Below are 56,080 nucleotides of genomic sequence, written 5' to 3'. Positions count from 1 at the left end.
CGCCGCCCAACGCGGGGCTGTGCTCTTAGCCCAAGCCTCAGCGACGCGGGCGCAGAGGTCCAGGGATGTGCTGTGTGCGGCAAGAGCTCCAGCAAGAGCTCCATGCTCATGCGACACCTGCAGAGGTACTCAGGCTAGAAGCCCTTCAAGTGCCCGGAGTGTCGCAAGGGATTCTGGAGAGTGCTCCACACTACTGAGCCACCAGCTCAGCCACCAGGGTGAGTGGCCGCACGTGTGCACCACCTGTGTGGCAAGGGCTCTCGAGGTGCACCAGCGCGGCCACACGGGAGAGAGGCCTTTCCCGTCCCCAGAGCGTGGTTGGGGTTTCACGAACCGCTTGGACCTCACCAGGTACCTGCACACACACACCAAGGAGCTTGCGAGCTGTGTGGCAAGCGATTCGTGTCGTGTCCAACCTCAGTGTGTACTTGTGCAACCACTCAGGCCATAAACCACTCAGTGCCCAGACTGTGGCCTCCAACCTTGCTCAGAAGGACACCTAGGTGAGCGGACTGCAGAGTGCTCTGAGGGTGGCAAGTTCTTCAGCCAAGGCCGGTCCTTGTCACAGCAGCAGGGGTCCCACAGAGGAGCTCTAACTGCTGTAGCAGCCACCACTACCATTGTAGTCACTGAGGTGACAGTAGGTCCCTCCCTTGTCCTGGGGGGTGGGGTGGATGGGATGGGGTAATAGAACAGGAACAGCCAGTGTCCCCATTGAGGGGAACTTGCTGAGAGGTTCCTGGGAAATTGCTGGGAAGTGTCGTTTGGGAAGACAGGCCTACTGCTTCTGCATGTGTTCTCCATCACCTGGCCTGCCTTGCCTCACACCCAGATCCCCACCAGCAATTCCCATCTTCAGTCCTTGTATCTCCCACTATGAATGCAAGGAGGGGAACTCCCAACACCACACCCCTGTGCGAGATGGGCAGGTGTTTCTGTCGCTGCCACTCTTGGGTGTTGGTTTCCCAACTTGTGTTCTGTCTTGTCTCCTGCCTCTTCAGGTAACAGATTTGGTAAGTCACAGACACCAGGTCTTTTGTTTGAGACCTATAGGTAGAGGTGAGAGATATGTTTGCACTGTCAGAGGGTGGGATAGCTCCCCTCAGTGAGGACTGCTCTGTGGTCACTCACTTCCTAGCAGAGGTAGCTAACCTACAAGATAGTGGGGGGAGCCTTCAGCCTGGCTTCCTAACTTTCCCCTGACAGATCAGGATGCCATTTAGGGGCCTGAATGATGACTCAGCAGGTAAAGGAAACCACTTCTAAGCCTGACAATCTGATTTTGAGCTCTGGAACTCAACATGGTAGGGGGTTGGGGAGAGAACCAGTTCCTGCAGGCTGTCCTCTGACTATGTGTGCACAGTATATTTAAAGTTTTTAAAATAAAAAGATGCCTCTTAGGAGAGTATTCTCTGGCCAGATAGGAAACCACATGGGTTCACAAAACCCGGAAAGCCCAAGTGAGCAGAAGAATGCTTTTTCCAGATGAGGCTCAGAGCCTTGTGGAAACAGGTCCACAGAGTCCTGAGAGAGTACAAGACGGAAAACCTGGAACTGGCCAATGACTGTCTGCTTATGGCTGGTGAAGCAGTTAGCTGGTGAGGATTTGGATACCACAAGTCCCTGTGTCAAAGCTGAGGTTGCTGTCTTCAGACTGTGAATGATCCAAGAGACAGGGTCTCATCCCTGTGGGTGGTGGTTTATTCATTGCTGTGACAAAATACCTGAGAGAAATCAATATAAATGAAGGTTTATTTTGGTAAAACAAAACAAATGACAACAACAAAAAGTTGACAGGTAGGACCTCATTAAACTAAAAAGCTTCTATACAGCAAAAGAAACAACTAAGGAAATGAAGAGGAAACTCTTCACCAGTTACACATCTGACAGGGGATCAATATCCAGAATATACAAAGAACTTAAAAAACAGAGAAACAAGGAAACAAATGATCCAATAAAAAGATGGGCAAAGGACCTGAATAGAGCTCTCAAATAAAGAAATAAAAATGACTAAGAATCACCTTTAAAAGTAATCAGAGAAATGCAAACCAAAACTCCTTTAAGATTTTATCTTATCCCAGTCAGACTGGCTAAGATCAAGAGCACAAAAGATACCAAATGCTGGTGAGAATGTGTGGAAAGGGAAACATTCATTCACTGCTGGTGGGTTTGCAAACTCATGCAACCACTATGGAAAGCAGTGTGAGAACTCTTAAAAAGCTAAGAATGAGGGCCTAGAGAGACGGCTCAGTGGTTAAGAGCACTGACTGCTCTTGCAGAGGACCCGGGTTCGATTCCCAGCACCCACATGGTGGCTACGAACTGTCCTTAACTCCAGTTCCAGGGGAATCTGAATAAAAATAATAAAATATTAAAAAAGCTAAAAATGAAAGCTGAGATGTTTTTTGCTTTGAAGAATTATTTTAATCATTTTTAAAAATTTTAATAACTGCATGATTAGAAGAAGCATTTCACTACAGCTTTAACATATTCAGTAACACACTCCAGAGCAAGAGTGCATCTCTTTCACAAGTGGCTGTAAGTTTCTAGGTTCACAGTTGAATTAATACAGTTGTACAATATTGAACACAGTATACATTGAACTCAGTAAAGGCCTGTAAGACATAAAATTGAATGAGTTTTTAACTTTTAAAAAAGATCTCCTTTTCATTTTAGAATATATTGTTCCTTGTAGAAAGACTCATTGTTTTTGCTACTAACACTGAGATGTTGGCACATGTATCTCTAATCTGTATGTATCTGATTATTGCTAGTCATAATCGGTTGCACTTGGCACCTATGTAAGTCTATAAAATCATCGGGTAGATTTCAATGGTCATCAGGTAGATTTCAATGGGAAAGCTGAGAGATTTTATATCCCCTCGTGACTAGAAAATTGAGGAAGGATTCAGTTTCCTGACAAAGTTCTTCTCAGATGCCCCACAGAGTAGCAAATCATCCACATATGGGAGTAATGTAGTGCAGGTTCTTGACCAGTTCATGAGGTACTGGGTCAAAGCCAGCCTGAATAAATTGGGGCTGTATCTATAAACCCTTGTGGCAGTCCAGGTAACTTGTACAAATGTAAGAGTTGGATCTTCAGTGGTAAATAGAGGCTGACTGGTGAACATAGGGGGATACAGAAGAAAGCATCTTTCAAATCCAGAACAGAATAATAAGATCTTAGAGGGAATTTGAGTTTTAAAAAGATGTAGGGATTTGGCACTATAGGGTACAGAGGGACCACAGGCTCACTCATTAGTGAGAGATCTTGGACTAATCTCTATTTGTCTTTGGGTCACCCAAGATGGGTGAATTGTAAGGCTGGATCACTCCCTCAGTAGTCCCTGTTCTGGCAGGTATACTGGTGTGTGTCTTTAATCCCAGCAGTCAGGAGGCAGAGGCAAGTGGATCTCTGTGGGATCTAGGACAACCTGGTCTATATTCCAAGTTCCTGGCCAACTTATGGCTACAGGGAGACCCTGTCTTAAAAAAAGCCTCTGTTTCTTAAGGGCCAGAAAAATAGGTCTGAATTCTTCCAGGACTTCAGGTCTCAGAGGAAACTGCTTCTTATGAGGGAAGTAAGTAATATCCTTTCTGTGTGTAAAGATCATAGAGCGGTTGTTACTCTGCCCACAGTTTCCCCATCTGTCTACACTGAATAATCTATTTTAGTCTACAGGAGAAGGCATAGGCATAGGGGCAAAAGTAGCTTAATCTGCCATTAGGGGAGGATATCATTTCCCAACAGTGGAGCCAAGGTGTCTGCTACCCTAAGGAAGAAATGATGAGAAGTTTCCCCACGAGCAGGAAGTGGGCTCAGCGAAGTGAAGTGTCTTTCCAGGCGCTAGTTTGATAAAAATGGGAGTCTTTTTACATTGGGGCTTTACAAGCCCCTAAAAACAGCAGTCTTTTAAAAATGAGGCCCCTGGGAAAGGGCATAAAAAAAAATCTAGCTCCTGCATCCAGCATTTAACAGGAAGTTGAGGACATGTTGCCCCACACCCCACAAGGTCATCTAGAGCTCTTCAAGTTGGACTGGTATTAAGGGGGCCTGGAGAACAGGACCTGAGACTTGTCTCTGTGATGAGAGGATTTGGCCTTGGACCTCAAGTGCCCAGTGGACGTCTTACCATCCATCGATTGCCTTGGCAATTATGACAGGTTCCAGGTGGAGGTTGAGACACATCTGGAAGGTCTCTCTCCCTCTTGGGGCATTCTCTTTTGAAATGCTCGGTTGTCCACAGAGGAACTATATTCCTTCTGGGCTCTTTGGAATTGTCCCTCCATGGGTGACTGTCACGAGAGCCAGGATCTCATGTCTTATCTTTTCCTTTTCCAGGTTCCAATGATAATAAACTGGTGTGGTGTCCTGGGCCAATTGTTCCACATTTTTTCCTGGCTCAGCTACTAGTTTTTGAAACTTTTTATGGATGTTTGGTGCCAACTGGGTTAGGAATTTATCCTCAAGGACCTCTTCCTCCACAGACCCTGGAAAAATACTAGTATGCCTTTTCATGGACTCCTTACATCTCTGCAGGTAGGTGATTGGAGACTTCTGATCCCTCTGAACAACAGTGGGAATAATTTAAAGGCTTATCTTCTGCCATCCTAAGACTTTCCAAGATGCAATAGATGAGTGTTTATGGTCCCAGTCTCCATAAGGGTCCATCAGGTCCCAGTGGGGGTCAGATAAAAGGATAGCTTGGGCCTCCATGGGGACAGAAGGCTGAGGAACCTGAGAGTCATTACCTAGAATTTATTGCTCATATGGATAGACAGCCAATCCCAAGACTGTTTCTCCACACAGGTTAGGATCTGGTTGAGGAGGAGCATGACCCTCCCTCCAACCTAAATCATAGAGATTGTTCAGCTGTTGGAAGGCTTGAATATATTGGTCTGGGTTTTCAGAAAAGATGTAAGGTGTGATTGAGAGTCTGATGAGGATGAGGTAAAGGTGTCTAAGGGACCAGACTCATTCTAAAACACAGGCAAGGGAAAGACCATCCAGGAGAGAAGAAAGACCTCTGAAACTCAGAGAAGGGCAAAAATCCAAAGATCTTCGATTTTGCAAACAAGCCAAATAGACTCCAGGCCCACAGGGAAGAGGAGCTCAGGGCTGAGAGCAAACTCCCTGCAAGAAGGGAGGGGGACCTCAGAGCAAAGAATTCCTCAGTTACACCTGAATTTGTCCACTGATTGTGCCCTGGGGGTGAGGCAATGAAGGTCTTCCCTCTAATTCTAGATTGGCCCCCTTAAACTAAGAAGGAGGAGCTGATAAGCCTCCCAGCCCCCCTTGATTCAGAAATGTCAAGATTGCCAGAGATAAAGATAAAAGCCTTCCTGTCAGCATCTTGTGAAACAAAGCCTCTCTGTCAACATCTGTACCAACAGTAAAAAATACCTCAGCCAGGCCCCTTGTCACACTGCATCCCATCCGTGGACTCTTCCCCTAGTTTTATTTCTGCCAAGGTGCCTAGCTACCCTCCTGCATTAGTGCAGTGGGCATCCTCATGCAAGTTGCCCCCCACATTTCTCCAACTCCTACAAGAACTTTCAGAACGGTTTTCCTTTTGGCAATGCATCATCTCCTGTACATTTTGCAAATGTGACCATATTGACCCTTGAAAATCTAGATTTGATTAACTCCCTGCTTGCAGCTCTCTAATGGGTTCCATTACCCCAAGGAAAACCTCCAGGATTCAGGCTGCTACAGGTGCCTGCTGGAGTGAGGGGTTCCCAAAGGTCCCACCAGAGGAAAGGACTGCATGCACAGCGGCATATGAAGGAACTGATTCTGGAGTAGGTTGAGGGACCATGAGGATCGACACAGGGAAGGGCAATAGTGGATAAAATGACATGTTCTTCATTTAATTCTCCACGTTGTTGTAGGGATCGTGGGGTGAATGGTGGTCTAGGGGATCTTCTGAGTTCTTCCTGTGGGATGAACAATGACTTGAACATCCATGAAACGCAAAAGACAGAAACATGAAGAAAGTGAAAGTGACAGGTACAGAAAATCCACAGTCACAGCAACTGAGAAGCCACAGCCACGGAAGGGGAGCTAGGAAAGCTAAGTCGACAAACTTCATTAGAACAAACAGCTTCCATCAGGATGTAGGGGTCTCAGACCTGAATGTCCTCCAGGGGGGCTCTAGGTTGGGTGTTTTATAAAACCCAGGCATTCTCCTTTCCTGACTCCCTGACTGGTCCCTGCCAGGATATCCTCCCTTGTATGGGCTCTTGCTTCTGGCCCCTAGCAGTTGCAACAGTTGCAAGGTCCTAAGGGAAGATGCAATCCCAGGAGCAAGAAAAGGGGTCCTTCCCTGCTTTCCTGCTGTCCTAAGTTCCTCCAACTCTCCCCAAACATGAGTGATTAAATCTGCCAGGATCTTTTGAGGTGTCTTCAAAGAAGAATTACAGAATCTTTTATTTCCAGGCAAGAGAGCAGGAAGCTGACACAGGGCTCCTTCAGGGGGTACTGTCTATTTTGCTAGGTGGAGCATCTGAGTGGAAGCCCTGAGCAGGAACAGAGCACAGGATGTGCAACCTGTCCCACCATCTCCTGTTACTCCCGGGGGAGCCTGCAGGGCTTTGTGTGTGTGAACAACCCTGCTGCGAGCTTCTCACCATCCCTCTAAGCCTCCGTGGGTCCATATTCCCCTGTGGCCTGCACTGATTCTTCCATTTCTCCTGAAGAGTTCACAGAGCCACAATCCCTTTCTCGCCTCTCACCTGACTTCCAGGTTTCATTCAGTTAAGTCTCTCCTTCTCTTGCTTAATTCACATTCTTTCTTAGACATCCCCTGGGCACTGAGTGCATCAGGCATTGAGTGCTGAAGTTTCCCTGAACCTCGATAACTGCAATTTCTATTATAACCTTGCACTCAGTGCAGTTCCCCTGCAGTGCTTGTGTGAGCTGAGATTCTTTTGGGTGTAAGCAATGGAAGTGGTTTCTGACTGACATGAATGAAAAAGAGCATCCACTGAGGGGAATTAGCATATTCAGAGCAAGGAAGAAAGAAGAAAATCTACTCAAGTCCCAGAGTAGTGGACGCAGCAACAACACTAGGATCTTATGTGTGCCGTCCCGGTAAGTTTCCCTGAACCTCGATAACTGCAATTTCTATTATAACCTTGCACTCAGCGCGCTCTGCCTTCAGATGGTGAAGGTCCAAACACCTTGACTGCCAGATGTTGTGTGGCCTTTCCCTACAAACTGAAATATTCTTTCCAATAGGATTAAGGAGGCTCATGAGACTCAGGACATAAACAAAAGGTCACGTGTCTGGGAGAACAGAAACTTGGAAGATTCTCCAGGATCCCTCACTAGCAATGTAAACAGCAGTAAACAACTTCTGGAGGAGGAGACTGACAGCTGAACTGCAGAGAAGAGATTCTCAGTGTGTAGCGCTACCTGCAAGCTGTGCAGAGAGCTTTCCTGAGGTCTCCCCCTGTGCTGGGTCAGTTTTTCCGTGATGCAGCTGCCTTGAGTCAGCTCTGCTCCATATGAGCAACCCCTCAGCCATACTCCTGTTAGTAAGGGCAGTAAAAAGTCATTGGTTCACCAAGTGTGGCATTGGTGCAATCATTACTTTGGCTGCCCTGTTCTGGGGTAAACAGACATGCGTGTGTTTCATATTCCCAGGAAAAGTCTGTCGCACAATACCAGCACCATTATTCAGATTTCAGATTCTTAGCTTGAAAAGAATGACCCAACATAGTTTGGGTCTGGTGAGTAGATTCTTGGATCATCAGGCTCGTGGGTGAGAAGAGGAGATGAATAATAGAGACACACCTTGGGAAGGTCTCAAGTCAGGCAGCTGCCACAGCATGCAATTCCTCTGTATAGTAAATCCCTTGGTTACAAACATGTGCATCCTTTTCATATAAACAACTCCTGAACCTCTTCTGAGAGCCCAAGACAAGAGCAAATGCACTCACTCCTCATGTTGATGAAACACCCAGATAATCTCCACCTACTGCATTTCATCGTGAGATCTTAGAGTGCAAGACTCCTAACTTCGCTCTCTCTCTCTCTCTCTCTCTCTCTCTCTCTCTCTCTCTGTATATGTGTATGTGTACATGAAGCAAAGTGTTACAATAGGGACTACAGCTTGTTATTGGTGCCACAGCACATTGTACTGTCAACATTTCAAGCAGCTTTTCCCGTTCCCTGGCTGTGTGGAGTGAACTTGGCATCAGTGGCATCAGTTATTGAGGGCCCAGCCAGACAGTGGTGCTGATGTTCATTAGCCACAGGCCAGTGGGAACTGGGCAGTAATCTTATAGTATTTGAAGTGTTGTGACTCATCTCAGGTCTATGGGGAAATGTAGGGAAGAAAAATCACATTCTGAGATGATGAGCTATTTAAGGATTTCTTATATCTTAGAGATCCAGCTTAGTCAGAAAGCCAAAAGAGGAATCAGAAAGACCTGGACACGATCCAAGCTGGACCACTCTGGTGAGATCGTTCCCCTTGTCTGAACTTTGCCTTTCTTTTGTGGAAAACAAGGGAATAAATGCTTCATCTCTGGGCTTTCTTTGAAGAGTCAGTGACCATTTGTGTGAAAACACTGAAAATATTTGTGGAGAGCACTTTGTGTGCTAATTGTTTTCTAGTAAAGGATATTAAAAGATTCAAGACCAAGCTGGACAGATGGCTCAGCAGTTAAGCACACTGGCTGTTCTTGCAGAAGACCTGGGCTCAAATCCCAGCACCCACGTGGCAGCTAAAACCCATCTGTAACTCCAGTTCCGGGGGATCCAATGCCCTCTTCTGCCCTCCACAGGAGCTGTATGACACAGGTGCACTTACATATATGCAGATATAACGCTTTTATTCATTAAAATATTAAAATTGGGGCTGGAGAGATGGCTCAGCAGTTAAGAACACTGAGTGTTCTTGCAGAAGACCCGGGTTTGAATCCCAGCAACCACATGGCAGCTAACAGCTGTCTGTAACTCTAGTTCCAGGGGATCCGACAGCCTCTTCTGTCTTCCGTGGGCATTGCACAACACGGGTGCACTTACCTACATGCAGGCATAACACTCATACACATAAATAAAATAAATAAAATATTTTTAAAAAATATTAAAATTGCTGGGCGTGGTAGTGCACACCCTTAATCCCAGCACTTGGGAGGCAGAGGCAGGTGGATCTCTGTGAGTTCAAGGACATGCTGGTCTAAATAGTGAGTTCCAGGACAGCTGGGGCTGCAGGGAGACCCTGTATCAAAAAGACCAAAAAACAAAAATTTTAAATTTTAAAAAGTTAAGATTTGAGATAGTTGTAGTCAAATATGTATAACATAAAACTGACCTTTGTCACAACCATCAGGTGTGTATTAAAGTGGCAGGAACAGCTTCACAGTGTGGAGCAAATATACAATCCAGATTAGAATTAGTTCTGTCTTGCAGAGTGATGCTCTGCACACTTAAGTAAAAATTATTCCCACTGTTACTGAGTACCATAACTGGTCACATACAGATACTGTCTGTGAATTAATTGCCCAAGGCTAAGTGGCACATCTACAATGCAACCTCTACACCTAAGGCTCACAGAACGTAGTACAGGGGTCAAGAGGACACTAACGAATCTCTCAATTCTCATCATGAAATTCCCGCATGCAACAGATGGCCAGGAACACAAAAGGTCACAAATGGCCGAAGTGTAGAGATTGAGAGTCTGCAGAATGCTGGTCCTTGGACAGGAATTCTATATTAAACTTCACCCACCCGGGGCTCAGGGAGCGTTGCAGAAGAAGGGGTGGAAAGGTTGTAAGAACCAGGGTGCATGACCACATGGAAATAGAGTCCTACAGGCTCCTAGGACCTTGCTCATGTGAATCTATAGCAATGGTGTCAGCAAACACAAGTCCCAGGCAAACTCAAGCAGACAAAAACCCAGCATAAAACTGGGGAAAATGAACAGCAGACCCCAATTTTAGCTGAAGAAACACTGACAACTGATTACTGCTGGATGAGGAAGAGCTGATCTTCCTAAAGCGAGGGACTCTAGATAGGCTGACTAGCCCTCAGTAGATGAACTTGCATCGAGGGACATCTGGGAACACTGACTTGATACAGTGGGCCTTAACACAAATGACAGAATGTATGAATTCCAGTGGGGAGCTATGGGAGGGTGCCAGTGGGGAAGGGGTATAAAAATGATTAAGATTGATTGAGATGTTCTGTATGAAATATACAAAAATTCAATAAAAGCTCCTCCCCCAACAGTCCTTGTAACCACCACCCATCCCCCTCTGCAGGACCTCACTGCTGCACGGTCATCATGAGTGGATTTGTCCTTCCATGACTAACATTTCAATACACTAATGTCCTCTCCTTCATCTGTGTTGTACACGTATCAGAACCTCCTGCTTCTTTAATGCTGAAGAATATTCCCTCTGTTGTTACATTTTTCATATCTATTCAAGGATGGATGGACACCTGGACTGTTGCACCTTTTTGTTCTGGGTGTCCTAGGGCCCTCTGGGCAGGGGTAGAGTTGGCGCGGAGTCACAACACAGACTCTGGGAGTCAGGTGAGAAGCAGGCAGTGCGAGCAGCTGCAGACTCGTTTATTGCGGATATGGGGCTCCCTTATATCCCCTCTCCCGGTGTCCCATTGGCCCCAGTAGGCTTTCTTGGATTGTGTCTGATCCTCATTGGCCCTGTCCGCTGAGCCATCTTGCGTCAGCCGTCTCCAGGTCCTTTGGCAGAATACAGATTAAACTCAGCCAGATGTTTTTGGCCTGTTTGCAGTGGCGCGTGTGCAGGTTGTTCAGGCTGCACTTTCTCTTACACCTTTTGACTGTTGTGAAATACTTTGCTTTGAGTGTGTGAGTCAAATGTTTGTGTCTCTGATTTCATTTGTTTTGTGTGTGATGGCTAATCTTGTTTGTTACCTTGACACATCTCTGAAGAGAGACCCTAAGTTGAGGAATTTCCCTATCAGATTGACCTGAGGTCATGTCTGTGAGGCATTTTCTTGATTCCTGGTTGTTATAGGAGGATACAAACCACTATGGCCAGTTCTACCCTGGGCAGGTTGGCCTGGGCTATACAAGAAAAACAGCTGTGAAGGCCAGAGGATACCACACAGTAAGCAGTGTGTCTGCATGGTCTCTGCTTCATTTCCTGCCTCCAGGTTCCTACCTTGAGTTCCTGCCTTGGCTTTGCTTGAAGATAGAACGTAAAATGTAAGATGAATAAGCCCTTTCCTCTCCCAGTGGGTTTCTCTGAGTGTCTTATTACAGTAATAGGAGGCAAACTAGTAGAGTGTGTTTACTCAGAGGTAGACTTTCTGGACTGTGTGACAATTCTATACGGAATCCTCCTTTCCAGTAGGTGGTGCCTTAGCATGTGCCGCAGAGCTGTCTGATGGGGTGGCTGTTCTTCCCTCTGATGAAAGCTCTGGCAACTTCCTGAGCACTCTGCAGAGTCTTCAAGATTAACTCCAGCCTCTGAGTCAATTTCTCAATCCTGTTTTAAATTGGAATACTATTTTTAGCATACAGTAAGAAATTACATTTGTCTAGGTTTATGACAAAGGTAGGGCTTTCTCTAGGATCTATGACCTCTCCTGCTATGAGTATTTGACTGTATTTACTATATTAATGAGTTCCCTCCCTCCCATTGAGAGGGCTTTAAAGTCCAATTAGATAGCTGTTGATTACCACCCCCCCCCCAAGATAAGTGTCACTACTGTACTGCTATGATTTGCTGTGCTGGTCACTGTTGTGGTTATTAGGCTTCAAAGGTGGGGTTGGACCATTAACTGATTTTCTCCCTTAGCAGTTTGCATAGTATCCTCCAAAACTATGAGAGCTAGTCCAGGGAGGAGGTTTCCAGGTCAGTTCCAACTCTGTCACTCCAAATCCCATGTCCAAAGCATGTCCTGTTTCAGCAATAGAACCGTACCTTCAAGTTCTGGAAGATAATCAAGGGCTGTGGCAATAGCCTGTGTTATTTTGGGAGTCTCTTAGACTACCCTGACCAATAACTCGAAGGGTGGTTTCTCCTGTGCGGCACTGTGTTTCTTGTTATACAGCCTTCAGGTTACATATGCATTCGTGTTCAGATATTGTATATGCATTTTTCAGTAGGTTTTTGAGCTAATACATTTCCCTCTGGTTTTTCACACCACCTAAGCTTTATTTATCTCTTCTATCTCTCTCCCTGTCTAACCTCCCTCCCCAGTTAAAGTACCCCCCATTTTCCCCATTTTTCCCTTGATAATACCTGTCTCCTATTATCCCCCCTCTCTTGAGTTCCTTCTTCCCCTTTACCCCAGTGGTTCCTTGTATGTCCTTCCCTCCTCCCTTCCCAGTTGAATATCTCAATTTTCCCCATTTCCTCTTTGGTAATATCTGTTTCCTACTGTCCCCCTCTTTTGGGCTCTTTCCTTCCCTTTACCTCCATGGTTCCTTTCCATTTTCCTGGCTCCTGCAGTTACATAAGGATATACACTCACATATAAGGATTTGATGCTAAGATCCACAAATGAGAGAGAACATACACCTCAGTTTCTTATTGTATGCTAAATATAAATCCTTATATTTACAGAGACGTATACCATTCACCACTCTTCAAAAACGCTTCTTTTCCTTTTTTTTGTTTAACACTACAGTTTTTGTTACTACACTGTTCCAAAACTTGTCACACACAGAGAATAAGTGTTTGAGAGATGCCCAGCCCAAAGTGACACATGTACACCTAAGACTCATGGAACATAGTGGAATGGGGGCAAAGAGAATATTAATACATTTCTCAACTCTCACCAGTGAAGCTTCCTCATATAACAGAGTGCGATGCACACAGAAAGCCACAAATAGCCAAAGTGTAGAGAATAAGAGACTGTAGAGTGCACGTCCCTAGATAGGACTCCTATATTAAACCTCACCCACCCATGGCTCAGGGATGATTGTGGAAGAGGGGGCAGAAAGATTGTCAGAGCCAGGGTTGGTGCACCAACATAAGAAAGTAGAATCTTCCAGGCCTCTGGGAGCTTGCTCATATGAACTTATGGCAATGGCAACAGCATACACAAGACCCAAGCAAACTCAATCAGATAAAAACCCAGCATAGGAGGGAAAATTGGCAGCAGGTCCCAACCTTAGCCAAAGAACTGTTTAGACAGCTGATTACTGGGTGAAGGAGAGTTAATCTTCTTTAAGGGGGTGACTCTAGTTGGCTGACTAGACTCCAGTGGATGAACTTGCACTGAGGGACATCTGGGTACACAAACTTGACTTCATACACCTTAACACATATGACAGAATGCATGAAACCCAGTGAGATGGGGTCTGGGGGCTACATATGAGAGAGGGAGTATAAAGCCAATTAAGATGTTTTGTATGACGTGCACAAAAATTCAACAAAAAATACATTAACAAAAATACACTGGAATCCTAAAGCTACTATATGCACTGTGCAAATGTCTTATGCTCCTGACCACTACACATGCATCAAACAGAAGGCCTGTTTATCTGTACTTCAACCCAGCAATATTACAATCATAGGTTAGAGTCCTCCATTTGCATTCTTAGGCCTAACTTTTCCTGAATTGCCACAGTATTCAGGGCCTGATGTGTCAGCAACGACAAATAGGAAGGTCCTTGGGATGACGCTGGTGACCAGGTTTCAATATCAGTCCCTTGCACTCCCAGGCAGTCACCCAGCACTGTCATCACAGCACGCAGTTCCCTTCCCTGTGCTTTGCAGTACTAGGAGAGTAGATGCTTTAGAAGGCCCATGTCATATGCTCAGTTGGAAACATTCTGCCAATTCTCAAGGTCCCCAGAGAAACAGAGACTACCAGAGAGGTTGGCCTCTGTTCAGGGGCACCCAGTGCAGTGTCCACCTTGTCCTAACCAGGGTGTAGGCTAGGATGGGGTGGCCATGGTGGCCAGGTAACTGACTGCTGGCCACTCTGCCCTCTACTTTCTGGTGCCAGTGTTCAATTGATGCCTCACAAAACCACTTTGTGATTGTTTCCCTTGCATGGATCATGGTCTCATTCACTACAATTGTCTCTGGACAAAGGGATTAGCTGAGTTGCAACTCTGAAGTGACAGCTATCCTGGGTGAATTTTGTTGTGGCAAACTGGGATGGTCTAGGATCTTTAGGTGTCCAGATGTGCTGGGTTCTGCTTGCCCCTCTGAAGGTCGAGACCCTTGCTTTTCTCTTTGAGGTGAATCTAGAGGCCACCACGACTCTATTCAGGAATGTAAAAAATGTTCCAATTCATTCTATGCTCTGATCAAAGGGCCCCATCACGGCTGGCCCAGAGTTTGTGTGGACATTTTCCAGGTTCTGCACCTCACTGTGGTTTTCTTTGACTGCCAAACTAAAGTCATGCTGATAAAAGGGGAAGAATCAGGAACAAGGAAGTTTACAGAAAAAAAAATTATGACTATAACTTCAAATAAGTATTGCTACAAGTATCTAATATCTGATGCTGGATCTTCTTTCCTTGAATCTTGGCTGGTCCCTCAGTTGTGGGATGAAAGGCTTTGCCTCTCACCACACCTGAAAAAAATCACAACACATCCCCCATATTATCAGTAATTACATGTTGATTGGAAAACACTGAGAAATGTCATTCTCAGGAAATTATTTAAAACTCCAATCAAAATAGTAAGATAAGTGGTTGCAGCTCTTTGTGAAGACCCTGTGCCACCTGCTTTCTTCTGTCAGAAGCCGGGTGGTGATGACCACCAAGCTCCAAGGACATATGTGTGTGGGGGAAACCCATCCTGATACAAGGGTCAGTTGGTCTTCACATCCAGTCCTGCTTAAAATCCCTTCTACCTAGAGCAAACCAGAGCTATCTCACAGCCAATGAGCTATGTGGGCTTATTGATTACTAGATTAGTTACTTTTCTGTTGCTGTGATAGAAACATTGACCAAAACAACTTATAAAAGGAAGCGTTTATTTGAGCTTATGGTTCCAGGGGAATTACAGTCTGTCATGGCAGGGAGGCATGGTGGCTTGAGGTGGCTGGAGCAGGAGGAGCAGAAGCTAAGCTCTCACATCATCATGTAGGCACAGGAAGCAAGAGAACAACTGGAGATCTGGCAAGGCTTAAGAACTCTGTAAGCCCACCCCCAGTGACATGATGCCTCCAGGATAGCCACACCTCCTAAGACCTCCCAAAACAGCACCACCATCTGGGAACAAAATGTCCAAATACTTGGAGCCTATGGGGGACATTTTCATTCAAACCACCACATTCCACCCCTTGGCTGCCATAGGCTTCTGACCATACAAAATGCAAAATGTATTTAGCCCAACTTTAAAAGTCCCCATAGTCATTATCAGTCTCAATACTATTCAAAAGTCAACAGTCTAAAGTCTCTTCTGAGACTCAGGTAAATATCTTAACTGTAAGCCTCTATAAAATCAAAAGACAAATTATATACTCCCAACATACAGTGGAACCGAATATATATCACCATTCCAAAAGGGGGGAATGGAGGCATAGTAAGGAAATATGGGACCAAAACAAGACTGAAAACCAGCAGGGAAAACACCAAATCCAGTAGCTCCATGTCCAACTTCTGGGACTTTACTTTCAAAAGGCTTAGATGGCTCAACCTCTCTAGCTTTGCTGCATGTAACACACATCTCTCTCTTGTGCTGGTACCACTCCCTGCATGCGGGTCTTCTTGGCAGATGCCTCACAGCTCTGGCATCGTGGACATCTTGAGGTCTCCATTGCCAACCAGGCTTCACCTTCACAGCTTCACACAATGGCCTATCAGGGCCTTCTCTATGCAGGGGAACCCCTGCTGCATGCTGCCTGGCCTCTGAGGGACTCTCAAACCTTGGAGGAAGAACTGGTGACCCCTTCACTCTTGCATCTTTCATGCCTCTAAAGCCAGCACCAGGTGAAGGACACTGCCAAGTTTGGCTGCAAGTTTGGGGTGGACCCCAGCCTGCTTTATCCATTTTAGAAGCTTTTCTCTTCAGTGGCCCCTGCAGCATTTTCCTTTCACAAGTTGGAGGCTTAACTGGGTGTGGTATTTCCCTGGAGGCACTCTCTCCACTGTTTAAGTGCAAATCTGTGTCCCTCCTTATCAAATGGATCCTTTCCAGCACAAGGCTGGGCCCCAACATTTATTTTCCTAGTGCTCTTTTCAATCCATCCTGTCCATTCTGTATTTCTTTCTGCCTCATTTGCTCTTTTTCACTGTAAATCTGCATAATATTCACCATCAATAGCCACACCACCATTTCTACATTAGGCTCTCTGGAAATTTCTTCTGCCAGAGAAATTAGTCCATTGCTTTTCAACTTAGCATCAGGCACACTTTTTGGCTGTGGGCAGACTCCAGCCAGACTCTTTGCCCAAATATCCCAATTGCTGCTTAAGTCCTTATTTCCCTCTGGAACTACATTGTTCTCAGCACTACTTTCTTCCAGGCCCCTACTAGAACGGCCTGTTAAGCTCTGCTTACAGCAATCAACTCCTTTTCTAGTCCAAGCTTCCAAAGTCTTCCACATTCTTCCAAAACCCCACATGGTCAGGTTCTTCACAGCTAACACCCCACTGCTGGTACCAATTACTGTATTAGTCACTTTTCTGCTGCTGTGATAGAAAAACAACCAAAGCAACTTAGAGAAGGAAGAGTTTATTTGAGCTTACAGTTCCAGGGAAATTACAGTCCGTCATGGCAGGGAGGCATGGTGGCTGGAGCTGGCCAAAGCAGGAGAAGCAGAAGCTAGGTTCTCATATCATCACACAGGCATAGGAAGCAAGAGAGCAAGTGCAGATCTGGCAAGGCTTAAGAACTCTGTAAGCCCACTCCCAGTGATGTGCTTCCTCTAGGATAGCCACACCTTCTAAGACCTCCCAGAACAACGCCACCATCTGGGGACAAAATGTCCAAATACTTGGAGCCTATGGGGGACATTTTCATTCAAACCACCGCAACCAGCAAGTAAACTTTTCTCCTCTCTGCCAAGTACCATGGGATCCAAGCAGGGAGTATGGTAGTCTGTCATGGAAGATGCTTTCTGAGAGGAAGCAATGCATGGTGGTTCCAGGTGCAGAGCAGGTGCTCCTGGTAAAAGAACCCATGTGACAGATGTTCAGATGGCAGGCACACAGAACTCCACAGCACCACCATCAGCATCAACAGATCACAAGAGGACGGGCTGTGCTGAGGAATGGAGGAAGGAGAGATGTTCTGGGGGAGAGGCTGGCAGGCAGATCTGGGTGCTATGTACAGTGATCCATGCAGAGTTCCATCACCTGTGGTGCCAGGGCTTCAGAGAAGTCCCAACTGAGATGGAGCTGATTGAGGACTTGGAATGTGGAGCTAAGGCTGCTCCTCTGAGTGGGTCAGCAAGGAGGGTGGGGCTGGGTGGCACTCTAGTAGAGGCCCTTCTATTGTGTGTTGGATTTTCTGCTTCTCAGAAATTGGAACTCTCACTTTCGCTTTCCCTTTCTGGTACAAGGTATATTAAACAGGAAGCTGTTTGTCTGATATGCAGCTGGTGAGCTGATTTACAGTTCACATGCAAGGATAGCTGATATGCTTCCAACTCAGCTATAGGAAGAAGCCCGGGTAAGTTGGAGCCCACTTAGATTCCCATTCCTGCCCCTCCTCTCAGTGTCTCTTGAAGAGAAAAATCATGGTCTCCTTGGGATAAGCTCAGTGGGATGCTGTGAAGGAGGCTGAGCAGGTGGGGGTTAGGCTTCAGCCTAGGTCAGCAGCAGCAGAACTGGGCTTGCAGCAAGGATGAAATCTGGTTGCCCCTCCCTTCCTTTCTGTCCTAAGCACTAAGAGCATGGCAAACCACTCAGATGGGATCACCTTGCTGTCTAGGGCTTAACTCCGGTCCGTACTGCCTGAGACCTGGTTATCAGGCTCCCAAGAGGAGGTGGCTGTGGTGGGTACTTTGGGAAATGGAGGAACAGAAGGATGTGAAGGAGGGCAGGAGATCTAGAGCTCACTGGTTCTTATGTCCTGACCACCCTGAAGTTCACCCTGGGGGGTTATTGCTGCCAAGACCAAATAGTGGAAATGCTGGATTGTGAGATACAAGGAGCCAAAGAGTTGTGTCGAGCATTGTGTCTCTGAGCATGTGTCTGTGCTGGGCCCTGAGGGAAGATGTCTTGCTGAGGATGCTGTGAGGTGGATGGCAGGCTTGTCTCCCCTGAGACTCCCCTGTCCTCTGCTAAACCTGTGGGGAGTGGATAAGGAAGGCAGTGTCTACCCTGTGTGTTTGGGTGGATTGGTTGCCAGGGAGGGCCATGTTATACAGTCGTGTATTCAGCATCATGATCTGTGTAATCACAGGGTCAAACGTCAGACTACAGGTGGGCCTGTGAGAGAGGGACTGGGGAAGGGAGGGAGAGAGAGTGAGAGTCTTCCCTGTCCGTAAAAGCAAAGGAACTTCAGAATGATAAAGAAATCATACTTTCCTTCAGTGGGGCTGCATCCTGGTGACTATGCCTCATGAATATCTCCAGAGCCCAGAGCAGGGTCATGCAAGGCAAGTGGGATGAGGCTGTCCTGGTTGGTCCTGGCACCACATTCCCACATTCTCACCATAGGGGTGAGGAACGTTCTCTGTGAGGGAGGAGCCCACAGGGGATGGTAAGGAGGCTGCAGCAGGTAGGAGGCCCTGTGTCCAGCCAGGGTGAATGGTCTTGAACTTGACCCTGGGAAATAATTATAGATTCCCAGGAGGAGCACACAGTCCTGAACCCTTGTTCTCCCTTCCCAAGGAGGACACGCGGCAGCCTCTGAGAATTGAGACTGTGCTCAGCACCCCTGTGTGCCCATTTGCAGAGCTTGTGCACAGCTGGGGAAGGCAGGCTCCCAGCCTGGGCTTCCAGGTGTCCATCAGAAGGCCAGGGCCCAGGGGAGGAGACGCCCTTTGACCTGAGTCCCTTTGCTTCTCTACCATCCCAGAGGGAACCATAGAACACCATCCTTCGCTGCAGCTGTCCCTACTCCACCTCACATTTTGTTTTCTCCTCTCTGTAGCTGGGACTCCAGGCCAGCTTTCTCCAGTGAGGAAATCCTGTCAGAGATCCTGAGGCTGGTGCCAAGGACCCAGCAGCCCTCATGGCCTCCAGAGGTAGTCACAGTCCCCTTCTCTGGTTGTTTCCTCCTTTTGCTCTACAACATTAGGTTGCTGTACAACTGAGTGCTGCTGAGGAGCTAAAGGTGGAGAGGGAGTCCCCCAGAGGGACTAAGGGGAGTCACCAGACTGACACTGTCTATGGCTCTGATTGTCAGATATGCCCAGGATAAACATCTCCCTGCCTTGCCTCTCAGGAAGGGTTGTGACAAGCTAGGAAAGTGGGGGTCAGCAGGCGGTATGTGTTACTAACAACTTTCAAATTCAGCATGACTCTATGCCTGGTTTTGTTATTGCAGAATCTGAGGAGACTCTAAACTCCCTACTGCACAAGAAATCTTTTCCCCCGTTGTCTGTTCGAATCTGGTTTTGCATGTTTACCAGTTCCTATAAATGGGTCCTTTATGCCATACAATAAACCACTAAAGCTAGCCTTACCTTTCCTATGTTCAATGAGCTTTGATGCTCTGAATGTATTTTCTTTTAAAATGGTGGTCTTCAGCGTAAACTAATGCCAGAAACATCTAACAAGTTGAAAGCTCCATTTGAAGTGTCTTGTTGCCACAGTTTGACACACAAGAGGCTCACAGTGGATTGAGAGCATCCTCGGAATGTTCTCACTCCCTGGGTTAAAAGATGCATTTTTTTTTTTGGTATACCATCCTAACATTTGAAATTTATGTAAATTAATTAGAAATCTGAAATTAGGATGCATTCAGTAGCGTGGTTTGTCTTCATTTTGAACAAAAGATTATTATTAATACAATTTAACCATGCGCGATGAATATGCACTACCTATTTTAGATGAGGAGCGGGAATGCCTCAGTATCAAGGTGTTTTTTAAGATATTGGTTAGAACCAAACAGTGAAACTAGAGACAGAGTTCTGGGATAAAGCAGGATGTAATATTTATGCATGATCTTACTATGCACTCCTGCTGAATTGCAAAACTATTTATGATGGTAGAAATTTACAGTTTTTAAGCTTATATTTTATGTAAAAAATTGTGCTTATAGCCTAATGTTATTTCTCTATAGTGTGCATATCATGAATATCAGCATGTAAATTTAAACAAGTATTTTACCACTATATTTCCTAACATCTATGCATTTTGAAAAATGGAAATTTTTGGAAGAAAATCAAAAAAATATGTTTTGTGTGTAGTGGACATTGAAATTTTTTTTTGCTGTTTTTGAGACAGGGTTTCCCTGTAGTCCAAGTTGGCCTGGAATTTACTATGTAGACCAGGCTAGCCTTGAACTCCACCTGCCTCTGCCTCATGAGCACTGGGATTAAAGGCGTGTGCCACCATACCTGGCTGAATTTTTTAAGAAATGTTTTTATTTATATTTTTCCATCTGTAGGAACTCTTTTTGACAAAGCGTTTTTACAAATAAAATAGTCAAAATAGTTCAGAAAAGCGTAAAGCAGAAAAGCTAAAAGATTTTAAATAATCTTATTTTTTGTTTTAATTGAATTTTTGTGCATTTCATACTGTCCTAGTTAGTTCTCCATTGCTGTGACAAAATGCTGACCAATACCAACTTGGGGAGGAAAGGGTTTATTCAGCTTACATCTCCCAGGTTGCAGTTCATCAGGGAGCCCAAGGTAGGAACTCAGGACAGGAACCTGGAAGCAGGAGCTGGAGCACAGGCCATGGAGGAACACTGCTTACTGGCTTGCTCCCCTGGCCTCTGATCAGCCTGATTTCTTATGCAACACAGGCCCACCTGCCCAGGGGTGGCACCACCCACAGTGGGCTGGGCCCTCCCACATCACTCATCAAGAAGATGCCCCTCAGACATGGCCACAGGCCAGTCCAATAGAGGCAATTCCCCAACTGAGACTCCCTCAACCCAGGTGTGTCAAGTTGACACTAAAGCTATCCAGCACACATACACTACATCTTAATCATACTAAAACTCCCTCACCATCTGCATCTCCCCATAGTGCCCCCCTCCACTGGATTTTATGCATTCTGTCATATGTGTTAAGGCCTATGGAGTCAAGTTTGTGTAACACTAGACAGACTGATTAGGCTCCAGTGGATGAACTCACACCAAGAGACACAAAAATGCACTTTTTTATTGTTCTAAGTTGAAAACACTTAATTTCACCGCAAAGCACATGCCACCTCTCTGGTGTACAAGTCTTCCCAGCTGCCCACAATATCACAGGTTGAGGGATTAAACCAAAGGCTTCCGTTTCTGTGAGCTTGAAAGTCAAAGTTCATAAACATGAAGTGTCAGGTTGCTTCTACCAAGGGTGCTTCTTCTAGTTTGCAGAGGCAGCCTGCTCACTATCTGTACAAGGCCTCCCCTGCATGTATGGTGGGAGGGAGGGAGAGAGAAGGAGGGAGGGAGGGATGCAGAGAGAATACAGATGCACAGAGAAAGATACAAGAGAGGTAGATAATGGATAGATGGATGGATATATGGATAGACAATCAGTATCTGGTGTCTATTCTTACTATTATAAGGACACCAATCCCATGGATCAGGGCCCTATATTTATTATGATGATATTTAATCTTCATTATTTCAGTTCCTTAAAGGCTCTCTCTAAAACCAGTTACCTGGCATAGGGACTTTCACATATGAATTTAGGGAACATTAGTCAGCCTTTAACACTGGTGACTCCATTAAGTACCCATGGCAGACGCTGAGGAACTTGACTGTTAACCACTTTACACTATTTACCATTTATGCTCTTCCTTGCTGTCCTCTGACCTCATTCTTTTTCTTCCCAAGTATTGAGGAAATGTTTCATGCAGAGACTCATCGAACGTCTTCAGGACATGGAGAGCAGAGAGGACCTGCAGCTCCTGTTGACTAAAGATGAACACTGGAATGCGTTGGTGGTGGAAGCTGAATTGTCCAGGTAATCTCCATGGGGTACCAAGAAATGCCCTCATTTTGGTCTAAGCCAACATCAACAAAGTTCCCCCTGGGAAAATTTTTTGGTAGTGATTCTATAGAACTTAAGGGAAGGCATATTAAGTGCCTGTCACAAATGAGGGTCTTGACATGACTTTGCACAATGACCACCATGGACTAAGGACCATGGTGCATCTATGATTATCAAATGTTCATTGTAGAATGCAAAGTCTGTACATTTATAAAATCTTTTCCATCAGTTTTGTAGTAAGATCTGTTTGAACAAGACAGACCTTGTGGAGTATCTTATGGCTAAACAATTTCTGATGCCTTGACTTCTGATGTTACAGGGACGAGGAAGCTACATTGCGTAAAGCTGTGAAGGAGCTTATAGAACTCATAGCTGTGGAGGACAAAGACAGACTTCAAAAAGAACTGCAGGAAAAGGAGAGGTTTTTGAAAGCCTTTCCTGGGTTGAAAAAGAAGCTTGAGGCATACATCAGGAAGCTCCGTGCCCTTGCTGACCACATTGCTAAGGTTCACAGGGCCTGTACCATCTCTTCTGTGGTGACTGGTGCCACCAGCACTGTTTCTGGAGTCCTGAGCCTCCTTGGTATAGTTCTGGCACCTGTGACAGCAGGGGCCAGTCTGGTGCTGTCAGCAACTGGATTGGGGTTGGGAATAAGTGCTTCTCTAACTAGTACTGCTACTACACTTGTAGAGGAAACAAGCAGGTGGTCAGATGAAGCTGAAGCCAGGCACATGGTTTCACTTACCATAAAAATAATAAGGGAAATTGTTGCTATAGGTAAAATTACATTCAAACTTTCTTCTGGAATCTACAATATCAAGAATATGAATTCCTTCATAGAGCACATCCATGCCATCAGGATGACCATAGACAACCCTCACTTGGTAGCAGATGCCAGGATCCTTGGGACCACTGGGGAACTCTGTGCCGAACAAGCCACTCAGGTACCACCTGCCTTAAAAGGCACTGCTTTGGCAATGACCAAAACAGCCAGAATCACTGGTACAGTCACTGCAAGTCTCTCCCTTGTAGTAGATGTGTGTTTCCTTATAAAAGACTCAGTGCACTTACATGATGGGGCAAAATCAGAGTCAGCCGAAACACTACAGAAGATGGCTCAGAAGCTGGAGGAGAACTTGAGGGAGCTTGACCAGATCCACAAGACTCTACAGTCGGACAAGCCTTAAAGATGCCCTGTGCAACATAGTGGTCAGTGGAGATGACTTAGAGGTAGAGGTAGTGAAGGCCTTTTGATAGTAGGGGGATGCGATGGTTAGTTTTAATTGTCAACTCACCTGGGAAGGGGGTCTCAGTGAGAGACTGTCTAGATCATGTTGGCTTGTGAACATGCCTGGAAATGATTTTTCTTAGTTACATTAATTGAGATGGGAAGACTCCACTGTTGTGAGTGGCACCATTTCCTAGGTTTGGATTTTGAACTGCATTAGAATTGAGAAAACAGACTGAGTAACAGTTTGCACGCATTAATTCATTTCTCTCTGCTCTTGACTGTGGATGCAATGTGACTATGTCCTTCAAGTTCCTGCCTTGACTTCCCCACACTGATGGTCTATAACCGGGAATTGTAAGTAAAATAAACACTTTCTCCCTTAAGTTGCCTTCTAAGGGTATTTTAGCACAGCAACAGAAATGGAGCTAAGCAGGGAAGGTGGGTGAGATGGAGTCTTTAGCACTGAGCATCGAGGAGTTTGGATTTCTGTGACTGATGCAGACTGTTAGTGATAAGAAGACAGCACCTGGAGTCTGTAATAAGGGACCAGAGGTGACTAGAGAGTGTGGCGAATGGGATAAAAACACACTGGGAGTGTGACTAGAGATGACTGTAGAAAAGTAAGTAATGAGAAGGTCGTGAAAACTGAAGAGCTAAAAACAGGAGAAAAGTAAAGTGAGTTCTGAACATGGAAAAGACACTGCAGCCCCACCAGACGCTGTCCTGTGACTTACAGCTCTTTCATCAAATAGCAACGGTGTCAACTCACCTTTGTGTCCTTTCCAGTGATGACAGTGGTGGAGGAGGAGGGTGGTGGTAACAGAGTGGAGCTCATGACACATAAGATGACCAGAATCCAAATAACAGGTGCTGGGGCAAAAATCCCTATTCCATCTGAGGCGGTGAATGTCAGTCACTAAGTAGTTAGCTGCAGTGGTCACTAAGTCCTCCTGCTGCTGAGGTTTCCAGGGAGATTTGTCCAATAGGAGTAACATGGTGTTTAGCAAGATGGTAAAAGAGAGAACCAAACTGGTCTAATGGGCAGCCTTTGCACCAATCGAAAGGTGGCTGGCAGAAAGGGCGGTGGGTAGATCAAAGCAGGAAACAAGAAGATGAGTAGGGTAAGCAGGGAGGTGCTGTGATTTGAGCCCAAATTCCCAGAAAATTCCTCCAGGATTCCCTCTTGCACAAAGGGATGGAGGACATAGTTGACTCTACCTCTTCAACAGAGTGCCTTGCCACTTGGGGTCAGCACAGTTGCCTCTTTTTGTGGGTTAATTTGCAGTGATAGAGTCCCCTACTTGTCTTAACTACCCCTTCTACCCAAGGGAACTGGCTAGATGTGACTGTGCTAGCTGTGGCCAGGGAGTCACCTGATCAGCTGGGACATCTAAAACACCGGTACTCATGACTGTTCTTGATTCCCAAGTCACAGTTCTTAGAAAAACACACCAACCTTGAGTCAGGGGTCTGCATGAAATCACAGAGGAGCCCTCAAGATGTAAGGGTCGAACGAGGATCTGCTGAGGATAAGGCGAAGGTGTCTAGGGGTCTGAACTTGTTCTGAAAGATGGATAAATACTTGACAATCCAAGACAGAAGGAAAACTGCCACAACTCAGAGAAAAGGCAAAAAGCAGAAGTTCTTTTATTTAGAAAGCAAGCCAAACACGCCCAGCAGGAAGGGAGGGGGACCTCAGAGCTGAGAATCTTCCAGTTACATTTGAACTTGTCCATTTCTTCTATGTTGGGGTGACACCACCCAGGCCCTCTTCCTTATTCTTGATTTGTTCCCTTAAAATAAGAAGGGGAAGCTGATAAGTTCACCAGACCCTCCAGAGTTTAGAGAAGTCAAGTCTATCCAGGCCTTGTCAGAACTAAATATAAACATTTTCCTGTCAGCATCTTGGGAAACAAAGTCTGTCAGTGTCTGTACTGACAATAAAAATATAACTCAACCAGATCCTTTGTCACCCTCTGTCCCCAAATGTGACCTCTACCTCTTTTATCCTTTCTTCTTTTTGTTGTTGATTTTTTGAGACAGGGTCTTCCTGTAGCCCCAGCAGGCCTGGAACTTGCCATGTACTCCAGGCTGGCTTTGATCTCACAAATATCTTCTTGCCTCTGCCTCCTGAGTGCTGGAATTGAAGTTATGTGCCACCATGTCTGGCTCCTATCGTTCTTTCTGTTAAAGTGCCTAGCTAACTCTCCTGCCTTAGTAATGGGCTCAAACCTGCTGTGGCATGTGTGTGGAGGTCAGAGGAGAGCCTAAAGAATTTGATTCTTATATGAGTTATTTTTCTGTTGCTGTGATAAGACACCATGACCACAGTAATTAATGGAAGGAAGCATTTATTTGAGTTTACAGTTCCAAGGATAAGAGTCTATAATGATGGGGGAGGCATCACAGCAGAGGTGACCAGAGCAGAAAGTCCAGTGATCACATCTTCAAGCAGGCATAGGAAGCAGAGAGTAACTGGAAATCTAGCAAGGCTTAGGAACTCTCAAAGCCCATTTTTCTTCCTGCAAGGCCACACCTCCTAAATCTCCTAAAACTTCCCAAAACAGTGCCACCAACTGGGGACAAAATGACCAAATACTTGGAACCTTCAGGGAACATTTTCATTCAAATCACCACAGTTCTTCTCTTCCAGTATTTGGGTACCAGAGAGTGAACATAGGTCATCACCTTAAGCAGCAAATGCCTTTACCCAGTGAGTCATCTCGCTGGCCACATTCTAGAAATTATTTTCCATTGTTTATAAAAAGAGTAAGGCTGTGATCTATCAACAAGATAGATCTTAAAGAGTCTGTCTTACAAGTACTGTTTTTCTCATGCCCTTGACCTCTGTTGTTACTGGAATGAGAAAACTGCATTGCACAGAGCTCTAAAGGAGCTTGTAGAACTCTTGGTTGTGGAGGACGAAAAAAGATTTCAAGAACTACAGAGGACGAACAGGTTTGGGGAAGCATTTCTCTGTTGAAGATTTCTCTTGGGGGGACCATCAAAAAGCTCCATGGCCTGGCTGACCATATTTACAAGGTGCACAGGGGCTTCACCATCTCCAGTATGGTGGTAGACTCCACTGGCACTGCCTCTGTGTTCTGGACATCCGTAATCTAGTTTTGGCACCTGTGACAACCGACTGGTGCTGTCAGCAACTGGGTTGGGGTTGGGAGTGGCAGCAACTGAAACTGGTGACACCAGCACAGCTGTGGAAGAAATAAGCAGGTTGTTAGATGATGCTGAATTCACGTTCCTGATTTCAACAACTTTGTGCACGATGAAGGTGGCTGTAGAGATTATGTCCAAGATTACAGTCAAACTTATTAAAGCGGCTTTAACTATCCTAAAAAAAGCTGAAGGCCATCTGGCATCCATTCCATCCATTCCATCAAGATGACCAGAGTCAACACTCACCTAGAAGCAGATGCCCAGATCCTCACGACCACTGAAAGGACCTCTGCCCCATGTGCCAGTGAGGTATTCGATTCCTTTGAAGGCACTGCTCTGACAATGACTCTCAGAGGGTCTTGGATCAGTTATACAACCACTGCAGCTTTCTTCCTTACAGCGGATGTGCACAGCCTGTAAGAGACTCAATGTATTTACACAGGGGGGCAAAATCAAAGTCATTTGAAGCAATGTGTAGGCTGGCCCAGTGGCTGGAGAAGTTGAAGGAACCTCTCCAGATCCACAAGATCTTATTCAGACTTGCTTCATTTGATCCACTCCTCCATGAAGCATAGAGGTAAGTGGCGTTGACCTGGACAGATCAGAGACAGTTGAGGCATCTTGTTAGAGAAGTGATAGTTCTAACTGCCAACTTGACATAATGAAAAATCTCATGAGGGGCTTGTAGAGATGGCTTAGCAGTTAAAAGCACTTGCTGCTCTTGCAGAGGACCCAGGGTTCTGTTCCAAGTACCCACATGGCAGCTAACAACCATCCTCACTCAGTTCCTGGGGATTCGATGCCCTCTGACCTCTGCAGGCTTTGCAGAACTCAGGCGCACTTACATACATGCAGGCAATACACTCATACACATAAAATAAAAATAATAAATGAAATTTTAAAAAATCTCATGAGAAGAATGTCTCGGGGAGGAATTGTGTAGATCAAGTTGGCCTTTACATATGCCTGGGGGTGGGTGGGGGGATTTTTCTTATTTACAGTAATTGAGGCGGGAAGACTTTCCCTAAGTCCGGTTCCTGAACTGTGTAAGAATGGATAAAGCAGGCTGAACACTAATAAGTATGCACACATTAATTGATTTCTCTGTGCTCTGGATTGTGGATGTAATATGACTTGCTGCTTGGAGTTTCTGCCTTGATTTCCCTGCAATGGTAGATTTGTAACCTGCAACTAGAAACCAAATAAACCCTTTCTCCCCTAAGTTGCTTTTTGTCAGGGAATTTTATCATAGCAACAGAAATGAAACAGTGACAGAGAAAGTAAGTGAGATCACGTCTGTAGAGCTCAGCATTGCGGAACTTGTGTTTCTATGGTTCTGCACAGCAGAGTCAATGCAGACAGCACGTAACTGAAGGAGACTGGAGTCTGAACTAAGGGACTAGGGGGAACAGAGAGTGTTCCCTCTGACTGAAAGCATACTGGGGATGTGAATAGAGAGGGCTGTGCAGGAGCAAGCAGGGAGAAGGTCAGGAAAACCAAAGAGCTTAAAATAAGAGGAAGGCAAATGGAGTTCTCAATATGGAGAAGACACAGCTCCATCACTGGATGGAGTGTGCCCCTCCCCACAGGATGATGCCCTATGGGGTCTTTCAAGTAGTGAAAATATCAATTCACCTTTGTGTCCATCAAGCAGTGACTTCCCAGTGATGGCGAAAGTGATGATGACGATGGTGATGGTGATGATATTGAGGATGGTGGTGGTGACATCAGAGTGGGTTGACAAGTGGCCAACTGTTAAAGTGGACAGGGTGACATGATGGCCAATAAAATTAAAAATTAATATGTATGTGCTGTGCTGGAACAGAGGTGTGTGTGTGTCTGTGTTTAAAATATTTTATTTATTATTTTTATGTGTATGAGTGTATTGCCTGCATGTATGTGAGTGCATCCGTGTCGTGCAATGCCGTGGAGGTCAGAAGAAGGCTTCAATTCCCCTGGAACTGGAGTTGAGGACGGTTTGTAGCCACCATGTGGGTGCTGGGAATCAAACCGGGGTCCTCTGCAAGAGCAGTCAGTGCTCTTAACTGCTGAGCCCTCTCTCCAGCCATGTAAGAGAGAGTCTCAGCAGAGCCAGGTGGCTCAAGGTGTAAAGAATTCTGCCAAGCCTGATGACCTGAGTTTGATCCCTGAGACCCACCTGGTGGAAAGAGCGAACCGAATTTCACAAGCTGTTCTGTGACCTAGACACACACACACACACACACACACACACACACACTAAATAAATGTAATAAAATATATTTTAAAATAGAAACTGAGGAGAGAGAAAGAGAGAGAGAAACAAAGAGAGAGAGAGGCAGGCTGTGAGCTTCTCCAGCTTCCTTTCTAGCTAGAGAAGGAGTACTGGGCAAGATAGTGTCTCAGATCACCTTAATCTTCTGGTCTTATGTTCTGTATACTCGGGTTCAACAAATATCAGTTGATTTTTTAAATTATTCATTTTTTTAAATGTGTGTGCTTCAACTGCATTTATTTAAGTCTACCACATGTGTGCAAACCCACAGAGGCCAACAGAAGACATCAGATCTCCTGGAACTGGAGTTTTGAATGGTTGTTAGCCACAATGTATGTGCTGGGAATCGAACCTGGGTCATCTGCAAGAGCTGCCAGTGCTTTCAACCACCGAACCATCTCTCTGTTCCCAGGTTCAACAAGTATTAACTGAACACTTGAGAAAAAGAGAATATAAAATAATTGCTACAGGAGAAGGTGGCATGGGACAAAAACAATAGCCAGAACAAGTGAAGTGACACTAACGTAATCTTTAATGGGAGCTAAGGATACATGAGAGGCTAGGGAAGCAGGAAACATATTGCCCTGGCACTTGGGTCAGTTGGTGAGGTTATGTGCTGAGCAGGATAACAGTGACTTCTGCCGGAGTCAGAATGTGCTTGTTCTAGGCTGACAGCACTGGGTTCCCACTATAAAGCCCCACATACCACTGCAAGACAGAAAAAGCAAGGCGGGGTTTCTCACGGCCATTCCTGGTGGTTGCATCTCAAAATGGATGCAGTCAGACCCAAGCGGGATCCTTTCACTGATACACTGAGCCCATATTATATTGGCTGATTGGCTCCCTTGGGTACTGGCAACCTGACTTCCCTCCATCATGAACCTTCTCCCTGTATGTCATGGATGAGGGCTCCATTGCCTTCCTGTGTAGTCACTCTCTATCCAGGATTCCCCTCAGCTTCTGCCACCAGATCCTATTAGGATAATGGTTGAAACTTATTTATGTGTGACTTGGTTGAGCTCAGGTACATTCCTCAACCATCAGTGAGGGCCAGGATTGACTAGAGTCAGAAATGCTTATGTGTAGGTGTGTGCAAGCATCAGCAGTAGGGACCAATAGAATACCTGGACAACAAACATCCCCATTCAAGCTAGCTCCATGCTCCTCTTCAACCTCCACAAGAGCTCCCAGAATGATCTTCATTTTGGCAGTATACCTTCTTCTGTACATTTTGCAAATGTGACCATGTTGATCCTTGAGAATATAGATTTGATCAACTACCTGTTTGCAACTCTCTAATGGGTCCCATTACTCTGAGGACAGACCCAGGATTCATGCTGCTGGAAAGAGGGATGCCCAAGGTACCACCCGGGGTAAGGACCACACACAGTTGCATATTAGGAGCTATTCTGGAGGCCCTGTGAGGAGTGACACAGGGAAGGGCAATTGTGGATAAAATGGCCTATTCTTCATTTAATTGTGCACATTGTTATGAGGCTCTTGGGATGAATGATGGTGTTCTATAGGATCCACTGAGTTCTTTACGTGTAATGAACAATGAATTGGATATCTATGAACGGCTAGAGAGGGACGGAAACAGGAAGAAAGCGAAAGTGACAGAGAATGCAAAACCCACAGTGGCAGGAACTGAAAAGCGACACCCATGGAGGGATAAATGGAGAGCTAAACCATTAGAACACAAGCAGCCTCCGTCAGGGTGGGAGGGGTCCCAGGTCTAGGAGTCCTGCAGGGGGTTCTGGGATCCCAGAGCCCACCCTTTCTTGAATCCTTCCCCTTCCCTCTGCCCAGGCACCCTCCCTTTGGCAGACCCTTTCTTCCTGTTCACAGGCTTTTTCTTATGGCCTTTAGCAGATGCAACAGTTGCAAAATCCTGGAAGAACAAGATGCACCATCAGGAGCAAGAAACAGTCCCTCTTAAAGGGGCCCACTCCTTGCTTTCCCAGCTGGCCTAAATTCCCCACATATTTCACTCACTGCCCCTCCACCCCCAGAGACTCACACCGTTTGCAGATAGGGGGAGATGACCACTCTCATCACTTACTTCTGAGTGGGGTCATGTTTTAGGGAATTGAACCAAAAGAGGGATCCCTAAGGGAACAGATCCTTAGGGCGAACACAGAGGACTGCAATCGAACTCAGTTGACTGTGGAGGTCTGGAGCACAGGACAGCCATTTGATGCCAGCATGAGTCCTTAGAGTATATTATGTTAATGCTTGTAACATATAAGGGTTGAAAATGTTAGAACAGCTATGACCCATATTGGAAACATGATTTAAAAACAGTTGGAGCAGTCTTGCAATACTACAAGGGGACAACAGATAAGAAAAACATCCGAAAAACCCTCTGCAGGCTTTGTCATAAGGAGCTTCAAGGCTGATGACATCCTTCCCATCTTCATCTGTCACAAAGCCTAAACCATGGAAAAGTCCACTCATTTGACTCTGGAGCTTGAGAAGTTTCTCGTCAGTCAATTAAGTCCATAGGTTAGGCACAGTGTCTCTTCTGTCACCATCTCTTGAGGAACGTTGAGAAACAAAGTTAATGAAGTGAACTATTCAACATCCTACTTAATTAAGTCTTATTTAGCACGGTGAACTGAATCTGCAGCAGTCGGAACCATTCTCCAGAACTCTGCGGAGGGACTGCTTAGAAATTTCACGTGAGAAATCAGTAAGGGTAATAATGGCATTAGCTGTTCTCTGCCAGCAGTATGTGCTGCTTCCCATGTATCAGGCATAATTAATGATGGGAGTGGACACCAGGGGCCAACTCCGGACATATTCAGTGTACTGTTACATGTGGTTCAAAGCCAGATGTCACTTTCAAATTCAAGGAGCGAAATATAATCCCATTAGATTTTGTTAAATTGCCCAGTGACGCCCAATGGGCATAAGATGGGCATTCTGAACAGCCTTTACTGATCATGTAAGTTTGACAACTGGGAGTTTAATTGCCTCATTCAATTGGAGAAGATGGATATTTAGAACATAACACGTTATGTTACAGTTATGAGAGGCTATTTTCCAGAGAGGTATACCCACCAATGGCAAAGATATGGTGAAATCTTGCCTCCACATTCAGGAGGGTAGATCACTCATGGGCAGCTCAGATTCCATTTGAATTGTAGCAGATATTATTGTGTCTGGGCACAAGCTATCTCCTAAATAGTGGTGGAGGCATATTTCTGGAAAATGTGCTGCATGGTCCTTACTCATTCCTCTAACCTTGAATCTCCCTTCATCAAAGCAGCCCAGCTTGTTCCTTCCTCATGAATAATAGACTTACTTTATGTTCTATCCCAGATAAGGAGACCTTTTTTATTTTGCTTTTTAAAAAAGTATCTATTAGCCTTGCTTTCTTTAAGAAGTAACATGATTATATTTAAAGACCTTGTATAATTTGGTGAATTTGGAAAGGGAGTGAATGGCTAACCCACATTATAGGAACAGTGACAAATTCCACATTATTGTTGAAGCTTGGTAGTACAGTTCTGTCAGTAAACAATATTCAAAAGTTATAGTAGTCATAGAATTCCAAATTTATATTCTAAGATATAATTACTTTTTTTAGTTTGAGGATTGTATCAGTTTAGTTATTATAGTACTTTACTTTTTTTTTTTTAAACTTCCCAGACCATGATTTTATCTCTAGAAGTTTAATTAGGGCATAGGTCATGGCATGCTGGGGTTGTAGAAGAGAAATAGAAAAATAATGGAAAACCTCTTGGTGCCTGGGAATAGAAGAGGTCCAATATCAAGGCCTGGATACCCAGGACCACATGTGGAGTGAGGACCATCGCTGAGCCTCAAGGGAAGTAGGAGGTTCACGTCGGAGAATCAGTTCTCCCAAGAGCAGAATCTGCAAATAACAGAAGCCTTCCTTGTCCCCAGCCTAAGAGGCAAAGCCTCTGCCATGCACAACCTGGGACCTCAGGGGAGGGGGATGTGGGGAAGGTAGTCACTCAGAGAAGACAGTCTACTGCCCAACATCAGGAAGCCCTCCACGCTCTACTCTGCTCCACCATCAGCCAACTACTGGAGAAATGTGGAACTATGGCTCATGGTGGGGTCCAAAGCTTCAGGCTCCTATGAGGGGACCACAGCTCCAACTCACAGGAGGGACCACAACTCAGGCTCACAGGAAGGGACTGTAACTTGAGTTCAGAGGAGGAGACCACAACTCTGGCCCATGGGTGGTGGGGGCACTGTTCCAACTCCCAGGATGGGACCACAGCTCCAGCTCATGGGAGGGGACCACTGTTTCAGCTTCCAGGGTGGGACCACAGCTCTTGATTGAGGGAGGGTAGGGGGCACCATAGCTCCTGTTCACAGGAGTGGACCACAGCTCTAGCTCACAAGAAGGGACCACAACTCCGGGCTCACAGGAGGGGACCACAGTTCCAGCTCATGGGAGGGAACCACAGCTTCAGGTTAATAAGAGGAGACCACCACTCCTGACTCATGGGAGGGGACCACAGCTTCTGATTCATGTGAGGGGATGTCTTAGTTTGTTCTTCATTGCTGTGACAAAACACTCTGACCAATACCAACTTGGGGAGGAAAGGGTTTATTCAGCTTACATATCCCAGGTGGCAGTTCATCAGGGAGCCCAAGGTAGGAACTCAGGGTAGGAACCTGGAAGCAGGAGCTGGAGCACAGGCCATGAAGGAATGCTGCTTACTAGCTTGCACCCCTGGCCCCTGCTCAGCCTGCTCTCTTATCCAACACAGGCCCACCTGCCCAGGGGTGGCACCACCCACAGTGGGCTGGGCCCTCCCACATCACTCAATAATCAAGAAAATACCCCCACAGACACGGCCACAGGCCAGTCCAATGGAGGCAATTCCCCAACTGAGGCTCCCTCAACCCAGGTGTGTCAAGTTGACACTAAAGCTCTCCACCACAGTTACTGATTCATGGGAAGGGGCCACAACTCCAACTCATGTGAGGGGACCACAACTCAAGCTCGCAGTGGACCACAACCCTAGTTCACAGGCGGGGACCTGAGCTCCAGGTTCACAGGAGAGGATCACAACTTCAGTTTGTGTGAGGGGACAACAACCCTGACTCACGGGAGGGGACTACAGCTCCAGGTTCATGGGAGGGGGCCACAGCTCCATCTCACAGAAGGGTTCATAGGAAGGGACTGCAGTTCCAGGTTCATGGAAGGGGAGCACAGCTCTAGCTCACAGGAGGGGACCACAGCTTTGGCTAGGGTAGGGCATTTGGAGGATAACATTCCGTGTTGCAAAGGGCCTTGTGTTAGATCAGGTTCATGAACCCTGCATGCAGATATTCCTGACTGAGAGTGAATTTTACACTCTGTCAGCCATTCCTGGCCTAGAGCCTTTATAGTGTTGATAGTAATACAGGTAGCAATATAACAGTTTTGGTTCCTTCTTTTATTTTTTATTTTCGTCTTTTTGAGACAGGGTCTCCCTGAGACTCCAGCTGTCATGGAACTATGTATACCAGGCTGGCCTCGAACTCACTGCCTCTGCCTCCCAAGTGCTGGAATTAAAGGCATGCGCTACCACGACCGGCAACAGTTTTGGTTCTTAATACAGGTGTTAGTCAGGGACAAATTGTAAGGAATGCTTTTGGGGGGCTCAGGCACAAGACAGCGTATTTGACAAAGATTCCCCTTTGTACAGGCCCAGGTGGTACTGCTCCATTTCAGAGCAAGAGGCTTTCCCAAAGCAAAATGTAAATGCCCTTCACAAGGTATTGGAACAAATTCCAATATGAATCGATGAGATTGCAATGGACACCACCCTGGTAAACCCATCCTGGGAGTCTGGCTGTAGAACTCTGTATTCTATTTTTATTTATTTATTTATTCATTTATATTTATTTATTTATTTAATATGTGTGTTTCGTCCACATGTATGTAGGTGCCCCCATGCATGCAATGCTCCCAGAGGCCAGAAGAGGGCAATTGATCCCATGGAACTAGAATTACAGATGGTTCTTAGCCACCATATGGGTGCTAGAAACCGAACCTGAATCCCCTGCAAGAGTAGCCAGTACCCTTAACCACTGAGCAATCTCCTCAACCCCAGAAATCTGGATTCTTTAAAAAAATATTTTATTTATTATTTTTATTTTATGTGTATGCATGTATTGCCTGCATATAGGTAGGTACACCTGTGTCATGCAATGCCCGCAGAGGACAGAAGAAGCTGTCAGATCCCCTGGAACTGGAGTTATGGACAGTTGTTAGCTGCCATGTGGGTGCTTGGATTTGAATCCAGGTCTTCTGCAAGAATAATCAGTGTTCTTAACCACTGAGCCACCTCTCCAGCCCCAGAAATCTGGATTCTTGAAAGGACATTGAATCATATAGGGCTCCTGTGGTTCTACAAGAAAGATCATCACTAAGAAAAGTGTCATTATTGAAGAAATAAAATGACCCTGAGGAGGATTCTTATTCCTAGGAAGGAACTACATAATGACATTCAGCTTTACAAGGTCCAATCAGAGAAAGCAACAGCATATCCATACTCACAGAGGCCACAGTGAGCACAAGACTAGAGCAGCAAAGACATGGATACAGGAGAGGACTGCCCATTTACAGTCTAAGCAGCTCTCACTTGAAGTGTAGTTTGAAGTCCTCCAGTGGATCCCAGCTGTAGGATTTAGCCATTGAGGAGACACTGCTCAGACCTCTTCCAGATGGGGGCTGTGTGGAATGTCACTTCTTGACCTTGCTGTGATAAATCCAAGAGTCCACACCAACTACCTTGATGGATGTGGAGTGGATAAAATAACAGGAAATGGTTCCTTCCAATTGGACCCAGGGAGGGGCATCTCCTTGATGACTTGATTAGGACCATTTCTCTAGGACAGAATGGATGAGGGACCATAGTCTCTCTTTAGGGGATCCTGGCCTGAGTTCTGAGAGAACTTGTTGGAAACAGCTGACTGGATAATATGAGCTACCAGTGGGTAGAATTAGGGCAATCAGCAGTTCTCTCAAGAGAAAGGCCAATATACAAAGTCTCAAAAATAGTCCATACTAGTGGCCACAGGATACTCCTCAAATGCCTTAAAGCTAAAGCCGTAACTGTCCCAAGAATTTGGGCATCCTGCATTAATTCAGTGAGATGCTTTTTGAGTTGATCATTTATTTTCTCTGCCTTCCTAGAAAACTGGGGTTGCTAGGAACAGTGAAGGCTGGATTTTTATCTTCAGGGCTCCAGAGACTCCCTGAATGACTTTTGCCTTGAACCCTGGCCCATTGTCACTTTGTATGTGCCAGGATATCTCTAATCTAGGAATTATTTCTTTCTAGAATATCATTATTACATCCTATGTCTTTTTCTGTTTGGCAAGGGGAGACTACAATTCATCTAGTGAAAGTATCTATCCATAAAAGTAACAGACAGGTTTTTGTTCCCAGAGTAAGTGAGTAAAATCTATTTGCCTGCATGCTCCTGGATTTTTTTCCCTGTCTCTGTGTACCAGGGAGAGGCACATTGTTACAGAGATTAGTTTTTTGACAGACTTCATGTAACTAAAGTATTTGGGTTATAGTCTCTGACAATCCTTTCCCTGTAAGTATTCTCTTAATTGGCTAAATACAGTTTTCCTTTTCCTGGTAATACATTTGGTGAAGGGATTTCAAAGTTATCCATTGTAGGGAATAAGGTAACCACAAACAACAATAAGAAGTGACCAACCATCCCTGGAGATCCGGTTTGCAACAGTTGTTTGTGTATCCTCTATGTCAGAGGGTGCATAAGGAGGCCTTTTAGGGAATAGGAGTGGCCTTCCCATAGGAGAAGTATTTCCTCCATCCTAAGCACCACAGCAGCATCCACTAGGTGGTTGGCCAAGACTATTAGGTTCTCTTCTTTGTGGGTGTGGAACTGCATTTATTAAGTCCAAGATCTCTCTAGATTGCTTGCTAGGTGTTGACAAGGCGATCAGCAATCTCCTCTCTTTCCAGATGGCCACATGGACATACAGTATCAAGAATGCGTACTTGGAGTCGGTGTAAACATTTATTCATTTCCCTTTACTGAGGGTGAAAGCCATTGATACAGGACTATAAGCTCTGTTTGTTGGACACTGATATTAACCAGGAGGGAGTTAGAAAACTCAGATTCAGTTACCACTGCATATCCTGCATTCTAAGAGCCATCTTGTGTGAATTAAGAAGCATCAGTGAACAGCTGGAATTTGGGATTTTACAGGGGTTGTGTGAATTAAGAAGCATCAGTGAACAGCTGGAATTTGGGATTTTACAGGGGTTGTGTGAATTAAGAAGCATCAGTGAACAGCTGGAATTTGGGATTTTACAGGGGTTGGCCCTTAACAGCAGGCCTGGCAGCATAGGTTTTTAGCTAGACCTCTTGACATGAATGCTCAAGATTTTCACAACCAGGAAGACAAATAGGGGTGTTGAGAGAGGGTCAGGCCTTAAGGATCACTTCAGGGCCTTCCATTAGGAGAGGCTGACATTTTGCCTTTCTAATTTCTGATAACCATACATGTCTCTTGGACCCCTTGATATCATGGGGGATATAGACGGTAAGAGCTGTCATAGTGTCATAGTGGGTGAGGCTTTGCTTGTCAATTTGAAGAGGGAGCATCAATTGGGGAATTTTCTCTATCAGACTGGCATAAGGACACAATTTTGAAGCATTTTCTTGTTTACTGAGTGATGTGGGATGGCCCAGCCCATTGCGGGTGGTGCCACGCCTGGGCCTTAATTATATAAGAAAGCAGCTCTTAGTATCCTCTCCTTGTTCTCTATATGTAGTGTCTTTACCATGCTATACCATGGGGAGTTTCTTTTCTGGTCCTGTTCATTTGGTGTTCTGTGTGCTTCTTGTATCTTTCCTTAATTTAGTGATGTTTTCATCTTTAATCCTGTTGGTCTTGTCAATGCCATTTACCTGAGGTTTTTCTCCTTCCTCTATACCGATAATTCACAGATTTGATTTTTTTTTATGGTATCCCACAGCTCCTGCACATTCTATTCCTTTTTAAAAAATTTTTCATATTCTTTGCTTGAGTGGGCGAATTCTCCAACTTTATTTTCAAGTCTTCATACTCTGTTTTCCATTTGATTAATTCTGCTGGTAAGACTTTCTTCCCATCTTTTCTATCGGCTTCCTGAGGCTTTCAAGTCCAACTTCATCTCAGCTTGCGTTTTCTTCACTGTATCTGTCTCTCTCATGAATTCGCTTTTCAAACCGTGAATCATCTTTGACGTTTCATCCATCTGTGTATTTGTATTTTCTTTTGCTCCTGTCAGGAGTTTATTCTAATCCTCTTTGGGTTCCTTGAGGTATTTGTATGTTCTTTAAAGCCCTTGAATTCTTTGACCATGCTTATGATTTTTTAAAAAAGTTCTGCGTCTTAGGGTTCCTCTGGGTAGTTCTTATTACAGAATGCTCTTATAGGACTGGTGGGATTTTTGTGGGAACATATTATGTTGGTTTTTCATACTGTTTGTGTTTTTGTGGTGTGACCTGGGCATATGGACTTCTTTTGTTCGTTGTACGTCTGATATGAAATTCTAGCCTGTCTTTGTTGAGTGCAAGTTTGGTTTTGTTTTCGTTGTTGTAATTTGGTTGATTTCTTATCGGGTATGAATAGTTAGTTGGTTGGTACTTTAAGTTCTCCATTTTTATTTTTATAGGAGGTCCAGGGGTGATTTCAGGCTGGCCCAGTGGGTGAGTGAGCAATCACAGCTAGATCTGTGAGTGTGAAAATGGTGGTAGGGTGGACCATTTCTAGCCAGATCACTGTAGTCCTGAGTTGGAGCAGCAGTTTCCAGGCCTTGTCCCTGAACAAGGAGATGATGACGAAGTGGGCAGGGTTCTGACTAGCTCTCTGGTGTGGTCCAGAATGAAGAATGAGTAGGACTTTCCTGCCTGTTCCCTGAGCTGAGGTGAAAGAACGTAACCAAGTGGGCAGGGCTCTGACTGGCTTACCATGATGGTCCTGGGCAGAGAATGAGTATCACATTCTGGGCCTAGTCAGAGAGGCAGAAGGTGGTGACAAGTGGGTAGGGTTCTGACTAGTTTACCAGGCTGGTCCAGAGCCCTGGAGCATAGCATTGTGGGCCAGGGTAGTCTGAAGCATGGGAGCAGCAGGCTCCGGGCCTAGTTCCAGACTGGCAAGATCTGTTACATTTTTCATGTTCATTCAAGAACTGATAAACACCGGGCTTTTCCACCTTCTGGTTGTTACGAATCAAATTGCTATGAGTATGTGAGTCAAATGTTGGCGTCTCTGCTTTCATTTCTTGTGTGTGTGATGGCTAATTGTCTTTGTCACCTTGACACACCCATGAAGAGTGACCCTGAAATGAGAAATTTCCTCTATCAGATTGGCCTGAGGTCCTATCTGTGAGGTATTTTCTTGATTCCTAATTGTTGTAGGCGGGCCCAGCCCTCTGTGGGGAATGCCATCCTCGGGCAGGTTGGCCGAGAAGTCCAGAGGAAGCATTATAGTAAGCAATATTCCTCTGTGGTCTCTGTTGCAGCATCTGCCCCCAGGTTTCTGCCTTGAGTTCCTGTCTTGACTTCCCTTGATGATAGAATGCAAAGTGCAAGATGAAATAAAGCCTTTACTCTGTGAGTGGATTTCAGTGGGTGTTTTTATCACAGCAACAGGAAGCAAACTAGAATAGTGTGTTGACTCAGAGGTAGAATTCTGGGATCCCATGACAATTCTGAACTTTGTGTGGTTCATCTGTCCTGAATAGAGCAGCCAGGTACCATGGGTTTCCAGGCCAAGCTGTGACATGAGAGTGATACCTACCAACCCTTCTTGGAGACTGAGGAGTGTGATAGTTCCAGTGAGTGGTGCCCTTGGCACATGACACAGCTATCTGGTGGGTGATTCTCACAACCCCTTCCCTGAACAACTGCATCTCTCTCCTATTTGTGTGGGAATCTACTGAGCTTGATGCTGTGTCCTCTCTCGGGCTAAAGTTCACTGGCAACTTCCTCAACACCAAGCAGAGTTTTTAAAATGAACTCTAGATGTTGAACCAATTTTCCTTTTATTTTTAAACTTTCAATATTTTAAAAAAATTTTATATGTATGAATGTATTGCCTACATGTGTGTAAGTGCACCCATGTCATGCAGTGCCCACGGAGGTCAGAAGAGAGTATTGGATACCCTGGAACTGGAGTTATGGACAGTTGTTAGCTGCCACTTGGGTGCTGGGAATTGAACCCAGGTCCTCTGCAAGAGAGGTTAGTGCTCTTAATTGCTCAGGCATCTCTCCAGCCCTCTGAATCAATTTCTTAATCTTGTTTTAAATTGGAATCCCCAAATTGCTGTGTTCATTCTGCAAATGTTTCTGATGCTCCAGAACATTTTACAGGCATCAAACTGAAGGCATATTAATCAATACTTCAACATAAAATACAATGATCAGGGGTTAGAGTCTGTTTTCTTCATTCTTGGTTCTAAATTTTCTTGAAGTTCTCACATTATTTGGGGCCCAATGTTCCATATGAACAAAGAGAAATAGGAGTATTCTGGGGGTGAAGCTGGCTGCCAGGCTGCAGTGCCTGCCCCCTTCCATTCCCAGATCGTCTCCCAGGGCTGTCAGTATGGGATGCTGTTCCCTTCCCCATGCTTTGCAGCCCTGGCAGGGTGGACACTGCAGAAGCCCAATGTCCTATGCTCAGTTGGAGGACCTCTGCCACTTCCCAGTCTTCAGAGAAACAGAGACTTGCAGAGAGGTGGCTCTCAGTTCAGGGGCACCCAGTACAGTGTCCATTTTGTCTTCTCCAGGGTGTAGGCTGGGGTGTGGTAATCAGGGTGGCCAGGTGGTTGACTGCTGAACCTCAAGCCCTCCCCACTGTGATGCCAATGTTCACTTGGTACCTCCCCAAACCACTTTGGGGTTGTTTCCCATTGCATTAAGATTACATTCCCATTGGCTGAAGTTGTGTCTGGACAAAGGTACTGGTTGAATTCACAACTCTGAAGTGATAGCTATCCTGGATGACTTGTTGTGGTGTCACTGAGCACGCTGGGCTGTTACAGCAGATCTTTAGGGTGTCCAGGTGGGCTGGGTTATGCTTGCACATCTGGAGGTTAAAACCCTTATTCAGGTAAATCTATCCCTCACCACACTACTCCAGTCTGACACCCTGATGCTGTTCCAGTTAATCTATGCTCTGACCAGAGGGCCCTATCATGGTTGGCCCACAATTCATTTTCAAGATTTGAAATGCAGACATTTTCAAGATTCTGCAACTTACTGTGATTTTGTCTGACTGCCAAGCTAAAGTCATGCTTATAAAAGGGGAAGAATCAGGAACAAGGAAGTTTACAGAGAAAAAAAAGATAAAAATAACTTTAAACAAGAAAACATTTCCTCACCCAATGCATCACAGTACATTCTCCCATATTACCAGCAATAAATTACAAGGTGTTTGGAAAACACCTTGCTATGCCAGTGTTAGTAAGTTAATTTAAAACTCCAATAAAATGGTAAAGTAAGTATTATAAGATGTAAAGATCTCGTGTCACCTGCTTCCTTTACTCAGAGGATGGGTGAGGATGGCCTTCAAGCCCAAGGACATATGTGTGAGATAAAACAAATCCTGATACAAGGGTCAGTTTGCTTCTGGGTCCAGTCTTGCTTACAGTCCCTTCTGCCTGGAGCAAAGCAGAGCTATCCCACAGTCATTGAGCTACTTGGGTTTATAGACAAGAGGCTTTGACCAGGCAGTGAACCTGTCTCCTCCGAGTACAATAGGAACTAAGCAGGGAGCGGGGGAGTCTGTCATGGAGGATGCTGGGGGATTATGAGGGGAAAGAATACATGATGATTCCAGACACAGAGTAGGTACTCCTAGCAAAACACATGCTCATGTGAGAGGTTCACTGAACGCTAAAACACCACCATCAGCATCAACAGACCACAGAATGAGTTTCTTTGCTGATGAAGATGAGGCTGAAGAGGTGTGTGGGCGGAGAGACCGGTAGACAGAGCTGGGTAGTGTGTACAGTGATCTGTGCAGGGTCCTGCAGTCCGTGGTTCCAGTTCTTTTATCCCAAAGACCACAGAGAAGTTCTGAATGAGATAGATTTGGCTGAGGACTTGGAATGTGAGATAAGGTTGCTCCTCAGAGTGGATCAGCAAGGAGGCTGGGCTGTGGGTGGTACCCTGAGAGGGCATTTATTGGATTTGAGCCGCCCAGAAGTTGACTTTCATTTTCCTTTTCCCGTGCTGGATGCATCAAGGAGGGAGCTGCTTCTCGTTAAGGTTCTGATGTGCAGCTGGTGACCTGATCTACCTAGACAAGGATAGTTGGTCTCCTTGACACTCATCCAGAGGAAGAATCCTGGGTAAGTTGGAGCCCTCTTAAGCTCCCATACCACTTCACCCTCTCAGTGGCTCCTGAAGAGAAAGATTGTCACCTGTTTTAGGGATGAGCACAGCGAGGTCAGGCATTGATTGGCCCAGGTCATATTTCAGCTGCAGGAGACTGGACAGGCAGCCAGGTTGGGGTCTGGTGGCCGCTCTCTCCCTCTCTGTCCTAAGCACAAAGAGATTTAGAAACCCCCAGCTGGGATCACCCAGCTGCCTGGGACTCAGCTCAGATGCCACACTGTCCGAGCCCTGGCCAACATGTTCTCAAGGGAAGGAAGGAGACTGTGGTGGGTCCTCACTGCTTTGGGAAATGGAGGAATTGAAAGATTCAGAGGAGGGCAGGAGACCCAGAGCCAACTGTGTGTTCTAACCACCATGAAGCTGGGTCTGGATAGTTATTGCTTCCAAGACCAGATAAGTCAAATATGTCTTGTGAGGTGCAAGGAGTGGAGGAGTTGTGCTACATACCATGCCTCTGAGCAGGCATCAGTGCCAGGTCCTGGGGGAAACTGAGTATTCCTGACTATTCTCTAAAGGAGGCTGAGCAGGTGGATGGCAGGCCTGTCTCCCCTGGGCCCGCCCTGACCCCTGCTAAGCCTGTGAGGGATGAAGAAGGTAGTGTCTGTCCTTTGTAGTTGGGTGGATAGGATATTACTATGGGGCAAGGAGGGCATGTTGTGTAGTAATATATTCAGCACTGTGATGGCTAATATTGGTTGTCAACTTGACTGAATCTGGAATTAAGTGAAATGTGAGAAACTATTTTGGTCAGATTATTTGAAGCCAGAAGACCCATCCTAAATGTGGGTGGAACCTTCTGATGGCAGCCCATATAAAAGGACATGGCAGAAAAGAGCTTTTGCTTTTCACCTGCTTGCCTTCTCTCTCACTGGTGAGTTTATCAATCTTGTTGCTGTGGCATTCCTTCACCAATATTAGAATCAACTTCCAGGATTCCAATATAGACTGAAGACCAGCAGATCTCCACGAATCCTTCAGGCCCAGATTGGGACTGCTGAGACATCCAGCCTGGCAAACTGAGCAACTATCAGATTCTCAGCCTCTCCAGTGTAGTACACCCATTGTTGGACTACTGACTCTATCCTGTGAGCCAATCTAATAAGTCCATGTATAATATATATATATATATATATATATATATATAGAGAGAGAGAGAGAGAGAGAGAGAGAGAGAGAGAGAACTCTGACTAAAACAGACTGTGGTAACAGAAGTGGGGTAGTTCTAGAGAAACAGCTTTGAAAGGATGAATGTGTCTGGAGATATCTGGAGCAGGCAGGCTTTCCAACTCAAGGAAACCTATAGTTACTAAAGACTCCCATGGTAGCATGGACAGCACTGGAAATTTATGGTGTGAACTATTTAAAGAAATTATGTAGATAAATATGGTTGAATCTTCTGACTCAACTCTTGTGAGGAGCAAGGAATTTAGCGACTGTGTGTGTGTGTGTGTGTGTGTGTGTGTGTGTATAATTTCTGAATATTTGTGGAAAAATAAGGAAAATCTAATGGGGGAAAAAAAAGAATGAGGTCAGTGATAAAATTAACCGGCTCCAGATTCACATGAACAGTCTAAAGTTTCCTAAGTGCACCCTAGAAGAGAACCTTCTCTCCATCAGTCATAGAGTTCAAGTTGCAGAAAATCAAGCTGAAGTTCTCATTATGTGTGTGGGTGACTTGAAACAGAACTTTAATTCCCTGCCTTGAAGAGCATCAGCAGTAAAGGTGAGGGCACTGTTAGGGAAAGAGTGGGATTGTGTAATTTAGGGTGGAAACATGGGAGAACCTTAATGAGGCTGAGGACTTTGAACCATCAGACTCTGAACGGATTATTTAGCCTGAGGAATTAGTCTCCCCACACTTAGCAGAGTATGCACCCCCATGCCCTGCTGAGCCACCCTCCCCACCCTTGCCTGAAGGAATTAATCCTTCAGGGTCTGCTAAGCTGGCAGGCAGTGACTTTCACTGGAGGAGATGTCAGGCAAGACAATGTTGATGCCCCTCAGTGCCCACTATTGTTGCTTCTAGATCTATAACCAGATTTAAGAACCCTAGTGGTGAGATAGAAACTGTGGTCCATGAGGACATGTATTATACTACTAAAGAACTTAATGAGCTTGCTAATTCATTCAAGCAGAAGTCTGGGGAAAATGTGTGGGAATGGTTTTGAATGGTGTGTGATAATGGTGGAAGGAACATAAAACTGGATCAGGTTGAGTTTATCGATATGGCCCTGCTGAGGGGAGATGTCAGGTTAAATATGGAAGCTTTCACAGTTAAAAAAAAAAAAGGTGCCAAAAGTTTATTTGATTGGTTGGTGGTAGTATTTATCAAAAGATGGCCTACTGGGAAAGAGCTGGAGATGCCTGAAATCCCTCAGCTTAGTGTTAATGAAGGAATTTTAATAGTCAGGCAAATTGGAATGCTGGAATGGGTTCTCTGGGTAAAACCTAGTCCTCTACAGTGAGAGGGCCCAAGAGGACATGCCTTTCACGGATGCTGTAAGACATAGTGATGAGAGAGGCACCAGCACATTTGAAGGTTTATTTTTCTTTTCCTTAAGCCAGAATTAGAGTTTGAGATGCCACTGCTCAATCGCATGAATAAAATGTAGTGAGTTTAACTGGACTACAGAATAGGGGTCAGGTGGTGGCATCGAATCACCATAATGGGCAACAAAAGCAAAACAATACGACTGACGGCATGATGTGAATGAAACTGGCGCTGGCTGATCAATCACGGTGTTTCCAGGGACCAAATACATAGAAAGCCTATTAAGTTCTTGTTTGGTCTATGTAAGCAGACAAGTTCTAGAAGGCTACATTCTATCATAGCAATAGGGAATCATAGCCAGTCAACCAATTTCTAGACTTGAGTCTGTTTACAGACCCAGAATCCCTTGTATGAAGGGAAGTACCTTATTACAATACTGAAGAATTATGCTGTTAACCTTTCTTCCATCCTTCCCCAGAGGGTGCTGTGGCCTTTTACTAGGGTAACTGTAATTGGAGAAAAGGAAATAGACTTTCCAGAGCCTATTGGATACTGGTTCTGAGTTGACACTGATTCTGGGAAGCCCTAAAAGCACTGTGGTCTTCCAGTTAAACTAGGGGCAAATGGAGGTCAGGCAATAAGATAAATTGAGCTTGGGCTAAATTCCGACTCATGGGGAGCAGAACTTCAGGCAGTGCACATGATTGTGGATTTTGCTTTGAAGGAGAAATGGCAGGATTTGTGATCATATACGGATTCGTGGTCCGTAGGCAACAGTTTTGCTGAATGGTTAGGGACTTGGAAGGAGCATGACTGCAAAATTGGTGGGAAAGACATTTGGATAAGAAGTATGTGGCCAGATCTCTTCAAATGGGCAACAGACATGAAGTGATTGTGTCTCATGAAATATTCATCAGAGGGTAATTTCAGCAGAGGATGGGTTCAATAATCTAGGAAATAGAATGACCCGCCCATTCTGTGGACAGTCAGCCTCTTTCTCCAGCTATCCCTGTCATTGGTCAATGGGCCCATGAACAAAGTGGCCACGATGGCAGAGATGGAGGTTATGTATGGGCTCAAGAGCCCCCACCAAGGCTGACCTGGCTACAGCTATTGCTGAGTTCTAGATCTGCCAACAGCAGAGAGCAGCACTGAGCCCCCAGTATGGCAGTGATCAGCTGGCAACCTGATATGGGTTGACCATATTGGACCATTTCCGTTGTGGAGGGGACAGCATATTCCTTACAGGAATAGATACTTATTCTGATTATGGATTTGTCTTTACTGCTTATAATGCTTCTGCCCAAAATACTATCCAGGCACTTACAGAAGGCCTCGTCCACTGTTGTATTCCTCACAGCATCACTTCTGATCAGGGAACTCACTTCATAGCTACAGACAACAGTGGGCCCATGGTCATGGAATTCTTGGGTCTTACCATCTTCCCCTACCATCCTGAAGTAACTGGCTTGACAGAATGATGGAACGGCCTTTTAAAGACACCATCACAGCACCAATCAGGTGACAATAACCCAGAGGGCTGGGGCAGGTCCTCCAGCAGGCAGTATATGCTTTGAATTAGTGTCCAATATACGGTAGTATTTTCCTATGGCCAGGACTCATGGGTCCAGGAATCAAGGGGTGGAAGTGGGAATGGCTCCACTTACTATCACCCTAGTTATTCACTAGGAAAACTTTTGCTTCATGTACCTGTGACTTTGTGCTCTGCTGGCTTAGAAGTTTTGGTTCCAGAGGGGGGCTTATTTCTTTCAGGAGACACAAAACATTCCACTGAACTGGAAGCTAAGACTTCCTGGTGGCCACTTTAAGCTTCTGATGCCCTTAAGTCAACAGGCTAAGGAAGGAATAACATTGTTAAGAGGGGCGATTGATCCAGACTACCAGGAAAAAATCGGACTGTTTTTCCACAATGGAGGCAAGGAAGATTATGTCTAGAATGCAGGAGATTCTTTAGAGAATTTTCTGGTGTTACCACGTCCTGTGATTAAAGTTAGTGGGATGTTGCAACAACCCAATCCAGGTAGGATGACAAATGGCCCAGACCTTTCAGGGATGAAGGTGTGGGTCACCCCTCCAGGGAAAGAGCCAAGACCTGCAGAGGTGCTTGCTGAGGGTGGAGGAAATACAGAATGGGTAGTAGAGGAAGGTAGTTACAAATACCAACTTAGGCCACATGACCAGTTACAGAAACAGGGCTTGTAATTGACATGAACATGAATGTTTCTGTCCTATTTTTAGAGGATGCTTGTGCATGTATACACATGTATTAAGCAGATATTTGTGTTTTGTTTCCTTTTAAAAAATAGTATAATGAAAGATCAGTTAAATATTAAGTGGTTAAATGCTGTAAATCTATATTATCATATTTAGGCTTTGAGATACCAAAAGATATCCCTCATAGATTGCACAACCTATTCTAAAATATATAATACATTTACAATTGTACATGGATACTTATATCAGTAGGGGAATTAGGACCTTGCCATTGTCTTTATTTAGAAATCAAACATAACATAAGGAGGTGGCGCCTGGGTGTTGAGTTGACAAGGGGTTAGCTTTTTGGTTGTCAACTTGATTGGATCTGGAATTAACTGAAATGTGAGAAACTTTCTTGATCAGATTAGTCTAGATTGGAAGACCCACCCTAAATGTGGGTGGATCCTTCTGATGGCAGCCCAGATAAAAGGCCAAGGCAGAAGGGATGCTTTTCTTTCTGCCTGCTTGCCTCCTGTCTTACTGATGAGTTCATCTTGTTTCTGTGGCATTTCTTCACTAATATTAAAACCATTTCCTTCAGATTACAATGTAGGCTGAAGACCACAGATCTCCAGGAATCTTCCAGGCCCACAGGACCAGACTGGGAGTGTTGAGCTTTAGGGATGATCAGATTCTCATCCTCTCCAGTGTGGCACAGCCATTGTTGGACTACTTGGAGTCTATCCTGTAAATCAGTCTAATAGACCCAAATATATGCATATACGTACAGAAATGAATATATATACATATATTCATTTTATCAATTCTTTTCCTTTAGAGAACTCAAATAAGACAAGCACCATGAGCTGTACAATCAGAAAGTCAAAGGTCAGACTAGGAGCATGCCTGTGTTTGGGGGTGGCTTAATACTCTGTGTCTGTAAAAGCTGAAAAAAAAATATCCTAGAAACTTCAGGATTATAAAGAAATCACACTTTTACACTTTTTATTCAATGGGTCTGTGTCCTCAGAAACTGGCGGCTCTGTGTCCAGTGAACATCTCCAGAGCCCAGACCAGGGGCAGGCTGGATAAGATGAGGGTGTTCTGGTTGGTCCTAGAACTACATGGGGGTAGGGAACATTTCATGTGAGGGAGGAGCCCCCCCCATAGGCCCGAAGCCCTGCAAATTGGTTGTGGAGGTGGGAGAGGAGATGGTTAGGATGGAGAGGCTGCAGCAGGTAGGAGGTTCAGTGTTCAGGGTGAATGGGCTTGAACTTCACCCTGAAAGATAACTGTAGATTCTCAGAAGGACACGCAGTCCTGAACCCTTGTCTCCCTTTCCAAGGAAGATGGAGGCCTGGCAGCCTCTGAGAGGTGAGGCTTTGCTGAGTACCACTGTCTGCCCCACATGGAGAGCTTGTGCACAGCTTGGGAAAGCAGATTCCCAGGCTGGGTTCCAGTTGTCCATCAGAAGGGTAGGGCCAAGATCCAAAAGAATTCCTTGGAGTTAAGTACCTTTGGACCTCTCCCACATAAGAGGAAACCATGAAACACCCAGCCTTTGCTGGAGCTGTTCCTACTCCATCTCACATTTGATTTTTCCTCCCTGCAGCCTGGACTCCAGACCAGCTTTCTCCAGTGAGGAAATTCTGTCAGAGATCCTGAGGCTGGTGCTCAGGGCCCAGCAGCCCTCATGGCCTCCAAAGGTAGTCATAGTCAGCTTCCCTGTCTGTCTCCTGCTTCTGCTCTATAACCTTGGCCTCCACATGGAGTGATGCTGAGGAGTTGAAGATGGAGAGCAAGGCCCGAGGAGGGACTAAGGGGCATTTACTGCCCCTAGATCCATGGAGCTTCTCTTCTTGGATCTGTCTTGGGGGCCATGCCTCAGGTTCACTCCTCTCCCCTGGCCCTTCAGGAGGGGACAAGACAACCTCGGAATGGGGAGGGGGACAGCAGATCATGTAACTTACTAACAACTTCCAGAGACAGCATGGCTCTTTACCTGTTTTTGTTATTTGAGAGCCTGAAGAGACTCCAAACTCCACCACACATGAAATCTCTTCCTTGTCTGTACAAATCAGTTTGCACGTTTAGCGGTTCTATAAATGGGTTCTTTATGTCACGCAATAAATTACCAAATCTAGTCTTACCTTTTCTATAGTCAATTAGCTCTGATACTGTGAATTATATTTTCTTTATTATTTTTATTTTATGTGTATGAGTGTATTGCCTGCATGTATATAAGTGCACCAATGTTGTGCAATGTCCGTGGAGGTCAGAAGGAGTCATTGGATCCCTTGGAACTGGAGTTAAGGACAGTTGTTATCTGCCATGTGGGTGCTGGGAATCAAACCTAGGTCCTCTGTGAGAACAGCCAGTGCTCTTAGCTGCTGAGCCATCTATCTAGCCCCTATATTTTCTTTTAAAATGCTGTTGTTCATTCTAATGTCAGAAGGCTTTAAGGAGTTGAAAGTCCCATTCAAGGGCTCCTGTTCCACACAGTGTTTGACATGCAGGTGGCTCATGGTAGATGGAGAGCATCCTTGGAATATTCCAGCTCATTGGAATAAAAGATTTAGTTTTTGGTTGTTCTGCACTGAGAACATTTCATTTCACTGCAAAGCACATGGCACATCTTTGGCCTGTGTGTCTTCCTGGTTACCATCCTACAATACCACAACTTAAGGGCTTGAAGCAAAGGCCTCAGTTCCTCTAAGCTCTGAAAGCCAAACTCCATGATAAAGGAGTGGCAGGTGCTTCTTTTGAGGGCTCTCTTCCTGGTTTGCAGAGAGAGCATGCTTATTATGCCTGTACATGAACTCTCCTTTGCAAGTGGAGAAAGAGAGACAGGGTATATGGAGGAAGAGAGAGAGAAGAGATACAGATACACTGAGATAGGCATAAGAGATAGATAATAGATAGATAGTAGATAGATACATGCAGATAAATACATAATAGATGGAGAGACAATAGATACTTGCTGTCTGTTCTTATTGTAATAAAGACACTAGCCCCATGGATTAGGACCCTATATTTATTACATCATTTAATCTTCACTACTTCCTTAAATGCCCTAAAACAAGTTACCTGGCTTAAGGTTTTTTAACATATGAATTTAGGGGACAGAGATCAGTCCCTAATACTACTGACTTTAGTAAGTGCCTATGGGCAGATGCTGAGGAACTTGGCAATTAACCACTTTAGACTATTTGCCATTTAAGCTCTTCCATTCTGTTCTATGACCTTGTTCTTTTTTCTCCCCAAGTATTAAGGAGACACTTCATCCAGGAACTCACTGATTATCTCCAGGACACAGCAAGCAAAGAGGACCTGCAGCTCCTATTGACTAAAGATGAACACTGGAATGCATTGGTGGAGGAGGCTGAATTGTCCAGGTCACCTACATGGGGTACCCATTTTGGTCCATATCCGTATCCCCGTGGATGTGGGATCAACAGAGTCCACTAGGAAAATATTTTGGTAGTGATGACATTGAAATTGAGGGAAGGCAAATTTATTAAGTGCCTGTCACTGAAGAGGGTCTTGATATGACTTTGTACATTGATCCCTATGGACCTGGGACCATAGGGCATCTGTGATTATCAGATCTTCATTATTGAATGCAAAGTCCTATGCCTCTGTAAAATTATTTTCCATTGGTTTTGTAGTAAAAGTCTATTTGAACAAGGTAGAACTTATGAAGGCTATCTTACAGCTAAACAAACTGTCTTTCTTATGCACATGACCTCTGCTGTTACAGGGATGATGAAGATGCACTGCAGACCATTCTGATGGAGCTTATAGAACTCACTGCTATGGAGGACAAAGACAGGCTTCAAATGAATCTACAGGATAAGATGTTATTGGTTGCATTAACTCGGTTGAAAAGGGGGTTTGAAGCGAACATCAGGAAGCTTCATGCCCTTGCTGACCATATTGACAAAGTGCACAGGGCCTGTACCATTTCCAAAGTGGTGACCAACTCTGCTGCTTCTGCCTCTGGAGTCCTGAACATCCTTGGTCTGTTTTTGGCCCCTGTGACAGCAGGGAGCAGTCTGGTGCTGTCAACAACTGGGATAGGGCTACAAGTAGTGGCTACTGTGGCTGGTGCTGCCACTGCGGTTGTGGAGGAAAGAAACAGGTGGTCAGATGAAGCCGAAGCCAGGAGCCTGGTTTCAGCCACCATGAACATAACAAAGGAAGTTGTTGCGATGGGAAAGATTATAGTCAAACTTTCTAAAGGAAGTCTAAATGTCATGAGAAAATTGTCAGCTCTTGGGAAGCATATCCAAGCCATCAGGATTGCCAGAGCCAAACCTCACTTAGTAGCAGATGCCAAAATCTTCAGCACCAATGGAAGAATCTCTGTCCGACACCCTAGTCAGTTGTGTAATGCCTTTGAAGGCACTGCTCTGGCAATGACTAAAGAAGCCAGAATCAGAAGTATAGCCATTTCGGGCATCTTCCTTGCATTTGATGTATATTGCCTTGTAAAAGACCTAAGACATTTACAGAAGGGGGCAAAATCAGAGTCAGCTGAAGCACTGCGGAGCCTGGCCTGGGAGCTGGAAGAGAGGTTGAAAGAGCAGATCCTGACCCTGAAGACAGACTCACGAGTTGACTCCCCTTCTCCAAGGAATGTAGAAGTCAGTAGAGATGATGTAGACAGATTAGAAGTAGTAGAGAAATTTTGTTATAAGTGAGAATGTGATAGTTTTAACTGTCAACTAGACACAATCTAGAATCTTGCGGGAACAGACTCTCAGTGAGGGATTGTCTAATCAGCTTGGCCTGTGAGCATTGCCTAGAAGGATGTTTCATAGTTACATTAATTGAAGTAAGACTTCTCCATTGTGAGTGGCACCATTCCCTAGGCGGGGATCCTGAACTCTTTAAGACAAGAAAGCAGTCCGGAAGGCTCAGACCTTAGCAGACAGCCAGAGAGTGGCTGTTCTGGCCTCCATCTGGCTTAGAGGCTGAGAACTCAGAACACCTGAGAACGCCTGGATCTGGCCTCCTCATGGTGTAGATGGAATCCCACTGAAACTGGCCAACATCCCATGCAAAACAGATGATGCAGAGAAAAAGTTCAGTGCCTTGCCACAATGAGAGGAAGATGATCCCACACCTACCACCGCCTCCAAGGCTCAGGGACTTTTGTGGAAGAGGTTGGTGGAAAGAATGTAAGAGCCAGAGGAAGAGGTGGAGTGTTAACTTTAACTGGAAATGTCTTCTGATCACTATGCCAGCAAGCTATAGTCATACCTCCTTCCCACGCTCATCAAGGAGCTGAGGGGGGAGTCAGTTACCCCTCCCACCAAATCAGCTGACCTTAGCTGCATGTAAGGGGAGGGACAAAGGATACATAAGCCAAGAACACCAAGAGGAACGTCTCTCACCATTTTGTGCGGCTGTCAGGAGGTCACAGGATCTATATTTGAGTGTGAACTTCACAATACAGCCATAAATGTGGGGTTCCCACTCTTCTGTAAATAAACCCCTACCCTATGCTCTGTTAAAAAATAAAATAAAATGTTTTAAAAAAAGAAAGCAGCCTGATCACCGATAAGCATGTATACATTAATTCATTTCTCTCTGCTATTGACATGCAATGTAACCAGTTGCTTTCCTCAGACTGTTTTATTACAGCAACAGAAATGAAACTAGGTGTGGTGGTTTGAATGAGGTATCCCTCATAGGTGCAAGTATTTACAGACTTGGTAAGTTGTTGGAGCTGTTTGTGGAGGTTCACGAAGTGTGGCCTTGCTGGAGGAAGCACATCGCTGGGGACAGGGTTTGAGGGGTCATCACCATGTCCCATTTCCTGTTTCACTCTCTCTATTCATTTTAATTCACAATAACAGAAAATTAACCAATATACTAAGACAGAGAAAGCTGGTGAGATTAAGTCTCTAGAACTGAGCATTGAGTTTGTATTTCTGTGGCTGAGCACAGAAAGGTCAATGCAGACAGCTAGTGATTAGAAGATGCAACTGGAGTCTGAAATAAAGGACCAGAGGGGACTAGAGAGTATGGGGAATGGTATTCAAAACACATGGGTGGGAATAGAGAGGGATACGTAAGTATAAGCAAGGAAAAGTTCAGAAAAACTGAAGAACTGAAATTCCAAGAAAACTGGGGGTTAGATCAAGGGGCTCCACCTGAGCCCCTTCCCTCAAGATGATGTCTCCATGAGCTTCAGCCTTTATTTTCTCTCCAGTAACAAAAATACCAACTCATTTTTCTCCTCCGTGCAACTTCCCAATGATAATGATGATGGTGGTGATGATGACATTGAGGATGGTGGTGGTCACAGCAGAGTGCAGCTAATTATGAGTGACTGACACTTCAAGGGATGAGTTGACCTGAGGAAGCAATGGAATTAAAGTGAATTCCTATATGCTGTAGTAAGACAGAGGTTGTGCTGGGCTGAGCACAGGTGCATACCTCACCTGTCAGCCAAGGAAAGGATTGATGAGGGTCAGGGCCCGTGTACAGGTGTGTGCAAGGATCAGCACAGAGAGACAAAGAGAGACAGATGGACAGCAAAAGTTTGCCTCCAAGCTGCCTTTGGGTACATCCTTGACTCCTACAAGAGATCCCAAAATGTTCTTCCTTGTGGCACTGCCCCTGACACTTTCCAAATGGGGCCCCCTTGGCCCTTGAGAATATAGATTCGATTTAATATGTGCTTGCAGCTCTCTCATGACTTCCATTAACCTTAGGACAACCCCCCACAATTTCATGGTAAATATAGGTGTCTACTGTACCAGGGTGCTCAAGGTACCTTTAGTGGTAAGGAGCACACACAGTGATTTACTAATGTCTGATCCTGGAGCAGGTTGAAGAATGGTGAGGAGTGACACAGAAGGATATTAGTGGATAAAACGACACATTCTTCATGTCATCATTTACTCGAGTTATTAAATCCACCTGGACCACCTGGCAAACCTTCAAGGAACATCCTCAGAATCTTCATTTCCTGAGAAGGAGGACATTCCACATGGGCCTGCCCCAGGGGAGGGGGCATCAGTTCTCCATGTTTCCATGTGGGGCATCTGAATGGAGGCTCTGAGCAGGAGCAGAGAACAGGATGTACAAATTTATCCCATCTCCTGTCACTCCTGAGAATCCTGCAGGGCTTATTTGTAAACAGCCTTGATGAAGGTTTCTCACTGTCCCTCTTACCCTCCACTGGTCCATGTTCCCCTGTGGCCTGCATGGATTCCTCCATTCTTCCTGAAGAAGTCTAAGGAATCACAGCCACCTTCCTGACTCTCACCTAAACAATATGCTTGGCTTCTTGATCAATTCCCTCAGCTCTTGCATCATTCACATTCTTTCTTAGTTATCCCTGGGCGCTGAGTGCATCAGGCACTGAGTACTGAAGTTTCCCCTGCACCTTGATGACTAAAATTCCTATAACTTTGCGCTCAGTGCAGCTCCCCTGCAGTGCTTGTGTGAGGTGAGATCTTTTCGTTGTAAGCAACAGAAGTGGATTCTGGCTGCCATAAACAAAGAGTATCCATTGAGGGGAATTAGCGCAGGATCCAGCAATGAGAAGGTAAGAAAAAGCTGAAGAACTGAAAATGAGAGAAGTCGGAGTGAGTTCCGAGCATGGAGAAGATGCAGCAACTCTACTATAGCTGCTCCACACAGGACGATGCCCTGTGAGCTCCAGGCTGTTCTCTCAAGTAGCAATAACAGTGTCAGCTTACCTTTGTGTCCCCCAGGAAGTGACTTTGCAGTGATGACGGTGGTGGTGATGAGGAGGATGGTGGTGGTGACTGGAGCTCATGACAAATGGCTGACCCGTCAAGGGACAAGAGGACCTGAAGGATCAATGAAATTAAAATGGGTCTACATATGTTGTGCTGGGATGGTGGTTGATGGCGGGGGGCGGGGGGAATGAAGCCAGATTTGAGCAAGACATCGAAGGGCCCCCCAAAAGGAGACTCAACCTTTTCTACCCCATACACAGTTGAGTTTGTTTTCCATGTATGGTAATACACATATTCTGATTGGGTGCTCTGTGCTACAAGGTCATGATGGGTAAGCCTGTGTGCATGTACTCACTCACTGACCATCCTGCATTTCTTTTTTCTTCGTTCTGTTGGGGGAGGGGGACCCCTGCCACATTCTCCCCTTTGATGCTCAAACTCTCCTTAGAGTCAAAGAATGTTAGTTGGTTTAAGAGTTGTGGATGAGAACTCAAACTACAATGGGGCAAATTTCAATTGACATGTTAAAAAATAAATAGTGTCAAGGTATATATTGGTAATATGATAAGATGTAGGAATTTTTTAGATTAATTCACATTTTTGTTTATTATTGACCATCAGAATACATTCTGTTTTAAATTTGAAGTTATTTGATTTCCATTATTAAGTCAATGTGGACATTAAAGGGCCCATGTAATATTTTCTTAGACATGGGATTAGCTTTGCTAAGAGGAAGAAGACTTGAAGGCCAGGGTGAAAGTCATAAGAAGTTGAACAAGCACACAGGTCCAAAACCCATCAGTGGATAGGTTCGAGCAAGAGTTCGCAGTACCATAGATGTCATCCCAGGAGACACTGAGTACAGAATAATTGCTATGTGCCCCTTCATTGCTCAGGATGTTTGGTACATGGGTTTGGCCTTTAAGATCCCCCATAGGGTGAGAGAACACATCTCCTGTCATGTAAGAGATGAGCAGTGGAGGTTTTTAGGTACTAGACTGGATACCCAGGAACAGGAGCAGCAGGCTCTGGCAGGTCTTACTCCCCCGTGCATCCTTATCTTGTAACAGGCAGCATACGATTTACTTGGTGGAGTCTGTGTCCCATTCAAGGGAAGCCTGGGATGTCCTGTCACAAATATAACATTCACTCTTATTGACTGCATGTACTGTAAATGTAACCCATTTTACCCAAGTATTCAGTTTTTATATTGTTTTTATTTCTAAAGGCTGTATTAAATTCTTGATTCTTTTATTTTTATAATAAAAACTTGGTAGGCATATTGTATTTGAAAACTTTGTTTTTTGTATAATGGTAATTTACCTTTTATACATTAGACTTTAGAGATAAAGCCAACTGGGGAGATTTCAGTTTGGGCTGCTTTAATGACTTTTTCTTTTGGATTTTGGACTAGAGATATTTTTCAGATTAAGGTGTCATTGTGATTTTATAATAACATGAGTAAATTAAAAATGGCACAGGTTTAGAAAAAGTGAAAACCTAGCAAACCCACTATGTTCTTTAGGTGATAAAATATCATTAGGCTCTTCTACAATTAATTTTAAAGGCTCATTAGAT

At 45.1% G+C, this 56,080-nt stretch overlaps 2 protein-coding genes across 5 annotated transcripts; both read left to right on the top strand.

Annotated features, from left to right (window-relative positions):
• Positions 1-17,517: 17,517 nt before the first annotated feature.
• LOC103751393 (apolipoprotein L2-like) lies at positions 17,518-23,589 on the top strand. 2 transcript variants are annotated; one of them, XM_029557016.1, is made up of 4 exons: positions 17,518-17,582; positions 19,011-19,104; positions 21,858-21,987; positions 22,334-23,589. In XM_029557016.1, exons 2-4 carry the CDS (start codon positions 19,092-19,094, stop codon positions 23,199-23,201), a joined length of 1,011 nt encoding a protein of 336 aa, XP_029412876.1. In that variant the 5' UTR covers positions 17,518-17,582; positions 19,011-19,091; the 3' UTR covers positions 23,202-23,589. The 2 variants fall into 2 exon arrangements, with proteins under 2 accessions (XP_029412876.1, XP_008853016.2); XM_008854794.2 differs by lacking the exon at positions 17,518-17,582 and having other exon boundaries at positions 18,978-19,104.
• An 18,341-nt stretch (positions 23,590-41,930) lies between these two features.
• Positions 41,931-51,757, top strand: LOC103751392 (apolipoprotein L2-like). Of its 3 annotated transcripts, none has more exons than XM_008854793.3 (4): positions 41,931-42,027; positions 48,394-48,487; positions 50,047-50,176; positions 50,542-51,757. In XM_008854793.3, exons 2-4 carry the CDS (start codon positions 48,475-48,477, stop codon positions 51,482-51,484), a joined length of 1,086 nt encoding a protein of 361 aa, XP_008853015.1. In that variant the 5' UTR covers positions 41,931-42,027; positions 48,394-48,474; the 3' UTR covers positions 51,485-51,757. The 3 variants fall into 3 exon arrangements, with proteins under 3 accessions (XP_008853015.1, XP_029412874.1, XP_029412875.1); XM_029557014.1 differs by lacking the exon at positions 41,931-42,027 and adding an exon at positions 46,045-46,085; XM_029557015.1 differs by lacking the exons at positions 41,931-42,027; positions 48,394-48,487 and having other exon boundaries at positions 50,102-50,190.
• The last annotated feature ends 4,323 nt before the right edge of the window (positions 51,758-56,080 follow it).

The sequence above is a fragment of the Nannospalax galili genome, unplaced genomic scaffold (assembly GCF_000622305.1).
Source record: "Nannospalax galili isolate Female #2095 unplaced genomic scaffold, S.galili_v1.0 scaffold1768, whole genome shotgun sequence".
Lineage (NCBI taxonomy): Eukaryota > Metazoa > Chordata > Mammalia > Rodentia > Spalacidae > Nannospalax > Nannospalax galili.
The sequence above is the reverse complement of the archived record's forward strand: the minus strand, read 5'-3'. Positions and strand labels throughout refer to the sequence as shown.

Excerpts from the sequence above, each read along its gene's own strand:
- LOC103751393 (XM_029557016.1), top strand. Across the intron at positions 21,988-22,333 it reads GTGGAAGCTGAATTGTCCAG|GGACGAGGAAGCTACATTGC; the intron begins GTAATCTCCATG and ends CTGATGTTACAG.
- LOC103751392 (XM_008854793.3), top strand. Across the intron at positions 50,177-50,541 it reads GAGGAGGCTGAATTGTCCAG|GGATGATGAAGATGCACTGC; the intron begins GTCACCTACATG and ends CTGCTGTTACAG.